The sequence below is a fragment of the Melospiza melodia genome, chromosome 4, assembly GCF_035770615.1.
Source record: "Melospiza melodia melodia isolate bMelMel2 chromosome 4, bMelMel2.pri, whole genome shotgun sequence".
NCBI classification, from domain to species: Eukaryota; Metazoa; Chordata; class Aves; order Passeriformes; family Passerellidae; genus Melospiza; species Melospiza melodia.
Genome location: NC_086197.1, coordinates 55,756,778 through 55,828,145, shown reverse-complemented (window position 1 = coordinate 55,828,145; position 71,368 = coordinate 55,756,778). Strand labels below are relative to the sequence as shown.

Sequence of the window (71,368 nt, the reverse complement as noted above, 5' to 3'; positions counted from 1 at the left end):
TGAGGAGCTGGAAGTTTGCTTTCCTGAAGTTCAGGGGCTTAACTTTACTCCTTACCTGACCCATATCACTCAGGACTGCAAAATCCACCAATGCACGATTGCTCCAACCCAGACTGCCTCCCATCTTGACATTCCCAGTTAGTTCATTTACACTGGTGATCATCAAATCCAGTATCAAGTTCCCTGTGGTAGGGCTGGCACCTGGCTCAAGGAGCTATCTTCCATGCATTGCAGGAGTCTCCTGGATTGCCTGCAGTTACCTTGGTGCTTCCCCAGTAGCTGTCAGGGTGGCTGAAGTCCCCCAGCAGGACTGGAGCGTGTGAGCACCACACCTCCTGTGACTGGGGCAGGAAGGCTTTGTCAGTGGGCTCCCCTTGGTCAGGCAGCTGTGGCAGACCCCGGCCTCAGGGCTCCTTTGTTACCTCAGTGTCTGATTTTTATCCACAGTATTTCAGCCTGCTCATGGCTGTTCTTCAGAGACAGCTCTTCACACTCAATGCACCTCTTGACATGGAGGGCAACCCCTCCACCTCTCCCTCCTTTCTGTCTCCTGAACAGCTCATAGCCATTGATAGTCACACTTCAGTCACACAGTTTGTCCACCAAGTTTCAGTAATGGCAACAAGGCCGTGACTTTCCAGCAGCATGGTGACACCCAGCCCCTTTGGTTTGTTGCCCAATTCTGTGTGCTTTGGTGTAGAGGCACCTTGGCCAGGCTGTTGGCTGCATCACCTTCCCAGAGGAACACCCCTTAATTCCTTTGAGATATTTCCCTGCTGGTATCCCTGTTGGCTTCTGTTACCTCAGGAGTCCCTGGCTCACCTCTCTAACACTCCAAGTGTGCTCCAGTGTGCCCAGCACATTTCAGAGTCAAGGGCAGAGTGCCCTCACTAGTGCCCTGTTTCTCTAAGCTTTGCATCTCATCCCACAGCTTGCCAAGGACAAGCCTAATACTGTCCCCCTCCCGAGTCAGAGTTGAAAGCTCTCTGTTGTGTCTCATGCAAATACAGTATCCTGAGATGATGCGTGGCTCCTCTGTATAACATTGGTAAGAGTAATCCATTTATCACCCCTGTGACAAATAATGGAAGAGGTTTTCTTCTAGCATTTTTCTCTTCCTGTTGTAGCAGGCTGTTGTGCTGGTTTCTCCTCTGGAAGCCGTGTAACCTCACCCCTTCAGCTCACAGAGGGTTATGTGCAGCACTAAGATGGCCATGGGGTATTCAGAGGTGTGCCTGCCAGAAGCCATCCCCAGGCAGTGGAAAGGCTCTGTTGAACTCAACTCTCCTGCCCTGCTGCCTGAGGAAAGCCTTCTGGCTCACACAGCTGATTTCCTATGCTTGTTGCATATGCTTTTTCTTTACCTCCTCTGTGCTTTGCAAGTGCATTTTCTCTTTTTTCCTCTGACATGCAGTTCATTAGTGTTGCTGTCATGGAAAAGCAGACGTAAATCAAGTAGCTGCTTCCTACCAGGAACAAGTAGAGAGATGTGTGCACAGGCACACAGGAATGTAGCTCTTGGATTTTGTCTATGGGTAAGGAAGGACATTAACATATGGTATATGAAGGGTCATGATCCTGGAAGTGAATAATGCATGTATGTAACTCATTCTGTGCAAATTAAATATTCCCATAACTAAAAATTACCTAAACTGTCTGTGGTACCAACAGGGTAAATATGCACCAATTTAAACTGAATCCATACCATTAAGTGAGTTGAAATATTTTCTTTAGACACCTGGCTCAGTTGCTGTTGTTTATGCAGCACTCTAGTATAGAAATAGGAAACTTAAACCTTTAGTCAAAGTCCATTGATGTAGGTAGTGATACAAGTAACCTGCCCTGTGTTTCTTCTTCTTACACAAGCTTACCTATTTTTTTATCACATGGAAGCTCATTATAGATTTTTTTTTTCCCCTGGACACCTATTCCTCACATGCTTTCCAAGATCAGAAAATAATTTTTCTTGCTAAATTGTTTCTTATATGAGTAAGTGTCTGTCTTACTGCAGTTTTTTTGACAACTGGCCCATAGTCAATCTCAAGAAAGGATTTTTATTTATGTGAAGGTGCTCAAAGATCAAATTGTACCAGATGCTCAAGAAGAATTCCTGAGAAGGCATTATCTTAAAAAGGTTTATCAAACTGTGAAGTGACTCTCCAGAGCTTTGAGCTTTCCTTAAAGTCTGTTTTCACTCTGGACTGAAAATGGTGTGTGTTATCTGCTAAGCAGCAATCCAGGTGGTTTCCAAAGTGCTAGCATCTGCCTTTCTTGAAGGCAAAAAGGTGTTCCTTTCACTCTGGTCACTCTGCTGTGCTTTTTGGTTCTGAGAATGTGATCTAATTAAATGGGCTGCTTCAGATGCAGAATGACTTAATCCTTCTCCTTATTTTGAGGCTCAAATAAGATACCCCAGCAGATGAGCTAAGGAGTCTGTCTCCCTCATAAACTGTTAATGCATAGTCATGGTGCTAAGTGGCCTTCTTGCAGTTAGATTTTTTTTTTGTTGTTTCAATGTTGATGAAATCTTGAACTGAAAAATTGCCATCTCCTTAGTGCTAGGTGATCCTGTCACTTATAAATTTTTTTGTTTCAAATACTGTAGGTGGCCAGAAAGTTCCCTGTCTTGTCTATTTTTTCACCATTTTTCTATTAATGAGAAGTTCATTTCCATGTAAGATGAAGTGTTGGTTACCTCTGAAACTGGAGGAATTATGGAGTCACTTTGGTAGTTGTCGGCAGTTTTAATGTTCAGAAGAATTGATGGTCTTTATTCTCAGTATTAAATATATGAAGCTGTAAATGAAGAGAACAATGCAGATAACATTCTTTGTGTTAAGTTGAATCCAAGATAGTTCAGCTATTGTTTTCTAAAAAGCTGTTCACTAGGAAGGTGGTATGCTGTTTCTTACAGGGCTTCTTTGTAAGACATGTTTTTTCCTAAGGCAGAGGCTCTGACCTGGCACATGTATTACTTCTGGTTAGGATGGGTTTGTTTGTTGGTTTGTTTGTTTGTTTGTTTTTCTTCTACCTCTGCTCTTTTTTGAATTGACCTTGCTGAAGATAAATGTAGCTTGTGTCCCTGCTGAGAGTGTTCTGTGAAAGGAAAGTTTGTTTATCCCCCTTTTAAAGATCTCTTTAAAAGGTCTAAAAAATATAATGCTTTTCTCATCAATCTCTGCATCTCTCCCAGCTTTAGAAATGTTTTAATCCTTATACATGGAAAGGAGTCCTTGGAACCTGTTTCCTTTGTTGCTCTTTGTTGAAAAGATCATCTTGGATTTCAGTCAGGTGAACTTTAGAGTAACAAATGGTGAAGGGTGAAACCTGCCCATGATCTACAGTGGAGCAGAAAATTCTCTGTTTTCTCTCATCAGTCTGTAATTTTGTCTGTCCAGCTCTCCGTGGATTCTCTTTCAAAGCTTGCTTTTTATACAAAGTGGTAAAACCTACCTGCTTCAAGACTCCTAACAGGCCTGTTTTGAAGGTCTGATAAACTTTAGTGATGAGAAGTATAGTACCTAAATGACTGAAGTCTCTTTCTCTTCAGCTTGATACTAGATATTTGTATTTTTCATGCCTATTGGGCAGTGGTAGCCTTGTGCCTCATGTTGTGAGTGTGTCTTTGTTAGTTTTAGAGTTAGAAGTAGGTTTGCATGTTACCCATCTTTCACAGGGAGCAGCTCCTGGTTTTGCACAGGTAAGTTGTTCTTGACTTAAGACTCCTGATAATTGATCTTCCACCATATCTTATTTGGAGGAGATTACCTTTCTATAATACTTTGTTTACTCTGATGCTTTCATAGAACCATTTTCTTTTGTTTACCTCTACCATTCTGGACTCTAGCTGTAAATTGGGTAAAGAAGGGTGCCTGGAGGGATCACTAGGATTTAAGCTATTTATATTCTCAAATTTGGGAAATCACAGCCTAACAGAAAAGCTCCCACACTCTGTAAGTAATTGCTTATAAAAGGTTCCTGGCTGCATAACTAATCAAGTGGCTAAGCCAGGGAATTGGTATGAACTGGGAAAATTGTGGCAGGTTAGCTGCCTTTGGCAAAACAAAGCAAAACAGTTTCTAGGCCCAGAAACCTGACTACTGTACCATACAAGTATAAAGGTATCAGTTCATTCTGAATGTCTCATTTGGCACAGGTGGGCTCTCTTATCCCTGAGCCAGAGCAGGAGGGAGTTGCTGTCATGAGGAGGGATCCTGCTTTATCCTCTCTGTGAGCTGCTTGCTTCCACTACTTCACTTGCACTAGATCTCCCACCTGTGCATTTGCACAGTGGCTGATTTGTAGCCAGCTAATCCATCAGAAGACTAGCTTGGGCTGGGAGATCTTTGTGCAGATCAGCCATCTGACTCTGCTTACCCTCTGAACCATGTTTGCTGCATCTGAGAGGGAGTGTCCTTTCCACTGGTAATGATAACCATTAGATCAATTTAGCTGTAACATAAAATTGTGCCCAGGCACCACCAGCACTTGAAAGGGTTTCAGGTCTATGGTACTACTATTTAATAGTGTTTGGAGAAGAATGTTAACCTTTTATTCATCCTCTGTCTTTGTAGAGAAGAAAAACATGCAGAACCTAGTAATTTTTTTTTCTCCCAAACCCACTCTCACCCCTCCCCCCCCAAACCAAAGCATGAAACCAAAAAAACTCCTCAAGTGCAAGAGTTCTGTGTTAGGTCAGGGTTCAACTGAAATAATAATCTGGTGCTTCAAAAATAACATGCCTGACAACACACAGGAAGGAACAGTTGTGTTTCGACACCTAGAGCTGTGTTAGTAGGGACACATTTCAAGAGTAGGAAGAAGTGACACTGGAGCTTTTTAATTTTTCACTGTGAGGAAAGGGAAGCAGATTTAAAATCACTGCTAGCAGTGCTTGGAAAAGGGATGTACTGAGAACATTGCTTGCTTGTTTTTATCTCTGGAAACAGCTTTTAGTATGCTTTAGCCCTTCAATGAGGATTGCCACAGAAGCTTGAGGCACTTTCTACAGTTACCCTTAAAGTGGCTGAATTCCTGGCTTTCATTGACAGACTGTGCCCAAATACCTAGTTATCTGAGCTGGAAATGTGCACTCTAGCATAATACTCATTTTCATTCCTCAGGAAATGGCAGCATCTTTAATATTCTTCTGCAGTGTTACAAAAATAAGAAAGCATGAAATTTTGGGTGGAGGAGAAATTCTGAAAGACAGTTGAATGATGAACTTCAGATTTGGTTTTCTCAGAAAGGCATTGCCATCTGCTGTGCCACTGAAAGTCTGTGCTGTCATGACTCCTGCTCTGTGAGAGTAATCCTCCCCAGGGAGGAGAACCTGGGAGGAGCCCCTGGTGTATCTCAGTTCGCTGCCTTGCTCTCTTGGGGACCTGAAGTGTGAATCACTACTGCTGCAGCGCTTGGTAGCTTACAGCAACTCTGTGCATTGGTACCACAAGCCTTAAATGCTAAAGAGCTGAGCAGACAGAATCCACATGTACATGTCTGATGCAAATGTTTCAGTATCTTAAATTATCAGAAGCCAGTAATTACATTTGTGAAATGAAGTTGGTTTTCTTTAGCTTTACTGTGAGTAGGAGTGAGGTGGATGTGGTGCAGCCTATGTTGATTATGGACTGAAGGTGATAGGAATCACATTTTAGTTGTGATCTCAAGCATAAAGTTGATGCTGGTAAGAGGAAAGACTCCAGTACTGGCCCCTTTGTAATGGGGAAGAGAGAAGATGCGAGGAAGTACTTTCTGTGCATCTTTATTAGCAGACTCCTTTGTCATTAGTTTATCCCAAAGTACAGGCATTATGTCTGTGCTTGCATGTGGTTTTATATTTTACTGTTTGTCTTGCATGTGGAGTGAGGAAAGTGGAAAATAGATTTACTGACAATGGAGTGTTGGGAAAGAATAGGATGTTTACCCACTTACATGAGTTGTAGCCAAGAGCACTGGAAACTTGTATGCAAAAAGCAGCTTGCTCATTCCACAGTTGCCTTTCTGTAAAGCTTCAGGGATTCTCATCATTTCTGTACAGTTTTAATTTAAAAATACATTTATGTAACTTAATTTTGAGGAAGCTCTTCCAAATGTGAATGGGGCCTTCTCTGTGCAGGAGATTTCTGGACAAAGCTTTAGAGCTTTTTGTCTGGCTTATCCACAAGCTCACACAGTCTTTTTCTTTGGTAAGATTTCAATTGCCTGTTACCATAGGGGTGCCAAACTCTTACTAAATTTTCATTAGTGAGTGAATGCAATCCATTTATGTGTCATTTTAGCTTGAATCTTTTTAAGCTGTGCTGGTAAAAAGCTTGTTAAGATTCCCCAAAATTTTGGAGGAGAGTTGTTGCGTTGTTGGTGTTTTGTTTTGTTAACTTAAAATGAACCAATTTTTTAAACTTAGACTAATTCCAGATGGTTGTCACTCCAGCTGTATTCCTTTAGCTTTGTTAGAAGAACACTACTAGCAAATAAGTTTATTCTGCTCCATGCCTCTGTATTTAAAATGGGGTTATATTTGATTACAATGGGCAAAAGTGCAGACTTAAATGTATTTTTCCTGATTTTTGGAAAAAAAAATTATTTTTTCGTCTTTCATCTGTCTTACTGACTATGAAAAAAGGTTAATTTCTGAAGATAAGAATTCATTACTTTCTTTTAGATAATATTTAGTAGATTATTAGAATTGTGTTCTATCTTTTGTAAGACCTTTTTAAATTTAAAAATCTACAAATTTTAAATTTTATTTTTAAAATAAGCATTATATTGAATTCTTTGGTCACTGAATAAGCAAGAATAATGCTTCAATTGTACTAGTGTTCTACTATTCATAATAAAGGAAAGCTCTCCAAGCATGGCAATGCAAACCAAGTTCATAAAAAGTTATCTACACGTAAGGCTTTATGCCAGATTGGGACAGGAATTCTGCAGGCAAAACTGGGACACTTACTGATGGTGGTATGAAATTACTTTAAAATCATGAATTCACAGGATGGTTTGGGTTGGAAGAGACCTTACAGGAACACCTTCCATGAGACCAGGCTGTTCAAACCCACATCCAACCTGGCCTTGAAGACTTCTGGGGATGGGGGGCATCCAGAGCATCTCTGTACAGCATTCCAGTGCTCCATCCTCACAGTAAAGAATTTCCTCCTAATACCTAATTTAAACCTCTCCTCTTAATTTAAAACCATTCCCCATTGTTCTGTCACTATCTGCCCATGTTGAAAGTTGCTCTCTCTCATTTTTGTAAGCCCCTTTAGGTGCTGGAAGGGTCTGTAAGGTCTCCCTGAACCCTTCTCTCCAGGCTGAACAACCCCAGCTCTCTCTGTCTTCATAGCAAAGATGCTCCTGCTCTCTCATTATCTTTGTGGCTTTATAGAAAGCAGGTTTTAAACTTTCTTCTTTTCAAAAGTAGATTTCAATCTGTCCATTATAAGCCTAGTTATATAACCTCAATATATTTTTTAATTAGAGAAATATGTTCTGAAAGAGGTTAGATTAATTTCCCTAGATTTAGAAAGATGAGTAAAAATAAAACTGAAGTATGATGAGTATTCATGTAATAATTTTAGAAACTACAGCAAAATTATAACTAGTTTTTTGCCTTAAAGAACGTTACTCTACAGAGACAAGAACTGGAGAAAAGAAGTTCTTTCTGCGCAGCACATTGTGCCTGAGGTTATGGAAGGAGCCAGAAGAGTAGTTTGGGTTCCCCAAATTATCAACTCATCCTTCTTAGCTAATTTATACTGTGCTGCTCTTATCCTGTTGTGCTCTGGCTAGTCTGTTGGCAGAGGAAATATTTTTTCCAACAATTTTATACACTTAACTGGACTCTGTGTAGAGGATGGTCTTCATGGATAGAGCACTTTGGCAAAAAGTTATTAATAAGCCATTATTGTTATGGATTGGATCCCAGCCAGCTGCTTAGTGATTAAAGTTTAATTGCATGATGATTAGTTTTCATTAGTAAGCAATTAGCATTCAACAGCATTCTTGTGTTGCTAAAGCTATGGGTAAGCATAAGTGGCTAGAGCCATGTTGAGGGAGAAGGTCTCTGGCTGGAGATGTGGGCACAGAGCTGTTTGGAATATGGGAATAAGGATTCTGAGGTTTAGTTGACCTCATCAGCTTGTTCCTACTGCAGAATTGGGAATGGGGAATGGAGCAAATGTCCAGAAGAGCACAGCCTGCACATTTGCCTGAGTGTAGGGAGCTAACAAAATAATCATCGTCCTGCAAAGGACCTTTGAAGGTCTGACTTGTTCTCACAGTAACACTGGTTTTCATAGACTTGTCCCTCTCCTTGCCACAACTAAAACTCCTTTTTCAGAATTCCCCTCTGAATTGGTGAAATTCCTTTTTTTACTTTGACAGCAGCCCTTGATTGTCTTGTGCCTCTGTGGGGTAAATTAGGAGAAAGATGAGTGCAGGGCAAGGGCTGGGGGAAGTGAAACAAATGAGGGCAGAGGGAGGTAGGAGTGTAGCAAAAGGTCAAGGCTTCTTTGTGTTAGAGGTACAAATGAGTGAAGAGTGCCCCATGTAAACCATTTCTGCTTCACTGAGGAATCTGTTGTGAAGATGAAATATGGTGGTAATTTCATCTAGGCTAAATTAGGGTTGTTAGAAGCCATTCTTCTTGTCCACACCTCCCCTTCTGGCAGCAGTAGTGCTCTGTGACTGAAGTGAGTTAGGTGGGTGATCTAGCCAGCAAATCCTTCCCTCACCCTATTCCCATTTTGATCAGGCTGGACTGGCTTTCTTGACTTTCACTGTCAATACTGATACAGAGAAATGCTAGGCATAGGAGGGGGCTGCAGGCTGTGCGAGAACAAACTCAGGTCTTAAAATGATTTGGAAGTGGGGAGCCTGGTCAAGACCATCACTTCATATGGAAAGTTCTTCCAAAATGATATTACTAATTATGCAAAGTAGTAAATTTAAAAAAAATAGAAAAAGAGCAGTTTCAAGATTGTCTAAGGTGGTTCTCAAATGTATGTATTTATTACTGATGTCAAGTACATCCATCTCATTGTCTAGACATAGGAAAAGATGGGAGTTTTCTTTATTATGATGATGCCGTGACTCAGAAGCACTAGGGACTGGATGCTCCCTTCCCTCCCCTGGCCTACTTTGCCAGCTGAAGTAACCTAAACCAGACATTTCCTCCCAGTTAAAAGGTCTCCAGTAGCTACAGTTTCCTCTGAGAAATTCTGACAGTGCTTAGTGTATGGTTTTAATGGTGTAGATCTACTTAAGTTGTCTTCAGACTTGCCTTAGGAGGAGGCAGAATACCAGTGTAGGACCTGGTCTAAATTTCAGCCCAGGGCACAAGACACTGCTGAGTGGCAAAGCCTTCCCAGGGCTCTGGGTGTTGCAGCTGCACTGTTTGTCACCACCTGAGCTGCTGGTGGTAAAAATAGATTGCTGTCCTGAGGTTGGCTGCACAACTGATTGCATCATAAGTGCAGTCAGGTCTTGTCTCAGCCTGCTGATCGTTGCCTGGGTCACAAGCTTTCCTTCTGTTTGAGAAAATATTAAAAGTCGATGTTAGAACTGGTTGTGCAGTCTTCATTTACTAGTGATTTTTCCCTCATTTCTATTTTGCATATTTTCTTTTGATTTGTGCTTACAACTAGGAGACTTAATTCAGCTGTATTTCTTTTTCTCATGGCTACTCATTTCACAACATGGTTTTGTTGTTACTTTGCACTAGACTGCTGTTAATTACAGCTTTTCTTGTGCTTCCAAATCCTTTATTCTTACTGAGAACTCACACTTGCTAAGTTTCAGAAAGTTACTGATGATTAAAGGCGACTGACCAGCTTCATAAAAGACTTACTGCTAGGGGAGGGGAAGGAGGAGGGCATCCTGGCATGAATCTCTGAAATGGGGATTTTCACTGGAGGATACTGCTGCTCAATGTGAAGCTTAAAAGGAAAATAAAAAAGGTGGGTGGGGATGAGAGGGGAAAAGTAAGTTCATGTGCTTGAGTTCAGGTATGAGAGCTGTGAACTTTTCTGACTTTGTGCCTGTGCTGTCAGAAATTGCCTGCACAGCCTTTGATAAATCATCCCTAATTATTCTGTAAAGTAGGCTTTAAGATCACTTATTTTGTGACCATTAAGTCAAACTGGTAGAGTGCTCTGGAAGTACAGTGTGTGTTTTAGTTGTCAGATGTTCTCAATTAAATTGCAAGATTAGGGAGCTGATCCAAGGCTTCATGGTTTAGTTGCATACATGTAATGGCAGGAAGATAAATTTAAGTGTGTTCGTGTATCATTTAGAGTCAGGTCCAAAAAGATAATAAATATGTTTTGTTATGTGTTCATTTGCTGTTAGCTTTCTCTTTTCTTGTACAAGGTTAAAATGCTGAAAATACTAATAGCAATGTACTTGTCCCATGTGTAAATTCATTGTTATATATAATTGTTAAGATTTTTCTTGCGAAATAACTCTCCAAGTTAAATTTAATCACTAAAATTTCAGAGTTGGCATAGTTCATAACTGATGCTTTCCAGAAAACCAACATTATTTTTTTGTTTAATGTTAACTTTAGGAAATTGTTTAGAAAAATTCAATACTCACATTATAGGTACATAAAACTGTTTTACAGTGGTTTTTATGCAGTCTTAAGTCCTGTACTTAAATTTAATTCTTCCTTTGAAGTTTTACAGTTTATCCTTGGGAGGTATAAGGGTTCTTCAGTGATGCCACATGGTACCACTTGAAGCAGAAACTTTCAGAGGCGGTTCCTGGGGAACAGGTGTTACAAAGAGCTACCAATAAATTCAGTTTCCTGGCCAAATGGCTATAAGGGTAATGCCAAAAGAAGAATTGTCCATTCTGAAGCTGTCTTAACAAAGAAGACATTAATGTTAACTTACTCTTCTGCTTTTGGGCTAGAGCCTTCAGAAGATAAAGGAATAAGTTAGAAGAGGATGTGTTTACGTAAAATAAAAGAAAAACAAAACAAAAATGCATGTATCATTTGATTTCTACTTCAGGTGAAAAAAAGATTGAAATTTCTCCTTGATCTTGTCCAGTGATTTATTTCTAACAATTTATGGCTCATCCCAGTCTTTTTTTCCTAGTATAGATTGATCTAAATTTATAAAACTGAAGGTGTGGCTTGCAAATGAATAATATTATTGCCTTTACCATGATTCAGCAGTGTTCTGAGCCCAGAAGATCTTCATTAGTCCTTTCCCTTCAGATCTCAGGAGAACCCCATCTAAACCTTAGATGGAGGAAGTTTTTCTTTCAGGAGAACCACATTATGTCTGTCCTTTAAAGAAACTACTGACACTACCTCAGCTGCTGTGTAATATCCAGCTGGAATGCCATCCAGGCTTGGACTGCTGCTATTTATATTTTCTGCCTCTTCTAAACTGCTGCTAGCTCATACCATGTTTTCCTGTGTCGTGCCTGTGACAAGCCTACAGACACTCCATATCCTTTTATAAATTCAGTTTAGAATTCATAAACAGTACCTATTATTGCAATGGGCAGTTTAAGCACCACATATATTATTATGATTTGTAGGGTTTTTTTTTCCTGATGATTATTGAATAATGAATTAAACCCATTCTCTCTAAACCCATTCAAATTTTTGGCCAGCGAATATTACTTTGCATAGAGCACCTTCTGTCTATGTGGGGATGTTTCATCAGTATGTGCTAATTGTCTACTTGCCCTCAGCTGTGATGGATGATTTATTGCTGTGGTTTAAAAGATTGTAATTTTTTTTTTGTTTTTTTAATACTCTTACATTACTTGAGAGCTTATCATTAAAGAGAGATCTACTGACCTGCAGGCATTTCTTTCTGCAAAGCGTTGCACCTTTACCTCTTCTCTTGGATTTACCCTCTGCTTTTCCTCAGTGGTAGCAACAGCCACCAGTGACCTCAGGAATACTGGTGTGCCCTTCATTACTCCTTTTTGGAGCTCTGCTGCCAACCACCGCTTCTGTGGCTTTCTGGGGAAGCTGTCTTCTTCTTTCTTTAATGGTATTGACTAGTAGTTTTCTTTGCTACCTTTCTCTACAGACAAGTTATTTATTTTGCAGTAAGATAAGCATTGTACTTTTTTCACCTCTCTTTGCAGTGGAATATATTTTGACTGTACAGCAGTCATTCTTCAGACCTCAATTTAAGAGTTGGTATTCTTAGTACTAAGTGCAATTTCGATGGAATGCTGTCACAGACATTTGTTGTTCTAAATGGTCATTTTCACATTCCTACTTCTGTCACATTCATCTGCCCACCTCCTATTTTCTTACACCTCAAGCATAAGGCCCTCATCATTATTTTATCTGCCTTTATCCTGCTGCTTTTTCTTCTTTCAGTTTCAAGAACTTAAGATTTACTTCCAATCAGTACACCCTGGCTAATTTTATAATTTCCCAAATTAAGTGCTTCGCTTTCAAACCCCTGCACGTTTACCTTTGTTTTTCTTCATGCATTTCTTCAAAGCCCTTCTTGTCTGGGATTTGTGCTGAATAATTGGATATGCTTAGCCTGCTGCTGAGATGGACTCTGCCCAACGCTGCTGGCTCAGTCTCACCGTTCCTGTTTCATCCCTTTGCATCCACCAACGCTTTGTTCTCTGTTACCGAAGTGTCTTGCACAGTGGGGCTCTGTTTATGATGAAGGCTTGCACAGATTATTACAAGTAATGACAAATGGTGTATTTCTGTCCAGCGTTACAAGTCTTTGAGTCATTGAGGGGATGGGGTTGTGCTGCACCCTTTTTCCTGTCAGGTTGCACAGATACGTAATATCTTGTCAAAATATTTTGCATTTACAGTTTCTTTTATCAACAGTGTTTCTTTAATTTTAAGCCTTTATAGAGATTTTGTTTCTGTTGTATCCACTGCTCCTAATAACATAGTGATTGTGTCTTTAATGAACCAGTATTTTTTTGTTTTGTTTTGAGCCTTTTAGTAAATATTCAGCATCATCTCTTTTTTCTTTCATTAGAAAAAAGCTGGCTCTGTTAAGCAGTTTGCCTCTTGAAAACCTTGAGTTTATTGCATTTTCTTGTTTATGTCACGTTTTTTCCTTTTTTATATCACTCTAGACAATGATACTCAAACCTACTGCTTTTCTGGAAAATTTTGGATAATTAATTTATCCAAAATCTCTTTGATTATGATGGAGATCTTGCTTTCTTTTAAGGTAACTGCATGCTGTTGTTTCATGCTCTACATGGTAGATCTTGCATTAAATAGAAATTCACAATATATGTGGATATTTCCTTTAATCAGTATCCAAGATGGCTGGGAAATAAATCTAGTACTGGTAGAAAATTCAACTGGAGCAAATGCTGTCTTGCTGACTGTGCTGTTCCCACTACTCTGTGGGTCCTTATCACATAATCACTGCTTTAAAATTTGAATTTCTTCTTCCTCTTTTAAGTCTGCTTTTCTATCTTTCAAACCTTTTTGTAACTAAATTGCACTATTGTTGCATGTTTAATTCCCCAAATGAAAAGTCAAGATAACATAAACTGTATTATTTTTTCTGCTAGACTTGCATACTTTGGCAAATTCAAATCCCTATACTTACACATGGTTTTCTGAAATGTTTCATTCAGGGTGGTTCTTTGAATCAAAGGAAAAAAGATTTACAAATTTCTTAGCTTGTTGGACTTGGTGGTCTATATGTTATTTTAATATTCCTTTTAAAATATGAAATGGCTACATAGGTATGTACTTAACCTGTTTAACTGAAATTAAACATTGCTTTTGCAGCACCATTTAAATTACTGGTTTTGTTAATTTTGCTGAATCTGTTTTAGTTAGCCACTGGTTGACTCTTGAAGGACCTAACCTCTATTCTGGTTCAGTTACACTGGGTCTTTTTCATTTGGGTTTTTTCTCCTTCCATTGTGTGGAGGAGGCGGGAAGAGTTCATCCCCCTCCAAGTCTTACTTGGCTCTTCAGCAGTCTCATGTATTCATGCACAGTTAAGCCTTTGATCACTCCACCAAGTGAATGAAACAGGCTTGTAAGGAGTAGTGAACATGAATTTATCTCTTAGGTTTGAATTTCAGTCTTTTATGTAGTGTACAGTTTAGCTCGACTTTCCTGTTAGGGAGGTAAAACTAAAGAGTCTTAAAAAGTTGTAACCAAACAGTATTTATTTGGTACCTGCATTCTTTTTGATAATCATGGTGAGGGGGGGAGTTTGTTGTTCGTTGTGGAATTTCACAGTCACATCTCTTGCTCTTCACAAGAGCTGCCTTTCCAGACAGGTGCAAAAGTACCTTTTGTTGTGGTGTCCTGTCTCCAGCAATGGCCATGTATTTACCACTTCACTGCACGTATTCAGAGATTTGTAGTAAACTTGGCATGTGCACAATGATAGTTGCATATTTTTTCCCTCCTTTCAGCAACCACAGCTTTAGAGTTGTAGCTTTGGTATCCCTGTGTTTACCAGGCAGAAGCGTACCTATCCTTGATGAACTGGTCTCATCTGATTTTGAACTTGCTTATCTTTTTGCTAGTGCACCATTCTTTAGCAGTGACTTTTAGTTACTTGAGTGGAAAAAAACCAGGTTTATGTTACATTTGAACCTGCTCTTCCTTCTTGAAAATGGCTAAGAGTCATTCCCTTATGTGCATCATATTGGATTTTGTAGGTTTCAATCCCCCTTCAGTTTTCAGGTTTCAATCCCCCTCTAAGTATTTTCCAAAATACTTAAGCTTCTCTTATATACCAGTTCTTTACATTCCTGGTTATCTCTGTGGTCTGTCCATTTTTGTTTCTGATCAGTTGTACTCTTTTCTTAAGAGGGTCATGAGACAATATTACCACACACAATATTACAATGTCAGGCTACTACAAGAGTAACAGACAGACATCATGAACATTTGAGTTTCATTATGGATTTCTTTCCTAAATAACTGCTTACATTTTGGCTGTCCTTTTTTGTGCTTGTGGGGACTGCATGATGTTTCTGTCTAGGATGACTACTTATACCTTCCTATGAGTAGTATAAGCTAATTTAGAATCTGTCATCATGTATATGCATAGGTGAAAATATTTTTACCACATACATCACTTTGCACTTAACAGTAGTAATTTTCATCTCCATTTTATCATAGAGTTATCCATGGCTGTGAGATGGTTTTGCAGCTTTTTACTATCAGTTTGAGGTCTGGCTACCCTGGATAATTTTACAAACTTCACAATTTTTCACATCTTATTGTTCACCCCCCTTCTTGAGAGTCTCTGTAAGGGCAGTTGAATACCTTAAGTGTCTGCATAGGACCTTAAAATTATTGCTGGCAAGCCATTCTTTGTTAAAACTAAATGTTTATTTCTGTTCTTGTTGCATTCTATTTTTCCTTCCAGTTGAGGGTAATGAAATGCTCTGCTCTTACTTTCAAGTGCTTCTGTTCTAGCATAATCAGTTTCACATGTATTGAATAGGATTTTCCATGTTTAAGACATTTTCCAGCTCTTGGATTTCTTGTGGTTTTTTTTCTATGCCATCCATTTTGAGCTGCAGTTTCCCTTTGTGCTTGAGCAGCCTGTGCAGCACTGCAGTTCTAACTTTGTATTGTTTCCTAATGCAGCTTTATTAGTATAGCATCTTCCAGATCATTGATTTGTCTGTTTGCTGAAATCTTGGAATCTAAATTTGTCCTTAGTTTCTTGACTTGAAGACAACTGTCCAGTTTTACTTCTGAAATATTATCCTTTATTATTTGGTTTGCTTTCTACAAGAAGATATCATCATTGGTAAGAGATGCCTTTTTGTGATGCAGGTTTAAAGATTTTTATCTTTTTAATTGTGGAGTTCATTTTACTGATATTCTGTGTCTGGTTTTTTTTTGATAAGTTAAAATTCTTTGTCAGGAAATGTAAACTAATAGTTCTGTGTCCTTTAGTACTGGTTGTTATCTCTAGCCACAGACACATAAACAATTTTTTTCATTAACCAGTATCTGCACATCAGAGTGGAAGTCTTTTCCTCTCCTGTTTCCTAAAGATGTCTTCCCACCTCGCTTTTTTAATCTTGGTCCCTTTTTGCAGAAGTTTTTCAAAATCACATATTTCTTTCTCCTGTAGTAAGCAGTATATATATACACACACACAGACACAGACACACACTTATTTATTTTTATTTTTTCTTGTAGCTTTCTGGAGTAAGTTGTCTCTTTGCATCCCACTTTCCAGGAAGGAGAATGCGGCTGCCTGCTGTTTCTGTTGCCCTTTTGCCTGGATGTTAAATCCAAGCCTCTGCCGAGCCTGCCAACTGTTTAATCAGAAATAGTCAGAAGGCCCTCCTTCCTAATATTGCAGCTCCTTCCTAATATTGCAGCTGACTCTGAAGTCCTCATTATCTTACATCTGCATTTGTGCAGTGCAATTATACAGAAGCAATTATTTTCCTAAAAGCTTACAATTTAAACAGGAGAAGGTGAGAGTGTGAAAAATGCATACAAAATGTAAAGCAAAGACTTGTACCTGTATAATTAATGCCACAAAATTTCACTTTTTGCTTTCTTTGCTTTGTTAGAAACCTTCAGTTGTTGCTTTCCATTTTACTCCTTTTATGCATTCTTGACACTGGTATGGGAGAAGCGGCAAAACAAGGAGATGCCTAGAAAGCAAAGCAAAGGAAAAAGAGAGAAAACAAACCAAAGGAAAAACTGATCTTTGGAAGAGGGGAAGCCAAGAGGTCTGAGTATAGGATATATAACCACTCATCAAGAAAAGATGGTTTGTATTACAGACAGTAGAAAATATGATCCTGCTGTGAATGTCCTGGTGTAAACTGGTTTGGTGATTGTTCAGCAAGGAAGATTGCTGAGGAGTGTCTGAGAACACCTTACATTACTGTTACAATTAATTTCTGCTTCTAAGCAACTGTTCCTGCTCCTGCCCAGAATATTTTGGAAGGGCTAGTCAGCAGCTTCCATCCTCCCACCAGCAAAGCCATGTAGGATTCCAGTACTGAGAAGTGCTTTGTCTAGGGACAAAGATACTATCTCTGTCAGTGCAGAGCCAAAGTGAGCAGCTTGGGGCACTGGTTTTCACAAGGCTTTGTGCTTGTTCAGGAGGAGGAAGGTAGGTAGCTCAGGACATGTTTATGTTACAGCACTTACATGGAGTTGAATACAAATCTGAAGGAAGCAAAAGAAGGTACTCAAAAGCATACTCTTATTATATATAGCAGTGTGGTCTCAGAAGAGTGGAAGAATACAGATTGCAAGGGGGTAAAAAGCCAAGCATAAAGCAAGAGAAATATTGTTGATAGGTACTGTAGCATTTTAAATGAATCAGAGCCGTTCTGCTGCCGCTGGTAGCTGTCCCCCAGCTGTTCACACTTCCAGGTTGGCTGTTACTTCATTTTGGTAGACACAGAATGATGAGCCATAGGGAAGAAGAAATGGGCTGCTAATAGCAGGGAGAGGTAGAGACAATGTATCTGGCTTTAATACTATTGATAATTTAGTTCATGGGATGGAGTGTCTCCTCTAAATGGCACTTTTCAGTCTCTCCAGCCTATTCTAAGTGAGATATATGTGCCTTGTGGTCAGAGATGAATTGTGGAGATAGGACCTATGAATCAGTCTTTGCTGTGTGGTCTCTTTTCTCCCTCTTTTTTTTTTTTTCTTTTTTTTTTTTTAACATTTAAGCCAAGAATTGATTAGATGCCTGGCAATGATTACTATCCATTGGCACCTCCCACTGGGAGCACACTCCAAGTACCAGCCTTGAGCTCTTTTAAGCAGGGGAGGTTAAGCAGGCTGCTTACTGAGCAAAAGGAATTTCTCTTCCCAGGAGAGCTGGAGTGCTGTTTCCCTGGCTAAGAATGCTGTAATTCCTTTACAAGTGACAAGCAGGCTGCTACCATCTGCTGGCGAATGGCTGCAGGATGGTGGAGTTTGGGGGAAAATTTGCTGGTGGACCAAGAGAACAGTTAGTCGTCATTATGCTGAATTTACACATTTCCTTGTAAGAACTTCTGTGATTTTATTTTGGTGTTAGAATATTTCCTAGTTGTAGTGTACCTATTTTTTCTTTTCAAGCATAAATACACGAGACATGTAGCTAACCAAAACTACAGAAAGTACCAGCAGGAGCGAGGCATCTTTTTACCTTTTAAGGCACAGCAGCAATGTCTTGAAAAAGAAGACTGAGACCATCCAGCAATTTTTAAGCACTTTTTTTTTTGTCTTCATGGGAACACCTGGGTGTGTTTGGAAACCATGTGGCACTACATGATGATAGTCTCTTTCAAAGATAAGGTGATAGACTCTGAAGTTGTTTTAGAACCACACAGCTTTGTAGGGCGTCTGCTTTGTTCACTCACTCAGGTGTGCCAAGAAGGAAGAACTTTAAAAAAAGAGTAGTTATTTTGTATGTGGTTCCCTCAGCTTCCCCGGAAAGAAGCAGATGGTTGGGGGTCCCTGGAGGTAGAAGAAATGGGGCCATTAGACTATCAGTGGCTTGTGAAAAGCAGAAGCATCTGCCAGAATGGAGACTTGTTCAGCAGCAGGGGAGCCAGCAGCAGCCGATGATCTCTGCCTTGAGCCGTCAGTGGCATAGTCATCCACCGGGGAATTGCTGTTGTGGGCGTAGCACAGGTAACCTTGGTAAAATCTCTGTTTGTCTGCCTGACTTCAAAAAGGGGCAGTGAAGGCTCAATGCACATGCACTGGCATCTTAACTACCCACTTTTACTGTCTAATCAGTCCTAAAATCACAAACAGTTTTAAAGCTTTCCTTACCCATTCTCAGCTGAAAATTTTTCAAAATGCCTGTCATGTTCAGAATGTGATTTTCAGAATAGCGGCATGAGCCATGCTAGGTGCACCAAAGAGTAAGTTCAAAAAACAAATAACCTTTTGGAAAAGTATCAAAAATTTTGCTAAGGGTCTTGTTTTCTGTTGTGTCACACACCATACTCTTTTAAGTCATGCCTTTTTAGTGTTAAGAAATATTTTATATAGCTGCAGTTCAATCTCTGCTGCTGTGGTTCTTATGCTCTTATCCACTGCTCTGCATAGAACACAGTGTTCCAGGGGAGAATGACCTTCTGTTGCAACAGTGTGATGGTATGTAAAAGATGAGATGAAGTGGGGAGGGCAGAATGCCTCTGAGGAACAAGACTAGAAATTCATATCTACATTCAAAAAGAATAGTCAATTTGGGTTCTCTCCTGTTAGAATAATTAATCCCAGTCAGCCACATCTAAAAGCGAGAATAAAGTACCCAGGTACAGAGCTCTGTTTCAGAACTCCTCAAGCTGCACTTTGTGAGTACTTGGCATAGGTGAATCTGGGACTGTTGCCAGTACATAATATCTTTCTAGAGTTGACTTCAGAGCCAGGAAAAGACATTTTCTGTGGATGAAGTTTGGTTTTACTCCCGTGGGAGAGTGAATTACGTTGCAGTTTGGCTAGTGGTCCGTATATTTTGGTGTGCATTTCAGTATTGGTTTAGCCTCTTTTTTTAATCTTTGGAAACTTTCATTGATGTTCTGACAGGCAATAATAAGCTGCTTGTGTGTCTCTTTCTAGGCTTCAGGGATACTTCCCTTGCATCATACATACTGCAGTAGTTTGTCGTGCTTAGAATATAGATGTGATTTAGTGGGAAGCACTGAAGATCAGGCTCAGGATGCTCTGGCATACCCATAAAGAGGTGTTACTCAAAACTGCAGTTGTAGATGTCACGAGAACTGACATCTCACAAGCTTTTCTGTTAGTTGCATCTGCTTTGATTTGAAGAGGGCCTCCTGGTTTATGGCTGGAGCTAGTTTTGCTTTCATCCTCATTCAGGCATTTAAATACAAACTATAGTCATCTCTGCAAAGCACAGAGTAGTAGGAAGAACAATAACTGTCAGATATTCTCAGAGGGTTCGGAAATACTGTAATCAAGCCCCTGTTTACCATGCTGAGTGAGGAACTTTGCTGTGGCTGTTAGCTTTGGCCACGTCCGTTCTGCGGATCTCCACTGCAGCGTGTGTGCTGATCAGGGATTGAAGACATGTGGGCCAGGGGCTGTGGCTGTGGTGGCAGATGAGTGTCCCGGTATGGAGGGAATGCCGTGCTCGTGTCCAGTGCCAGGTGCACTGCTGGCTTGGGCACAGCTGTTTGTGAGTGGTGCTGGTGCAGCTCACTGGTTGTGCCAATAGAGCAGCCTAGTTCAACACCGGCTTTGCCAGCAGCAGCAGTGATTTTAGATCATGTCATCATCCCTGTGTGCAGGCAGGGACCAAGGGCAACTTCTCACAGCGTGAATTCAAGGTGAATTGTACAAATTATACAGGGCCTTATTATGGTGTTCATTGTATTCAGCAGAATAAATAAAATTCCTGTTTTTTTAAAATGTGACTCAAAAATTATGGTAGTTCCTCTCTTTGTTTTCTGCCAGTAGTTAATTCACTTTTTAATTTTTAAGTAGTAGCAGTCTCCTAGCTTTTGGTGAATTCTGCCATGTATGGCTACATCTTTTTTTAAGGGAAAAATATCAACTTGTCAGAAATCAGCTTTCTTCAGAATCAGATTACTTAACAAAAATCACTTAGTGTACATGTGCAAGAAATAAAATGGCTGTCTGAATGAGATGTGAATTACTTCCTTAGGTCATTTCTTAAGTGATTCAGGATGACCTAAAGGGGTGAGAGACTTTCTTTCTGCTTTCACAATTGTCTGATATTATGATCGAATACATCATTGACTACTTGAGTTAATAGGATTTAACTATTGAAAATTGAACGTGGTTATCAGATGAGTCTGAGCTACTTTGACAATAATTGTATGAGCGTCCCTGTTGCACTGCAAGTTTTTTTTTGGCCATGGGCCATTTCTGTGATGATGAGGTATTTTTCCATGATGGCATCTTCTTTTTGATCACCTGTGAAAAAACTTCGAATTTGGCCATGATCACCTTCAACTGCTTGTGATAATGACAATGATGTAACCAAATTACTTTTATGATGGTGTCTTCTAAATCATTATTTGTTTTGCCAGTTCTCCTTTTAAAGCTGCTGTAGGTTCAAAACCACTCTTTTTCCTGCTATTTTAATAGTGATGTCATTGCCAGGTACTGAAACACAGGCCAGTAAAACAGATTTGAGAACTTTTCCGAATTGTTTCTGAATGGCTGAACATTGTATCTCTTGCCTGCTTAGCGCAACTGAAAAGTTCATAGTTTGAAAGAGCTTATGTTGTTACTTGTTTGAAAGGCCTTTATTTGTATGGTGTAGAAAGATAGAGTTTAACATGATTTATGAAAAAAATTGTGCTGGAATGTGGTTGATAAAATTCCCAGGAAAATACAGGTATTCAGAAGAATGGCTGCAACCTTCATTGTTGTTTTTTGGTTTCCCTTTCAGAAATGTTCCCATTGCCAGGAACCAGGAGCCACCTTAGGCTGCTACAACAAAGGCTGCTCCTTCCGGTACCATTACCCATGTGCCATCGATGCAGGTAGGAACACATGACAACTGCATTCCATAATTACTCAAATCATACTACACTAAATAATTCTGAGGTGCTTTACAAATTACTCCCTCTCAGTTTTTCTCCTGCTGTGAAGATAAAGTAATAAAAATGGTGAGAAACGGCGTGCAATAAACAGCATACAGTAACACGTTGGGACAAGATGGAGCTTGTAATGAAAAGGAATCTGCCTGAAAGAGCAGAAAAAGCCTGGCTTGGGGGAGTGCAGCTACAGTGACTGAAATTTGGCTGCAGTGTGAGAACTGATCACTCATTTTTTACCAAAAATAGAAACCCTTTGTTAAAAGGATGTAAGTAAGCAGCAAGGGGGTTTCATCTTTCAGGGTTATACTCCTACGGGTGGTCCTAGTAAAGATTTCAAGTGTTTGTGTTTGTAGAATCATCAGTACCATTTGCAGCACAACCATCCTTCTCCCTCCTAAGAAGCACTTCAGCCAGTCTCCTGAGTAGGTCCAATTTTCATCCTTATACAAGCTAATTGTTTGGATACTATTTCCAGCTATGAGCCTGGGCTTGTGAGTTTGGTGGGTTTTGTGCAGTAATGACAGTTTTTCATGGAGATAAACCTTGTTCTTGGGTAAAAAAAATTCAGTCTCAGAGTAAATAATACCCCACTTTTCCAGTCCCCTGTAACTCCCGTCATACAAAACTTAGTCTGATAACAAGCAGGAAAGGATTCAAGATTACAACTCTAGACTGGAAGATAATTGCAAACTTCCTGTTTGTTATTCCAATTCCACAGCAACCCACTTGTTCACCACCCATTTTATGCTGTTTTCCAAATGGTAGAGTATTTGAAGTAGGAATGCTCATTTCTGTATGACTGCATTGCACCTCTCACTGTGAAGTCCCACCCTATTGGAGATGTGCATTTCATTCTAATAGGAATGTTTTTTAAAAATCAATATTGCAGTGGAATATTCTAGTACCACAGTACTACTAGCAGGGAGAATTCTTGACTTCACATAAAAGAAAGATTATTCAAGTTGCAAAAATCACATACTAAAAAAATTACCAGAAATAAAGGTATCCGTTTAAGTATACTTTTGGTCTTTTGGTCTTTTATGAATCTATCTTACAGTAATCACCTAATTAAAGGTTGATATGTCTTTTCATAAGGCCCTACCTCAGCCTGTAGGATGGAGAGATACTCATTCATGAATATATGTTGTCCTTGATGGATCTGTGTCTTACTGCAGATGATTCCTTCTCAGTTCTGAAGGTAGAACTGGGAGATTTCCTATAATGTTCGTCTCTGTCATGCCTGAGAGTTTCATGAACATTAATAAACTTGCTTTTGTACAGTGTGTTTGAGACACACAATCACCAATCAGATTCACATTCATGTTGTGTTTAGTATGTATTTGTTTCTGGTTTGTGACTTGCCCTTTTCAGTACCATGAAAAAACAAAAATTATAGTGAATGTTCCCAATAATTTGAGGGCTTAATTTAAATTCATGTTTTATTAGATACAGTATGTAGCATTTTCTGGGTTCTAAATTCAGATATCAAAATTCAGATACTCTCCTTTTCCTTCAGCTATATTAACTCTACTCCACTTCAGCAGATGTAGGATTCTCCAAAATGAGAAATGTACTGAACAATCATGACTGGTTCCCAAGAGCAGTTCTGTGTCATGGAAGAGACAGCATCATGTACAAAACTCAGTATATAATCATACTGTTTAGTCCAATTTAAATGTAACATGTCTGCTATATAATGTGTAGACATGGGTTAGATTAAATTTGGCATTTTTTCACTTTTGTCTTGACTTTGCAACCTGTGAGTTTTTTTTTATAGTAGCTTTTTGTGTTCAAGTTCCAAGGCTATGCTTACTTCTTTTAATTTTGCTATGAGACATCATGTTGTCATGTGGCCATCTGTTGGAGTGCACAATTCCAAGCTAATTTCCCTCCTTTGAGTAATACAGCAGTAATAAATTGCAAGAGCTGCATGGAGATGGGATACTTGGACTGTGAGGTTTCACAAACATATTTAAAAAATAGTGGAGGAGTTGATAAAACTGGTGAGTCTCTGATTTCACTTCAGGAAAAGTCCCGTTGAGTGAGAACAAAATACTTCATTGGTGCTTTTAAAATACATTTTCCTATCTGTTTCTTCCTTTTCATCTGTATGTCTGATGTGTTCTCTTTGGCTTCTCATACCAGCCACAGGTCTTTTATCTAGTTGCTCTCAGGCCCCTCTTCACAAATTTCTTACTTCAGTCTCTTTGTAAGACCCAATTCCTCCTAATTCTTTCTGACTTTTCCTTTTTCCAATTTTCTAGCTGTATTTCTGCCTTCCTCCTCTCTGCTCTTACTTCACTTCCTCCTCTCTTTTGTTTTTTTCTCGTTCTTTTTCCTCTCTGGGCTTTGTTACTGCCATTTAGTTCTCCTAACTCAGCTCCTTGTCACACCTCACCCTGCTGGTCCTGGTTTGTTCTTTTATATTGTCCTTTATATTCTCTGTTTCACCTTTCTGTGCCTTTTTCTAATCAGTTCTTTGTCTTAGCCTCCTGCTGGCACTCATCCTTAATTCTCTGCTCCTGACTTCAGTAGCACTGGTCTCCGTCCTGCTAGCCTCCATTCTTTCTGTATCTTGGCTGCCTTTCTCAGTACTGTTCTCACTTCTGCCTGCCGGACTAGCGCTTCCCATTTTGCAGTTTTGAAATGGTCACTTTCTTCTTTTGGGTTGCTTGAGTGTTAGAAATGTCCCCTGGTAACTTTACTGCTTTTGGGACTGGTGCCTGAATCTGAGGGCAGAGGTTCATTTACAGGAAGGACCTGATCACCTCCAAGCAGAAGTATATTTGGTGGAATTTTTAAAAGCTACTAGCTAGCTTTTGAAATCTGAAAGGCCGTGCTACTGAAATCTAATAGGCCTCTTGTGAGGATGTGCACATGAAAATCCCCATATTGCTTTTCAAGGAGTTCTGTTTGCTGATTTTGTGATAGCTGGCAAGGGCATGCCTTAGCTAAAGTCCAGGTCCTACTGAAAATCAGGATATTGTAGAGCTTTTCAGAGAAAAAATCCTGGGATGTTTATCATGGGCGGAATAACTTTTTTCCAAGAAAGAGTTTTGAGGAAATCGTTGGGCTGCTTCAGCTGAAGTTTTCAACCAAAACAAATAAAAAAGCCCCAGCTTGAAGTAGATTCTCAGCATTTAAAATTTCAGCCTGATGGTGTGACAGTAAAAGACCTTGTTTGCAGTTGGTTTTATCTGTGGGTGTAATCAAGCTGTCTTAATCTGTAGACACTCTTCAGTAAATCTGTGTAAAAGAAATAACCAAGCTATATGGCATAAGGTCTGGTTTTCATTTATGACCAAGCAGAAAATGTAGGCTTCCTTGAGAAACAAATCAACATTATTTCTCTTTGCTCAGCCTGTAAACCCTTTTTATTGGTTTTGCAGTTCTACTGTCTTTCTGTAGTGAAACTGTACAGGTGCTTCTCAGCTTCCTTGAGCTCAGTGGTAGTTCCATTTTGAAATCAAGCATCCTGCTTTGAAGGATGGTGCCACCTTGCTTTATTTAGGATCTGTCACAGATCTGTTCTGAATCCTCAGAAGTTTGTGTTAACATTTACAAGGGCTTTCAGGCTTTTGGAATATGTATGACTGGTTTTGTATCTCAAAGAAATAAAGCCAAACAGAAAACACTTGCTGGAGCGTTTTTTAGGGTACGTTGAGTCATACACACTTGGTTTGTCTGGATTCCTGGAAGTGACCGTGCCTTGGTTGAGATGAAGTACCCGCGTTGTATTTCGAAGCAGTTCAGTGTGAGCTGAAGCGTTTCTGCCTTTGCATCCGTGTGGGTTAGGAGCTGGTCCCAGTCAGTTACTGTGCCTCAGGAAAGGCAGAACGTTTTTGGGAAAGGGCTGAAGGCTGCAGTGTGTCAAATGGCTTCAGTTCCTTGCAGCACTGAAGGCAGCCCTGGGGTGGGACCTGGGCTCTGGCTGCTGCACCAGTGGTTGGTGTCCAGCCCCACCCTGGTGAGGGGCCAGGCTCTGCCCCACTGTTGCTAATGGAGTGCTGTGTGAGGCACGTGGCTTTGTAAGTTGCCAGTTTGTACATATGGATGCTTTTATATAGCATAATTCAGGCTGTCTTTTAATTTCCTTTCATAGAAAATAGTCCTTGGCAATATAGGGTGTAAGAGAGCTGAACATTTCTTAGCCATTTACATAAAAATCAAGATCAGTAGTGCCACTTAAGTAATTTTTATATGGAAATGACTGTGGTTAACATTGTCTGTATTTGGCTTTCATCTGTCCAAATTTATGAAGAGCCTCTGATGTCTCAAGATAACTTAGTCCTAGGGATGTCTCCATGGAAACAAGATCTTTGTTTTCTGAAATTTTATATCCTCTCCCTCTGCCTGTTCCTCCCCACCTGGAATCAGATCCTGATGGTTGCAGCACACTTGTCCCTACAACATATATCCAGGCAGTTCCACTTACAGAAGATTTTTAACTGTAAATTAGGAAAATATTAACAGGAAAATAAAATGAATTTTCAGAGAACAGAAATCCTGTGTCTTCGCAAGTATCATTAAAGATGAGTAATGGGCAGAACACAGAGGGTAAGACAGAAGTATGAAGCTTACAGAAGAACAATTGCTTCTATTAAAAGTGTTTTAGGTTTTCCCTGACTACTTTATGGAGAAAAATCTGTGGAAACAAGGACAAGTCTCAGTTCTTTTTGCTTTCTGCCACAATGAGCTGATCATAGCTCTGTGTCTGCTGACTTCATGACAAATTGTAATCTGTTATATAAAATACTTGGAACTGCTAACCAAAATCCAGGCCAGCTTTGTAATGATGAACAATTTCTGCCTTATTGGTATTCAGCTGATTTTCTGCAGTATGCTGATGACATTTTTCATCGTTGTCCTTTAACAGAAACAAAAAAAAATTGCTATTAATTGAATCTGCTATTAGTATTTGCAACAAAAATGCTGACCTTAGTAAGAAATGGAGCTCCACACACAGATCAGGCATTAGGTACAAGGTTTCTGGCACTTCTTCCTGATCCTTGTACAATCTTCCTTTCTGATGTACTAGCTAAAGAACTGCATTCATTACCGATGTTGGATTTCCAACAAAGAAGAAAACTCCATTCTGTTCTAACATACTGTGTATGTTTTTGATGATTGCTCTGTATATTTTTGATGATTGCTGTATTATGCAGTGATAATTCATGCTGTAGTCTAAATGTATGATTCCTGCCCTTATAATGAGAAGACATTTTATTTATTTCCTGTGATTTGCTAATGCTGCATTTGAAATTATCTGTGGCAGGATTAAGGGTTTTACTCCCCTTTGCTAAAATCTCTCAAGTAACTTAGCCTCTTGCATGCTGTTTCCCTTTGATTCAGGCCAGAGGCATTCATGTTGAAACATTAGGCACTCCCTAGCAGAGGGATGCTCTGCCAAAGCTTGGGTATCTAGAAAGCTTTTCCCTCAAGCTTTAGTTCCAGTCTCCTGCTGTCTGCTAAACTCTTCCAGCAGATCGAAACAGCAGGTAGCACTGGTTATGCTGCATACTTAAGAGCATTTTAAATTAGCCCATTTTAGTTACTATTGCACTTCTCTACTTGTGAGCTCTTGGGTGTGTTGGGGTAGGCAGGAGGTCAGAAGCACCCTGCTCAATTCTCCAGGGCAGCATTGCTCGGCCGTGCAGAGGTGGGGATGGGTGCTTGGTCCTGCCCGCGAGGTGACAGCGTCGGGTCAGCCTCCGAGGCAAGAGCCATTGGAACCGAGCAGTGTCAGGCGTTCGGGCAGGTTGAGTGGTGACCCTGCAATTCAGGGTGCCCAGGGGAGGCAGCTGAGTGCTCTGAGGGGAGTGCTGCCGTTCCTGTGGCTGAAGTTCTGGGAGCTGCCGACTTGCATCACTTAAAGGCATAGTCTGGGAGGGGGGATGTGAGGAGAAGCAATCCATGCTCTGGCAGTGCTGCTAAAAAAGTGCTCTGCAAATGGCAGTGTTGTTTAATTTGTTCCTAAATAAGCAGTTCCATATAACTGCCTCACTTTACATAATATGTTTAAATAATTACCTGAACCATTTTTTAGATCATAAAAGCTTCACATATAAGATTTATGAAAGCAGGTCTCAAAGCAGCGTGAGTGACCAGACTACCAGACGTAGTGTCACAGTGTAAACTTACCACCAGGACTTGTGATTGCAAGTAAGCTGTAAACACCATACCTAGAGACACACGCCCCTGCTCTCCGTGATGCTGGCAGGGCCTTGGGGTAAGGGTGAAAGGCAGCATTTGTACTGTGGAATGCAGGAATTGTCTGTTCAGATTGGATGAATGTGTCCATCTTCTGTGTGCCAAAGCAAAGAAGGCTGGAATAGCTGAAGGGGGTTGGGATACAGGATTTGTAGGCTTGCTGTTGTCATTCTTACTACATACAGATCATTGGGAAAACTGAGATTGCTTGGTAATCCAAGCAGCATTGTCACTTGGGGTGTTCAGTTACTTTGTTTGCTAAAACTTTGGGGGTGGAAGGAATGAACCTGCTAATAATACACAGATCAGGCAATACTGACAAAGTATTCCTATAAGAGATCTTTGAATGAAAAATCTGTACCTGTGAGGCAAGATTAAAACATGTGATGTATTATTCAAGTTGGTTTTCATTAAAAAAATAATGCATTGCTGTCTTCTTCTCCTTTAGATTGTTTACTAAACGAAGAGAATTTCTCAGTGAGGTGCCCCAAGCACAAGGTAAGAATCCTCTCCTGGATTATACCTGGGTCTCTTGTGAAACCCTCTTCTGGTTTCTAAATTTGGATTAGTAATTTTATTACCTAGGTAATGTCTGTAGTCAGAGATGCTTTTAGTTCAATTATTCTGTGATATATGCTTGTGGTATATTCTGGGGGCAACCATCAACTCAAGAAGACTACAAGTTTAAGAAGATAAAATTTTTGTTCCATCTGCTCAGTGTTTCTTTAGGTCCTTGATGACTGTTCAGAAAGCTCAGCTTCATTTCCTGAATTCTGTGATAGAATCAGTATGTTGCTTCCTATTCCTGTTCAAATATTTCATTGGACTGTTGGGTTTTCTCCTTGGATTTACTGAGGATGCAAGGAAGAAGAAAAATGACTTTATGAAAAAGTTCTCCTGGTTTTTGGAGACATCTTGTTCTAGTTTACCAGTAGTAACTGGACTGAGTCCAGCCACTCAGCCTTCAGTGGGTCTGTGGGGTTCTTCTGTACATGTTTGGTTCATCAGAAGACCCCTTTGCTCTTTCTGCCCGGGGTCTGGGTGTCCTTAATGATTGTCCCCAGAGCCTACAAGCACAGTGGTGCAGAGAGCTGTCTGTATGGCAAGAGGGGACATGGTAGACAATACATGACTCTCTTGTAGCATAAGTAATGGGATACAGTGCTGGGAATACCCCTCCCAGCCCTCAAGGGAGGATACACCCCTGGGAGGTTGTGGATACATCCAGGAAAAAACAGCTGTTCTTGTTGCCAGTTGAATACAACAGTAATTGGGCAAGAGTTTGGATGGCTTGTGGTGAAAAAGAAATTACAATAGGGAAGAATTGTGTTGCTTTCTAGCAGGGATTAGTCTCCATCTAGTTCTTGTCTGCAGATCCCTGCCTAGAATTAGACTGACATCTGGTGGTCTTTTGTTTTCACAGCTTATTCTTAATCTGTCCTTTGTAAACATACAGGAATTAGCCTCATGTTCCTTTCTGGATGTTCCACCACAAAATGATGTATTTATGCGCACGTATTTAAAATGTGCTGGAAGATTTCAGTGCACGTTCAGGCTCTTATCCAGAATTGGCCTACTTTTCATTATATAAAAGAAAATAAATTACTCTGCACAACTGTGGAATAATGTTGACAATGTACAGCAAGCTTAAATTAATGCATTAATGCTAGAAGAACTTGCAGATCTTGCCAAACAAACCGGGAAGGATGAGCTCCCCTTTCTGTATAATGTAACTGCCTGAGTGCCACCCTCTGCTCGACTTTGGATACTTGGCTAAAGATAATTGGAGTGTGTCCTGGGTTTGGATGGGATAGTTATGTTCTTCTTGGTACTTAATTGCCAGCTGGGGTTAAGCTATTACAGAGAGGTGTGTATTTGAAGGCTGTTTTATTTTTGCTGCTGTTGCCTGAAGTATTCCAGGGAAATACAGTGTTACATAGATGGCTTGAGTCACTGCTGCTGTATGTGAGCACTTTGGAGTGATGGTGCTCAAACCATGAAAGGAAAGAACTGGTTTAGATTCAGGCAAAGAGTCCAGCTTTTCAGAGAAAATTCTGAGAAAGCACATGGATTTCTAAAGTAATCTTGAAGGATGGGAGTGGGACAGCTACCAATTAAGTTCACAACAGTTCTTCATGAGGCAATAAAATTTTAAATTTGGTTCAGAACTATCCCACTGCAGATCACTTTCTTTATTTTGTCAAAAACATAACTTCAACACCAGCAGCCTTTATTTGACACTGAAGTTTGTTGGCTTTTGCTTAGTAAAGGCAAAAATAATTTCTTTGAAGCCAAGTAGAGTTTTCTCTGCTTTCTTTCTCTGCCCTCACTGCATATTTCACTAATCATTATTGGTTTGTTCCCAGTCTTTCTGCAGGGCAGAAAGCCTACTCTGTTCCTTCCATTCCAGTGGCTGGAAAGGGGAATTCCAGACAGTGACAATGCAGGAACAGGAAGGCTGAAAACCATTGCTCTAGAATGACTGGGGAACAAATTGCACCAATTTTTTGCATGAGACACGTATGAGCAATTGAGAGGAAGAAAGACTTTCAATTAGTCTGTTGAAAGCGATGCTTTTAGGTAACACCACCTTAGCACTGTTAGCAAATTAGTAACTGTCTCATAGCTCACTCTGCTGTTCTGTAGCTAATGGTGGAGGAGCTAACTTTATAAATCTCCAGCATTGAGTCCCCCAGTACAGGGCCTGTTACCCTTTGGCAGTCTGTGCCTCACACCGGTAAATACACTTCATCACAGAAAGCGGCCCCTGGAGAGCAAAGGTGCTTCTTGCCTCATTAACTGTGCTTGACTCTTAGGGCATAAGCAAGCTGAGTCCAGAGGGGACTGGTCCTGCCTTTCCATGTGCTCCCCAGTGAGCTTTTCCATTTCCTTCTGTCAGGATTGATACTTCAGCCATCCATGTCCTGAATGTGCTACTTATGCAAAATATCAGCTTTTATCACAGGGAAAGTGCTGTCTGAAAACTGTCATCTTTTGAAGGGTTCCTCTCACAGATCCAAACGGCTCTGTCTGCATCACAGCAAGTGAGGTTGCAACAGACCTGATGAGGATGCTGAGCTGTGGAGAGGCTATAAAAGGGATGGGATACCTCACCTTTTGGTGGCTCAGCCATCTTAGATTGTCTTAAGCCATCTGTTTTGGCAGTTTTCAAGTGATGCTTCTCAGCTTGTTCTACCTTTTTGTGTTAAATTCTGTGTTTCTTAAAATTAACCAGGCTTTCATATCTCAGACTCTACTTTTGTGGAATTATCTGCTTTTGTCTTGGGTCTTGGAGAAAACTCTGTCTGAAAAGTCTATTTCTGACTCCAATACTGACTTCTCTCTCTCTCTCTCTCTCTCTCTCTCTCTCTCTCTCTCTCTTGCTTTCTGTATGTTCCTTTTCCCTACCCCTGTCTTCCGTTTCTCCCTCATTTTCCTTTTCCTCCTCTGTTTGGCTTGCTGGTTTGTCAGCCCCTCCTTCCTTGCTCTCTTCCCTCCTTGCAGAACAAGATGGTGAAAGGCAGCCTCAGCACAGAGCAGTCGGAGCGGGGGTGAGGGGGGAAGTGTACTCCTGGGAATGGATATAAAAGCAAGCACAGGTGAGTGGGGGAGAGCTTCCAGTTCCACCTGCTCTCTTACAGCCAGTGCCTTCCCCATTTCTGTGAGGAATTAAGGTGCTTTTGTATACAGAAAATTTGTAATATTTTTTTCTCTGCTACCATCCTGTTTATTTTTTTGTATTTCTGCAGCAGTTCCTTCTGTTAAACAATGAGAGGCAAAGCTTATTAGCTGTTACAGCTGCCTGATTATTCTCTCAGTTAAATGAGCGGCAGAAATCTCCTTTTGTATCATGTCCATAAGGATTTGAAGGTGTTTTTCTGTGAATCTCAGAGTAGTTAGGAAGCTTCTGTATAAATAAAGTTATCAAAGTATCTTAGATTCTATATGTAATAAATAAATAATATTGATGAGTTCAGGATTATTGTAGGATTCCCATTTTCTGGAAATGTAGATCGATCCAGGGATAAGTAAATCAGTCTTAGCAGGACCCCACTGTGTTTCTTTTGGCCCAGCTTTTTTCTCTATTTTGCAAACAGACATGGGGCATAGGAGGTAGAACTGTATCCAGAAGTGGTCACAATTCCATAACTTTGTAATGTGCCCCAAGTTCCTCACTGCAGCTCCTTCCTGCCTCCTCCTTTGTCTAGGCCCAGCATTCATACAGCCAAGTGAGAACTTGGTTGGGAATTCAATTTGTCTGAAACAGCTTTTTGCCATGTTAGCATCAGAGCTGGGTCATTTTCCTAATCTGGTTCACTGTGTGGCTGGGAAAATACACTGGCACAAGGAGGGAGTAGCACTGAGGTGGGAGAGTTAGCACCCAGGAAATGGGATGAGGTTGGGATTTCTTATTTCTTACTCAATTGCAAGTGCATTGCACTTCAAAGGCAACAGGGTGTATTAAAATGAAATAAGTGTTTGGTTTCAAGTTATTACTTGTTGTCACCCTGTCCATGAAACTGCAGCCCAAGAAGGTCTCTTGCCTTCATTTCACTACTCAAATGCATTTCTTACTCAAGTAGCTATTTGCTTCTCTGTCTTTTTCCTTGCAGTCATGCAGGGGAAGTTGCTCTTTTGTGTCAGTTCTTGGAACTGCTGATGGTAATCCCCTTCCTTCGTTACCATTCCCTTGCTTCCCAGGCACCTCTCCTGACTTAAAATCTTTCCTGTTTTTCAAGTAAAGTAATTGTGAAGTACTTCTAATGGTGTTCTGTGTGAAGGATGAGAGATTAATTGGAAGATTGTGGGGTTTTGGTGCAGTAGCACAAGACAGGTAGTGTCCCATGTACTTTTTGCAGATTGACTGCTGTCTTGCTTTAGCTCAGCTGTGTTCTGTGACTTTCCATTTTTAATAGCATTCATTCCTGGCTATGGAGTGTTGTTTTAACAGTTACCATGTAAACAGTGTTTAACAGTATTCAGTGTTTGAGTAGCTTTCTCCTTCCATGGTAAAGGTCATTGGGATTCCTTTAAGCTTTTCTCTTCTCCTTAAAATGTAACAGGCAATGTAATTCATAATGTTAAAGCTGGACAAGAGTCCCACAGCCAAAGTGCCTCTTCTGGCTGTTTAACACTAGGGAAGTGATTTTTGGGCCATTCCTTTAAGGTGCTGGTGAACATTACTGTGTCCCAGAGACCTTTACACAGCTTTGTTCCCTGCATTATTTTCCAGTGCTAGCTCTTTTTTTATGTCATAGGAATGTCTTAAGACCTTGCAGGCTGTGGAATCTCTGCACTGTATTCACTGTATGCTCTAGATATCTCTCTAAGGCATCATGTCTTTTGAAATCCACTTTTTGCCTCAAGTAATTCTTACCAGAAGGTCCTATTTAGCCACCCCCTTGCAATGTTCAGAATATCTTAAAAATTAGATTCTCAAATTCCAACCTGATCTTGCGTTTCAAAATAAAAGCCATGCAAATCTAAAAGATCCTTATAACAACAACAACAACAACTTGTTGTATTACTGTGGTAATTAAAGAACTTCAGGGGAGTTCTGTAGCAGTCCAGGTAGTACTGGAACTGTCCTTCTGCTCGCCTTAGTGTAAGATACAATGGATACTCAGTTGTGAGATTATTGGGCTGTTTTAGTCCTGGTTCACTCCCAGGCCTAGCAAGTTAAGAAAAATCCTGCATGTTGGATAACATCCAGGCAAGTCAGTGTATTCTGTCTTCATTGCTTCTCTCTCCCTGAGCCAGTTGCCTCTAGAACATTTGGATCAAGTCCAGATCTGGAGAGTGACTGTGAGAGCAAGTCTGGTGCTCTGGATCTTGTCCAGGAATGAGGCAGGACTCTCTGTGAGTTGAGCCTGTTTCTTCCCTGAGCCAGTGCCTAATGCTCTGGACCGATTCCAGGCATGGGCAAGCTGCAGTTGTACAGGAGCCAGAGACAGCAACACGGCCCTGAACTCCCTCAGCGAGGGCTCGCTGTTGCGCGGTAATGAAACCACAGAGGGCAGCTGAGCTCTCCGGGAACCTCCCCCTTTCCTCCTCAGCTGCTGCTCCCTGACCTTGCCCGTCTGCATTTTGTGTGTACTTGCCTGACTCTTCACTCCCTCACAGCCTGGCACCTGGATGGGGGATATCTGCAGCCAAGAGTTGGGCTTGCTGGGATGTAATCTAATTGGTGTGCTGATGATCAGAGCAGTATTGACTTCTCCATCACACTTAGTTAGGGTTCCTGGAGTTTAATTGCCAGCTATGAACAAACATGGGTGTTACTTTGCTCCCAGGCACACTAGCTCTAATTCCGTTAGCTGCTTTCCATATGCATCACTTCTGGTGTAAGTTCTTTTCCCAAGCTCACTAGCTGGTAGGAGGGATTTATCCAAATCATATCTAAGTAACCTTACTAAATAAATTGCAGTTGGGCTCACTTGTGGTATGGGATAATGGAAGGAAGGAATACATTATTCAAGCTTTGCTTTCTCTCTATGCAGAATGAGAACCCTAACTTAAAGAAGTTAAATTTTAACTTTGTAACTTCTCTTTTGAGCTGAGCCTCCACCAACTTAGCAAACTCCTGAAGTTAATTTTCTCACCTCAGAGAATTTCTGGACAGGGAGAACACGTGCCAAGCACTGGGACATTTCCACATTTGTCTTGAAAGACATCACAAGCTTAGTCCTTCTATGAACTGTCTCTGTAATATGAAAATTAGCTCCAGAAAGCAGCAGAAAGAAATATCACCTGCCCTTCAATTAGTTAAACCACAACAGCTTTACCTTTAGCTGGTGAAATCTGGCAATTTCCCAGGATTGGTTCCTGGACTCCTGTAGTTTTGACACTAGTTTCAGTATCTGCTACATATTCACTGGAAACCACCACTGGATGGCCCTTAGGGAAGCATTTTGATGCAATCCCTGATGGCATCCCAGGAGCTGTCACCATGTTGGGACATGCTTGGCCTCTTTCTTTCCCAATCTCATGGTCAGTGTGAGGAGTGGACACGAGGTGAGCGAGCTCCTGCCTGGCTGCTGAAGGTAGAGGTGAGTGCTGTGCCATTGTGGTATGGATCATCCTGTCATCCCAGACCTCCTTCAGAACTGGGCTTGCTTAATTTTTTTTTGCTGGTTGTTAAATAGTTTTTATCACATGGATTAGCTTTCATGAACTACTTGCCATTTTGTGTATCTGTTTTCAGTCCACAAAGCTAAAGAGCTCTTGGTGTTGCTGCTGTGGTAGGCTGCTGAGTGGGTTTTTCCAAAGCCTGAGGGACCTGTTTGCAAATGGAGAGAAGGAACCATGCCAATATTATTTTGACTTTGTTTTTCAGGTTAGGCTGTTGAGATAAAAAGCAGTGGACATTCGTGACTGAATGGAATCTCTCCCACTGTGCAGCCATGCCCCCTCTCGACGTGCCTGCCAATGCCAGCACTTCCTTCATAAATTCTTACATCACACTCAAGACTGATGACATCACAGAATCTGACCAAGGAGTCTGAACCAGCTGTTTCCATGGACACAATCTCCATAGTGACAGTGGGGAGGGGAGGGGGAAAAAGGAAACAGGTGGGGGGAATTACAGAGGGAGGGATAAATATATATATATATAAAGATCTATTTTTTAGTCTTGAAAGACTTTGTTTTAAATGAAAGGTGCGCTATATCCCTTTTGATGCTTTGGATTAAGATTTTAAAAACCCCATATAAATTAAAAAAGAAACTTATAGATAAAGTAAATATTAAATCCAAAATTAAAGCAAGGCGTGTGGAGCCTAACATTTGTGGGAAAGAATAGCAAAACTGGGAGTACTCCAAACAGGATTTGTCTCTGTTCCTCTTGCTTTCTTTCTCACAACATCTTATGAAATTCAGTTTTGAAAGGCAAATAAAATACTGATAAATTGTTTGTAGGGTGTGGGAGGAAGGCTTGGATGATTGCAGGTAATTTGGTGTCAGTAGTTGTGTCTGAGGGGTAGGGAGGTTTCCATTTTTGAGAAACACTATTAACAATGTAAGCTTGAATAACATCTGCAGACTCTTGGGTTGTGACACTCATGAAGTAAGAGGTGGCTGCTGCTTGCTAGGTCCCATACACCTCACTGGTGTGGGAACACCTGTACCACACAGGGGAAGGGAGTATCTGCCCTGTGTGCAACAACGTGACCCCCAGATCATTCCAAGAAGCTGTGCCTTCGGTTTGGAAGGCAGGTGAGAGGAAGACATGGTTTACCTGCCAGATTGGAGAATGAAAGGAAGTCTTAATGTTGGTGGAGTCAATGTATCTTCAAATTGATTGGGGTAAATCCACTTGGCCCTCTTTTTATTTTTATATTTTTTGCTTTTCCTAAGGAAGGAAGAGGGAATGTCAGTGTAACAGCCTACACTATATGGTTATTCGGGGTAGGGTTTTTTTTTATTTTCTTTTATATTTTCTTTTATTTTAATTTTTTTTTGTAAATTATGTAATTTTAAAGCGTTTGGGTTTTAGGAACAACAATGAAAAAATCATGTCTTTTTTTCTTGTTAAGGCCTTAAGAAAGGGGTTAGTGCATCTTTCAGGGGTCACTCTGCCATGGGATTAAAAATAGCTGTTTCACAAACAGTTTTATATAAAAAAAGCTTAAAAAAACCAAAAAAACTAATAAACTTCATTTTAACCTTGTCTCCTTTTGTTTTGTGCGAACTTGATTTGTTTAAAAGGACAGAGACAGTACTATCTGCTGCTTTTTGGTTTCTTTGCCTTCATCGGTTCTGCCTTCAGTGATGACCTTCTGAACTGGCCCAGCAAGAGGAAGACCACAAAGGCTTTGAAAAACTAAAGCTTAGGATTTGTTTGATGTTCAGAGTTAACGAGCCAATGACTGGATGAATTTTCTGTTCATGTGAGCTGGTGGTATTTCACCAGGTCACTGACTTCTTTCACTCATAGGATGGTAGCATATCCTAGCGATATCAAACAGCGTGTTGTTTACTGGAAAGTCACTAGAGATAGGGATCTAACCAGCATGACATGGATAAAAAAATGGGGTTGATATTGTGGGGAGGGAAGAACTATTTTAAAAGTTATGTACTGGATGCTTGCTCAGCTACTCACATTTTGGAGTATTCAGCACATAAAAGTAAAATCTATGATAGCTCATATTAAGATATCTATTTTAACTCTATTTTTAAAAGATCGATTTAAAGATTTGGGAGATAATTTGGCAGTTATTTATTTCTATAAGTTGCTACTCTCACTCATAAATATTTGGAAAGAAAAGGCAGCCTTCTGCTTACTCCTTTCCCAGTAGCAGCTACTGAAGTTAGTATGTCCTTTACATTAAGAAATAGACCTGTTGTGATAAATGTCACTAATGTGTCATGAATTGGTGCTGAAAATATTTAACTGCTGGTGTAGTCAGAAAAAAGTCATTTTTAGCATAGTTAATGTGATTGAGTAAATGACTTCTTTTCAACTGAATAAAAATTGTTTTTTTTTTTCATAGTGTCTGTTCTATTCTACATATTCAAAAAAAAGTTCCTGTTATTGCGTTGATTTTTATGTTGGTGAAGAGTCAACTCTGTATGTAGCACTGTGACAGCAGAACAGTGTGTGCTGGAACTGCTGAATTTGACACTTTCACTTTGGCTCCTCGGGTGGTGTCACAGCAGAGGCAGAAGGTTTTTGGGTAGCTGGGAGGGAGCGTTGGAGGTTTTCCATGTGGGAGCTTGTGGCAAGTATGGAGATTCAATATTTCCTCGTGCACTGTGGCTGGAAAGTAGTGGCAGTTGTGTAGAGCAGATAAATTGTACCACAGTCAATTCTGTGGGAAGTATTTCACAGTGGGAAGTGCTTAAAATCCTTTGACTCAGCTGTGGCTTAATCTCCCCAGTGCTGTAGTCAGAGGTGAGGGGTGCTCTCCAGTAGAGCAGGATTGTGCTTGGTGGTCGAGGCTTTACAGAAAGCAGAGCTGTCATGATTCTAAAACCAAGCCAGAAGGAATTAAAACAATGTGTAATGGCTTCCTGGGAGAACTTGGAAATTATCCAGAACAGTCATAAAATTCTGTTGGAAATAAAAATTTCTTTTGGCTGAGAAAATACGAAGTGCTGAGTGGATTTTGAAAGCTGTTGTACAAAACATTTACTTGCTCCGTCCTGCAAAAGCAATTAACAGCTCGACATCGTGGATACCCCAAACTGGAAAGAAAGAAAAGGGTTGGAAGTCTTGGCTAATTTAGAATTTGTGGAGCAGAAATGACCTGCAGCAGAACCTTAAAAGAGATTGTGTATAGATGAGAATGGCATCGTTTGGGAATTGCCTGCTTGGATGAGGAATGAACTAACGAGAGCTTGGATAAAGCAGCTCATTTTCAAAGTGTTTCTCTGTGCTGACTCCCATCGGGATCTCTTGAAAGAGACTTACACCAGCGGGCTGGAATTGAATGTGATGGTTTAGCAGTGCTTCCAGGCTAACCAGAGTGAGTCAGCACTGCTGCATGGGGTCGAAGAAAAGATGTTTTCACATCAACAATAGGGAATGGATTCAACATGCAAAGGATGTTTGTTGATATGACAAGGATAAAGGGAGTCCTGCAGGAGCTGGTGGAAGCCCTGGGATGTGTACAGAGGGATCTTGATACCAGGAGCTGCCCATCTATACATTTGTTGTTTGTATGTATTGCATGTGAAATCCATGCTTGGAAATCCGAGGCACAGACCAGTGTGGATTGAGCAGCACGGAGAAAGTCATCTCAGCTGCTCCTGCAGAGGGCAGTGGCCAACCTCACTAATCTGTACCACAGAGGTATGAGAGGGAGTTTTACTTGGGGTTGTGACATTCTTGAACCTTAGAACAAGACAAACTGACGAGGTTCAATAGTATTGAAATAAAAAACGTTCAGGGGTTCAGGGTGCGGGATCTGCTGAAGAATGGTGCACATCTGGTTCATGGAGTCCAGCTAATGGCAAGCTAAAGAAATTCATTTTTGGTGGGACATGCATGTAAAAAACAAAAAGTTCGTTGAGATATGGGCAATTGAATGACAACTCTGGAATTCTGACTAATGTGCAGTAATGTATATTAAAACGTGTATTAGGAAAGATAATACTTTAAACTGGCACAGTTACAGGGGGAACATTTGGGGGCTGATTTGGATATAAATTTTATAAATTATCATGCCTATTAGCTGAGTCATTATGTAAGGAATTACCTGTGCTGTCCCAAGTGCAGTGGGTGTCCTGGACGTTATAGAAATACTTGTAGAGGGATACAGCATTTTGTCTGTCTGTGTAGTCCCTGGCTTGCCAGAATGACTGAAAGAAGCAGTCCTTTATCTCAAAATGTAAAAAAATTAAGTGTAAATAACATACATACTTTTGGAAGTGGAACAGGATATTTAGATGGTTGAGGATGAATAATTCACCACTGCTCTGTTGTTTTGTTTTTTTTTTTAATTATTAAAAGTTATATTAAAAACAATAGTTTTTTAATAACTTTTAATAAAAGTTATATTAAAAACAAAAAGTTATATTAAAAAACAAACTGAATACAGGTAATCCAGGTTCAATTACAGATCTAGAAAACACAAAGGTATGGTTTTACTCACTTTGCTATGAGATGCTGAAAGAGTAGTTGCAATCTTGGCTTTGGGTTAGAAATCTCTGTTGTGAAACAGGATAAGATTCTTGTCTGACTGTGAAATTCCGACAAACAAGTTTAGGTTTGTGTTTAGTTTTTCATTTCAGGTTTTTTAAGATGGAACTCTGGCAGCATATTACAAGTCAGAGAATTTAGTCAACAAAGGCAGAGGACAAAAGTAATTATTAGAAAATTATGGGAGACTGGTAACAGTCTGGTACTTTCTCCTGGCATTGGTACAGGCCAGTGAGAGCTTGGCTAATGCACACTACTGAAAAATTGGCTCCATACAAATACCATGACCATGAGTCCCTACCTGATCTGTGCTATTCAGCCAGAAATTAATATGTAAAGGTCTGAAGATGATTATGAGGTTTTTCCTTAGAGTGCAAAGGTCGGTGAAATAGTTGCTGACATCATCCCTGCATGTGATTGTTTAATTGTTTGTTCTCTCTGTACTTCTGGTGGAATCCAAAAGGTTTACTCTGTCATCCAGCTGGAAAGTGAAGAGAGTGCTGCTTACAGAATCTTTTTGTAGTATTTAATTTCTTAAGTGGATCCCACTTCGTGTTTAGTGTGTTTAACCTGAACTGGAAGGAAAGCATCGCTTGTTTGCTGGTTTCTTCCACAGGGCGGTTATTAGAGCTGAGATTGCTTCTCTTCCCCCTTCATCCTCCAGAGGTTTCTTGCAATTTATTGCTTAACTCAGTTTTAACACTGCAGTTTCAAAGTTTTGACCTTACCTGGCCAGCTTTAGAAATGCTGATATTTCTTAGCAGCCCAGAGAGACTTAACTCCCATCCAAATAATTCGAAAAAGAAAAATAGTCTTCTAGCTCATAGCAAACCCCCTGTGAAAGAAATGTTCCACTCTAGCTGGGCTTCAGGAGTCATCCTGACGTGTTATTCTCTGCATGATTAAAACTGCTTGCATGTGCTACTGAACATGAGCATAGTCAGGTTACCTGCAAATACCACCTGTATTGCATTAGGAACTTTTGGGTTGTAGCTCCCCTTGCTGACAGCCAAACTTGGAGTGCACACTAGATTTGGAGGTTGGTGCTCCCTGGTTTTGAGATACAGCATGGCAATGGTTTTCTGAGTTTTATCGAAATTGCTTACTTTCAGTGCCACATCTTTTAGTGGGGAGCAGCAAAGGATGGCAGAGAAATTGTTGGGGAAAGACTGGAAGGTGTTTACACTGAAAATAAAAATGGTGGTGTAAGGGTAAATTTGCACTGTATAGCAAGAGTCCTCTGAGCTGAAGCCAGTTCATCAAAGAAGTGTCACCACTTCTCATGGTTTTATTAAAAAATGAGAGTCTGTATACTTCACAGCATTTGTATGATAAAAACTTACTTGGACTTTCACCCAAGTTCTTGCCCACTGGAACTGGGTTTCCTCTCAGCAAAGAAATGGAATTATTAGAGTCTTCCAAATTGTAGATTATTTTGAGGACATTACTTTGAAGGCTGTTGGAATTACAGCAACCTGGATTATGGGGCATAACAATATCTACTTCTTATCATGCACTTTTTCATCACCTTGAATTTAAAGTAATGTGCACGTAAGACATATCTCATGGTTTGCATTTGTAGTCAGAAGAAATACAGAAGAGCGAACAAATTACTGTTCAGAGTTGTACTGTGAAATTCAGAATTGGCAGGTTGCAGTGGATTTCAAAGAGGCAAGAAAGCACTGTGTTGTAAGCAGAACAAGGATGAATTTAATGTTACACTCCTGGGTTTTGTAATATTTTGCTGCTTTGGAAACCAAGGTGAGGAAGTCACTGTATAAAGTGGATGTTACAGTTTCTCTGTTCACCTGGTGTCCTGCTGTGGCTGAAACTTCTGATGAGGAATCACTACCTGTACAGGGGATAGATGGCAAAAATACAACTGCCCATTTGGGAATGAAGCCAAAGAACTGCACTGTGCAAGAAAATAAGCCAGTAAAATAAATGCTGCTGAGGGAGACTTTTCCTGCAACCAAAGGCAGAGGCCATACAGAATGGCCCAATTTTGTAGCATCTAAGCTGGTTTCCAGGGTTGTGTTTGACTCTGCTCCAAGTGGGAATCATTCTTGGCTTTACATGACAGGAAATTGTGCCAGGAGAAGAAACAGTTTCCAGAGCTGTGAGATGGAAGTAGGCATTTACAGCCTTAAAGAGGACATCAGGGTTTGCAGGCCTCTTGACTGACTCCAGCTGCACTACTCATTTCTACTAAAGCCAGCAGTGTCACGTTGCCACAGGAACACAAAAGACTTGGAAAAGATGCTGTTACAGCAGAAGTGTAAACATTCCTTATGACCGATGTGAAAGATGGACTTAGCAAACATCAAGTTTGTGGTCTGCTGCTTCAGGAAAAGGAAAGAAGGTGCATCTTTTTAACTGCGCAGACTTGTTGCTGTCTAGAGGATTCATGGATCAGAAGATGTACAAATTATTATTAGGAACGCTGCTAATCAACAGCAATGACTGTAGGACTGTCCGTAACTGGGAAAAATTCTGCTTTGGAGCACGGCCCTTTGGCCTCAACTACTGCCCACCACCCATGCTGGATGGATTCGCCCCTGAGCTGGGCACAGCAGTTCTATGATCCAAAGTTCCTCTTGAAAATAAGGAGAAGTGAGAGAACCTTTTACAAGTGGCCCAGTCATGTGAAAAGAGTCATGGAGAAATAACAGGTCAGTAAAGTCTGGGGAGATTTTTTCCTGAGGTTCCTTCTAGGGAATGCTGTGCCATGAGAGGAGCCCTGAGATCATTGGAATGGCATTTGAGGGCCTCACTGGTGGAGGTGGCTGTTGCTGATGACCTTTTCTGTGGGAAGTTCTGTGTGTGAGTTTTGGAAGAACAGTCCAGGTAGGTACCTTACCAAATCCATTCTGTGCCATTTATTAGACTACAGAGCAACAGGCCCCGAAATTCACCCCGAAACGTAGAAAACCCTTTTTGCATCCAAATGGTCGTTCCAAATAGGGGCTTGTCTTTGTTGTGCTTCAAGGGGGAGTGTTGGCCAGGTCACCAGGGTTGGTTGGTACTTCTTCAGAAATGGATCAGTATGGTTTTCTACCTCCAGTCAGTGGCATGCCACAGAAACTGGAATACAACAGCTGATGTTCATTTTTTAGGGTTTTATTGGAAAAAAGGCTCCCAATATTACCAGTTAGATTGTGCCTGGGCCAGTCTGACCCTCGCTGCTGGGCCAAAGGCAGCAACTGCGGTGTGTCACCCCAGAGATACCTTGGCTTGCTGGTGGTTGCAGCTGGGCACTGAACAAGTCCAGGCTTGTTAGGACCCCGTTTACCTCAAGAGGAATAGCTTCAGGCGATGGTGAAGAGAAAAAGGAAGGATTCTGCTGGAGGGTTTAATGTCCAGAGGTTTATTCCATGGTTACAGAGGTCTGAACGTGAGGACCTGCTCCAACAGAATCCCGACCGCATGTTCTGATCACCTTTTAAGCTCAGGGACAGGGGGAGGGGAGGTACAGGTGAGCCCCAACCAGGTGAGAGGGGCAGGGTCTCAGGGGAAGATGACACCCAGACAGGCCAATGACCTCTGGGCATAGGGGCATCCTTTGAACTTGACCAACCACACGACGCCTTGCTGGAACGTTTAGCCTGATTGACAGGACTCACTCAGCATGGGGGCAAGGGGGAAGGGATAGACGTATAGGCACACCTGGGAAAGTGACCTGGAAGGCCAAAATGGGACAATACAGCACACCACAACAGGGTTTCATTTGACCTCTTTGAAAGAGCTGCTTGAGACAGACACCGGAAGTCTTTGCAACCTGTATTTACCATTTTTGCTGAGAGAGGGAGACAGAGAGGGAAAGAGATTTGCCCCTTTTTTTTTAGTATTTATTTGAGTAACTTGGACTTTAGGAGTAGCTGATGAAAAACCTGAACAACCTTTCCCAGTCTGCAGCTAAGTGTGCAATGCAGGGCTTGGTGGAACTTCTTGTTCCTTACAATGCAAGAGGAAGAACAAGTCAAGGGCTTGCCTGAGCAGCCTCTTCATGTCTGTTAGCCACAACCCCCTACAAAAAAGCCACAGTCTTTTTTTGGCCTACCCATGTCTTCACTAGGTGCATTAAGGATATAGCAATTTGTAGTTTTTAAGAACATATGTCCTTACCCTTTTGATATGTAAGCCTGCACATATGTCTGGAAATACATAAGGGTTCAGAAGTGGAGAAAAAAATGTTTACTGACCAGCTTGTATGACCTTGGGTGGGAGTAGTAAAAACCACAGCTAAGGTCTGTCACAAGTTCAGGGGGCACTGCAGCAATTAAAATGTCACAACTCAAAATGTCCCACAAGGCACTGAGCCTCTGTCTGGCAAACAGGCAGTGTACATGAAACAAAAAAAACCCCTTTCCACCGAGTAAGCAAGATTTGTACCTTCAGGCCACAGCTTCCAACATGCTCATCCTTGAAATGAGCTTCTCACAGCCACACAACACAGCAGCTCCTGTAGTTTCACTTTGCTTTCACGTCTGCCTCAACTGACAGCAAGGGTTTGAGCTTGATTTCTGCTGCAGCCTGCTGCAATTGCCAGAGCAGCCAACTATCTCCAGTCATTCTGAAAAGCCTTGTGGCACTCTGATTCAAAGAGCCCAAGACAGTTCATAAGAAGTGTGACCAGGTGGAGACACTTCCATTCTCGTTTCCACTGATGAGAGGTTATCTCTAAGACTGTCATTGCACTTCTCCATCTTTCATTACTTACAGGTGATCTGTGTATTGCATGGCTGTGTTGCTCGCAGGTATTTCAACCTGTGTGCCATCATTTGTTGTGGTGTAACTCAAAGGTTCTGTTTTGGAGTTGTAGCTAAAGCAGGAGCCCTCCCTCTCATCCTGATGTGGGATCAAGGGTTATCTGTAGCTGGTCCCTGTCCCTCAGGAAGCACAGAATGACCCAGTATCTCCAGGCTCATGCAGAGGTTACTGCCTTGGTATCTGGTGTCTATTGCAGTGCTGTTACACTTCACCAACTTCTCCTGTTGGGTTTTTGGCCTATCACATGTCTTCATCATCCAGGCAGGTCTGAAGTCCTGAGATTCTGCACCCCCCAATCCCCCCTCTCTTTCTCTTCTTGTTCTTTTACAGAATCAGAACATTTATTTCAGACTCTTAAAACTTTGGTTTTTTCTTTTCCAAAACTGAAGAAATTTTCTGCAGTGTTTGCAAAGGTATACCTGCTCTAGATCCAAAACTTAAATAAGAATTCAAACTGTGTCTGTGTTCAGGAAACCCATCCAGCAGCCATGACTATTACAGCCAGGACACACATGAAATTTTTACTTGTCATCTACATTCATGTTTTAAAGCTCTCCAGAAATCCTGTTATAGAACAGATTGGAAGGCACCTTTCAGGGTCTCTGGTCCAACCTGATGGCTTTGTGAAGGTCAGCCTCAGAACTATGCCAGCCTGCTCACAGCTTTGAACAGTCAAATTTTGAAAACCTTCTAGTATACTCCACATTATCTCTGGGACCCTTTTCCTGTGCTGAGCTGTCCTCTCGGAGCAGCAATTCTTTGTATCTAGTCACAGTTCTCATTGTTGCAGCTTGTGATTTGCCCTTTGTCCTGTCACTGTGCCATTTGGAGAAGAATCTGACTCCGCCCTGCCTATAAAATCAGCAGTTCATGGTGGTATGACAGGTTAGGACAGTCTGGCTGCTTGAATTCCTGAAAATATTTAGCAGTGGTTTTAATCCCAAAATCCAGCACACCTGCAGGCCTTTGGTGCAACTGTCCAGAGTAGCTTGGGGAATTGGGGCAGCAGTGGGTGTTTTCTGGATGCAGTTCCTGCAGGGAGCTGTGCCTCGGTCCCTCCCTCCACAGCCAGGACAGGGGGGTGTAGATCACTGCCTGCCTTCTGAAGCTCCTTCCTAGAGGACCAAAGACTCGAGTCTTCAAAGCTTTACTTCTTCTAACTGCAATTCCCTGCTAGCTCCCTGCTTGCTTTTTTCCTACTTTCCAGCAAACCTTATGCTCAGGCGAAGACCAGCGGTCTTCATCCTGACTCCAGCCAAGCCTAGCCTGCTTGAGGGAAGCAGGACAGAAATCCCTTTCCTTCTCAGAGCCCCGAGCTTTTCGCACCCTCCTCTGCCTCCCTGCTCACCGGCCCCTCCTCGATCGCTGCCCTCGGTGGTTCTGTCCTCGCCGAGCTCCTGGCCGCCCCAGAGCTGAGGGCTGTCTGGTGCTGCCACCTTAAGGCTCGAAATTCGTACTCCAGCAAAACCCGTGCCCGCCTTCCCTGGGGACGGAGGGTGGGGAGCTGGGGACCGGCCAGAGGCCGTCTGTAGCAGCTGGAGGATGGCACAAAGCCCTCACCCCACTCTCGCTGAGCCCGCTGCCTCCTCCAGCAGCTCTCAGGGGAAAGCATAGCAGGCTTTCACGGAAGTTTTTGCGTGCACCTCCTGATTTTGTGGCTTGTGAGAAACCATCCTTCGTAATCTGTAGGGCAGAGTGTAATCATGGGAGCAGATGAGGCAGGAGATGAAAGTTTCTCTCTCAGAGGTTTTTACAGCCTGCCTTTCTGTGGGGAGAGAGAGGGCTTGAGGCTTGGTTTCATTGGCTCTCAGCCACAAATTAGAGGTGCGGATGCATTTGCACTTTGAATGCTTTTTGGTGGCAAATTTTGTTGTTATTTGGCTTATTGTGTGATCTGCAGCCTTTCCCCTCTCGTGCTTCTGGCTGAAAATTCGTGTGCTGTGTGACACCGAGAGGAGGCACCTCTGACCTGAGGGTCTGTCTGAAGCCACTTCTGGAGATCAACCGGCTGGGGAAGACAGCGAGATCAGTGGCAGCTCTGACACAGCAGAGACCATGGAAGTCAGCTTGGCCGGGGGTGGCAGCTTTTCCCTCTACTGCTGTTCCCTCCAGCAGCACAAGCAGCAAGGTGTGCTTGTGGGAACCCATGTGGATTCTGTTTCTACAGGAGCACACAGGCGATGGGATCCGTATGCCACAAAGCTGTCAGCACAGGTGGTGCCCTTCATTATCAAAAGACTTGCACAGGAAAACAGGTAGCATTAGAAATAGTTGCTGATTTTTAACTCAAAGTGCACAGGTTATCCCAGGTATTAGGCCTTAGGTCAAAACAAAGTGAACACAAATCAAAAAGCTTTTGATTTTGAAAAAAGAAATAACTCATCATAAAGTTAAAAAAAGCAATTGAGGATTTTTGTGAGGCCTTTCCCTCTTTCTGGATATGAGCTAATATGTTTTATCCTGGAGTAGCACAAATGAGAAAGGATCTGCAGAAAGGATTTAACTCACATACATAGTGCCTGTGTTCAGTCCATAGGAGAGCTAAGGTTTGTCATCTCCATCTGTGGCATGGCTTTGAAAATTTTCATGGTTTTGTGGTTTTTTTAAGAAACCCAACAGAAAGTTTTAAAGTGTTATCACCTCAAAAGCATTCATTTTTCATGGCTAGCTCAGGCCTGCATGTTGCTGGTGCTCAGGGACACCTCGTTCTGAGCTGCAGATGCCACACAGCCATTCCTAGGGATCCTGGGATTCAGCAGTTTTAGGAAGCCCCTGTTTCTGTGCAGGTGGGGAAGCTGCTTATGTCAAGGAGCTTGCTGTTTTGCCATCAGAAGGCAAAAAGCAGGAACCAGCACATCCCAGGATGCTTCCTTACCACTCACCTGCTACATGGTACTGTGATGTCTTTCAGCAGCAACCTGGACTTTTGGTCAGCTTAAAAATCACAAAAATACTTTCCTTCTCAGTTTCCCTAGCAGCCACCATCTTTGATCCTTCCTCCTTCCTGTGGATACCTCCTGAATAAAAGAGTGTGAGTATTTTTGTTGACACAAAAACACAATTACAAATGAGCACAGAAAATTAAGCTTGTTATGTGCGGTTGCTGTGAGAGTGTAGCAAGTACTGTTGGCAAAAGTAACCTGCAGATCATTTGGTATGGAGCTCCAAAGGTAACTGACAAACTGAAAGCCCAGTAGTAAGGTCTTGCATGAACTTCCATAATTTCTAATTTCTATTTCACTCCATATGCTCCCACTGTTACTAATTCATCTGTGAGCACAACTGTGCCAATATTTCAAATCAAAATTTATTTGAGGGTTTTCTATTCCTACAGAAATACAAAATACACATTTTGAGTTCCAATGCACATTTGGATTTGTGAAGCATAAACTATCATTGGGAGCATCACACTAAAATCAAATATAAACAACCCCCATTTCACTGTCATAGTACACACAGCAATCTTCTATTTTCAGCACACTGAGAAAAACTTCTAAATGCTGACTTATATTCAAGTCATTGATTATCCTGACAGAAAGGGTTTTTTTCAGATAAAACCATGAAAAATTCTTAATGAGAACTTGACGCTGCATTATATATGAAAATAATAAACTCTGTACTCTAGCAAGCATACTGTTCTCTCAGAAATTATTCACAGAGGGTTTAGATCATCAAAATGGTATGTTTGAATATTTTCAGATTAGTGCGTTAGTATCATCTGATATTAATGATTAATGAGTGAAAAGATAGAGAATTATTGCTGAAACCTGAAATCTGACTTTCCTGTAAGGAGACAGAATCACCCAAGGTTATTCTGCCTGCTCCTGAGAGCCATAAACACTGAATTAGCCAGATTAGCTTCCCTTTTTCTTATTTTATTTGTAAATGACTAAATTGAGGACCTAACTATGAAAAAGCAGCATCCCTGACTATCCTTCCAAGGCATGGAAACAGCAGCAAAATGCTTCCAGTGAAAAACTCCCTCTGCCAGAAGAAAAAGATCCTAGCTAGACACTTCCTGGAACCAAAGAGAGTCTTCAGATTAGCTCTTTATCGATTTTAATCTGTATTTGAGATCATTAGCAACATATATCTTTGATTTGTAATCATTCTGGTATCAGTAGGTGATATCATGGGTATCACCTCTTAATCATTCTGGCTCATTAATGCCCTTTGCACCAGGATTTGTAGATTCTTTATCACAACGGAGTAAACAGCTCCATTAAACACATTATGCAAGAGAGGAAATGGAGCCAGGAGCCAGCTGAGTGCTACCCTCTAAGGCACAGACACTTAGGTTTAGACTTGTGCTTCAGGTTAGGCTTGTGAAAACCACAAAGCCCAGACCTTCAGGGATGTTTCAACTCCAAAATGCATGCAAAGTGAAGTACTTAATGTCATCTCATTACATTTGATTACAATCACTTCATTTCAGAATTTTGTTTTATTCTTTAAATTTAATTTAGTTCTATCATCAGTCTACCATACTCAGATTGTTTCACTTTCTTATCTGAATTTAAGATTGTCAATGAGTAGTAATTCAGCAAGGTTTCCTCCATTTCTATGCATTTTGTGTCATCCCAGACCATTTTATTGTTTTATTTTTTAGCATTTCATTTCATCGCTTTCCTTTCCTGTCCATTCATGTCGTTCCCTGATTTCAGGATTTCAATAACTATAATTTTCAATGAGTATAATTTTGGCAAGTTTTGCTTCTTACACTGCAACTCATTTCCCAAAATCAGGGAAAAAAGGTAAACAAAGACAGGAGAAGAAATTGAAAGAATGAAATGCTAAAAAAAGAGAGAAAATTCTGAAACAAATGGAAAGCAACAAAAGTGACAGGGATGACCTGAAGTGTAGGGAAACGGAGCATGGCTTGCCCAACTGATCCTCATTGAAACCAGAGAACAAAGTCCAACAAACACTCTGGAAAGGAGATATGATAAAATAAAACTTTTTCTTTTCTGTACACAGTGGTGCTACCTCCAAAGCACAGTTAATACATCTTATTAAACTATGCAGCCAATGTCTGGTAGCTAGCCCACCATCCTAACAGATGGAAGCTCTAGTTTGATTCCCCATCAAGCTGAGGAATTCTTACAACTTTGTATTCTGACTTGGGGGAAGGAAGGTTCACTATCTACTCAGGCTTTATAGAGAACGTGGGGCAGAGCCTCTTCTTTCTATATTGTTTTCAAAAAGCAATACCTGTTGTCAAACCTCACAAGGTTCTTAAATCAGCCTCCATTTTACACATGGTCTGAAACTTCCTAACATAATAAGCCTCTCTGAAGAGTGAAATACTGTGAAGTCTAGTCTCTAGATATTGAACAGACCAAGCATGAAATAATTATCAAAATTACTGTGTGCACATTAACATTCACACTATTTGGAATCTGAGACAGTAAAAAGCAAAAGAATTAAAGTACAATGGAGAACTAAGTACATGCTTACCTGATAAGCATATCACCAGTTATGCCTCCAGACTTAGAACTTTTGATCTCTGCACCCAAATTCCATTCTGGGCTTGTACTGGACCTGCCTCAAAACATTTCATGTAACATTCCTTTGTTTATTCAGATGAACACAGTGAGACAGATATTATTTCATTCTAAAACTGCAATGTTTTCTAAAATCAAATTATTGTATTAAGCCGCTTGGAAGCAAGACAGACTCCTTATATTTATATTACACTTCAGATTATACTTAGGAAAACAATATCTTAAAAGCAAAGTGTCATTATTTCTAATATATAAAGCACTGAGTAAACGTCAAAACTAGAAGAATTTAACTGGAAGCTAGTCTCAAGTATTTGTTTGAAGAGTTTAAACAGAAGAAAGATTTATTAAATAACAGCTTTACTGGAAACAAACTTTTTCAGCTTTGCTAAGTAGTCCATCCTCAGCATTACATTTGAGGATGGACATTTAAATCACCTATATAATCTAATATTTGGAGAAACATAGTTACATTTATCATGATGGTATCTGAGTGCAAAGGAAATCCTAAACCCAGGAAAATTATCTGACACAACATCCACTCTCTGCTGTCCACGTTCCCAGAAATGTATATGGTAGAAGTATTTGCCTTTTTCCATCTTCTGCATGTTCTGCTCATGAACATTGCTTTGGGAAATTTAGTGTGGGGATACATGGTGCTCTTTCCTTACAAAATACTAATATTTAAACCAGGTATTCAATATTTCCCAGACAGTTATGAGAAAGCCCAGCTCTGTGCCCTGGCAAGTCCATGTTATTCTCCTGGCAACTTCAGAAGCCTTAAGCAGAAGAGTCATACAGGATGACATTAATGGAATTGGAAATTATTTCTGCCAGGCTAATTGAAGCCATAGAAAACAGAAAAAAGAATCTTAAAATGCATTCTGTATTGATCCAGGTCTCAGAGAAAGTGTGTTCCAACAGCAATCTGCTGGTTTGCAAAACAAGCTTTCTATTGCTGTCTGCAATACATGAATTTGTAGGCTTCATATACAAATTTGTAGATAGGAAAGCTGTTAAAAGTTTCCTGCATTCTGGTACTAAATGGCACAATTGAAATATGCACAAATCACAACCAGGGCGTCTCCAACTCCAGAAGTTTAGGAAAAATATAAGCAAATGAAATTATGATTAACTGGGTAGTGACATAGCTCAGAGTCACAGGACAAATCAAGATTCTTTTGTTTGTCTGGCTTCCAAACCATGGATTTAATTACAACATTCTGTCCAAAGGGGTCTGTGGATCTCACACTTTAGAAAAGTAGGATGAGTTTTTCTGTGTGAACTTAAAGGTATCTCTTATGGGGAAAAAAAAGATACAGGGTTCTAGCCAGTAGCTGTTTCCAAAAATTCCCTGGGATGCTCACATTACAGCAAAGAAAAACCCAAGGTATCAGTATTAAACCAAAAATGAAAAGAATAGCAAGATACTCACAGCTCCTGAGAAGCTTAAAAAGCAAGAAACCAACAAACCTGTGCAAAGCAGCCCCTTGATTCATTTCCTCCCTGCACTGGGCTTAGAAATTGCACGTGCTGAGCTCTGTTTGGCTGCCTCAGACTGAAGTAACAGTGGGAGCAGTTCAGCCTGTGAGAGAACAGAATTTGGCCATTAAAACCAAGCCAGCTTGCTCTGATCTCTGCTTAACCCCAGTTAACATGACCAGGATGCTGTGGTTAGGGCCCATAACCACAGCTTTGGGCTTGCTGAGCTGCTGAAGCCGTTGCTGGGCAGCGTTACGTGTACGCGTGAGCCCAGTCCTGGATCATCTCAAGCTCTGTGAAACGTCAAGTCAAATAAAGCCTTCTGCTCTTATCATTTTCATTTTTCAGTCCTCCCTGTCTAAGGCTTTTCTAGGGGTGGCTTCATCTCAGTGGCTGCTTCATTCATCCAGATGTTGATGTTTGCAGCAACTGCACAGCTCACTCTGCCAAACTGCTCACAGCATCACTGGAGCTCGTCTCTTCCAGCACCAGCACAGAGTTTTCTCTCTGAGGTAAAAGAGAGGGGGCCCAAGACATGCGTTGCTTTTGGCACCAAGTTCAGGTCAGTGCTCTTTCAGGGCAAGGGACATGTCTGGGGATGGGATGGCATGAAGGGTAAAGGCATGGGCAGGGATGGGTGAAAGAAGTGAAGTTCAGCTACAACTCACTTTGGTGCCAAGTGACCTGCTGTGATTGATATAGGGAAAAGGGTAGGAAGCCATGGAGAATTTAAGGAAGAAAAGCCTGAAGAACAGATTTCTTTGCAATGTGGGAAGACTGGCAGTAAGTCATAGTAACAGTAACTATGAAAGACTTGGCTATTTCACTTCTGCTGACTGCTTTACTATGAACAAGCTGTTAGCACAGTCCATCTTAAGGCTGTAGAAATACTTCTGATGTTTAAAATCCCTGTCTGAAGGCCAAGAAAGTCACAATGAACCAGCTGACACTAAAATTTCCAGAGTTGGGGTTGTGCTTCAGGCTAAATTTGTTTGGGAACATTCAGCCAAAAGTTTGTTCGTGCCTTTCTAACAGCTGACATCTTTCTCAGAAATCCATTGTTTATCTGACCTTCTCCTAACCCATTAGAAAAATTTCTGGTGCTATTTTCCTGTCTCAGTTGAATGCTTTGAAGCATTACAGGCAAAATTTGGCAGGAGGCAGCTTTCTGTTAGGAAGACACATTGCAGCAGCTCTCTAAAACTGTGCTCAAACTTGGCTCTGCTACAAGCACTTGAAACCCCAGTTTGTGTGCACCTGATAGAGCTCTCAGTTCTTCAACTAAAACTCCCCCGAGATGTCTGAGTGGAGCAGGTGCTGGTTATTGCTGGCTGCCAGGGCTGCTAAGGGCAAATGACAAGTGTGAAGCTGGTCTCTGCCATGCACCCCTTGCCCATTCCAGCACCAAAATGGTCAGGAGGAAGCCAGCTGAGTGAAGGCATAACTGGCAAAAGAGACACTGTGTGCTGAAAAAAGGAGGTGGGGGAAGGTTAAAAGAAAGTCTGGAACTAGGTGGGAGACCATGGGGGTTTTTGCCTTAGAAGAGGCCACCAAAGAGGAAAGGTTTCTGGGATCTTCACCAGCCCCAGCTCTGCTGTAACCTGGGAGATGAATGGCCAGGGAATGAGAGAGCAGGCTTCACACTAACCAATGTTCTTGCAAGACGCTTTGCTTCTCCAGAAGGGAAAATTGCTGGGGTTTGTGTCCATCCACATCTGAGGTGTGAAGGAGAAAGCAGTCAGCCTGATGGGATTTGGACAAAAAATTTCTGGAAGCTCAAGGGAATATTCATGCTATGTGACCAGTGCTTCCTGGTTGGCTCCAGACTTGAAGCAAAGAAGGCAGGAGGGAAGAAGGAGCACCTCTTTGGCCATTGGAAGGGTTTCACCCACCGTTGTGGAGAGAGAAGTATGTGGTGCTGGGTAATTGCAGAAACAGCAGGTTTCATAACCAGGCACTGACCTCTGACCTCCACGTCCAGGGTGCCAAAGCTGTGATCCTGCAACAAGATCTGCAGAAGCTGCTTGCAGCCTCAGCTGGGAGCTGGCCATGTGCTGTGGACAGCTGTGTGTGGAACCTTCTAGACTTTTACACTCAGTTCCAACCCTTAGAAGGTCATTTGCCTCCATTGGTGGCATCTCTGAGGGACGCTTTGGGGACAAATGACCACCTGCTCCTCACCCACGCAGGCACTGATGATCACTGTGGAAAAGCCCATCTAAACCACCTTTATGGGCAGCGTGTGAACAGTAGGTGCAAAACAGACTTGGAAGACAAAAGCTGTAATTAAAATCAGATTAGTCAGTGATCATCATCTACTCTGTGCACTGAATACAGGCAGGGTCCTTCAAAAGGAAATATAGCATGTAATTATAATTAAATCTGATCTTATGGACAATATGGACAAAAAGTCTCAACTAAAGTTGCCTAAATTTTTTAAAATGGCAACTCCTGCATTATATTGGTTCTGGATGCTTTGTTTTGCAAGATTAATAAGTTTTTTCTTAAAGTTGCCTTTTTGTTTGTATTTCAGTACCTTCACCCAAAGAATGGTAATGCCTGCATGCAACTTCTGTAATTCCACATAGCTCATCTCTAAATTCACTGTGCTCTCTCAAAGATATGCAGCCAGCACAGCGGGGCAGCAGTTAGCTAAAATTAATATTTATGGATTTGGAGGATTTTTTCTCTGACTTGAAAACTGCTCAAAATATTACTTTATTGAAAAAAATGCAAATCAATACCTTCCATTCTTCAGAAGATTAATGATCCTTTTCTCTTTCTCTGTGTCAGAAAGAGATTTGTTGTCTATTGTTTCTTTGCTGGCTTTGAAGACTGTTCTTTTGCAATGATGAAGCTATAGCACTTGTTCCACTCCTTTGCAGGCCTGGCCATCCATGCTACTAGCCAAAAGTGGAGGAGCTGTCAAGTTTGTAGGAAAGGATCATTTACCAAGTGACCTTTTGGAAAGATGTCAATTGGGAAGTCAGTGCCAGTGTAGGGGTCTTTTCCTTAAGCTGATGCATTTCTCAAGTCACAGCTCTGTCACTTTACATTAAGGCTGAGCCACAGGAAGCAGAGTAGCTGGAGAGTTCCTGTTCTGATGGCCTTCCATCAGAAGGGTGATGTTCATTAGAATTAAATCAATTCTGATCAACCATCCCTGTTAGAGTCCCCAGGTGAATGATGGGAGTCCAACAGCCTTTGGCTCTTTGGCTCTAGCCAGGGTAAGTATAACTGAAAGGACCTAGGTGAATATTTTTCTGCTGAAGTTCATAAAAGTCAGGCTCAAACTAAAGTGAAACAGGTAAGGTAGCATCCTTTTACTGGTGTGGTGAAGAGGAAATGTCCACTGACATTCCTGGGGCCACATTTCCCATTTTTCCTCTGTCATCTGAGTGCATGTGTCATGAAAATCAATGTGGGAGGAAGCCCTGATCACCCTTTCCCATTCAGCCATCTGCTCAAGCCAGCCCACCGAGGAGGGAACTGCTGCAGCTCTGTCTCCTGAGACCTCACACTAGAGCTGTCTGAAATGTGGAGGGTACTCAAAAGCCAACAGCTCCCAGGCTACACTGCAAACAGAGTTCAGCTCTGGCAGCTCTCCCAGGCCAGACTTGCCAAGAGTGCTCTCTGTCCCATCACCCATAATAAATCAATAACCTTAAGTTTGTCAGCCCCAGTATAAACACCTAAGGGACGTCACCGGTGATCATCCACCAGCTGGACTCTGTACTGTTGATCCCACTTCTTTCAGCCCCACAATCTGAACAGTCACCCACCCACTTTATCAGCTACCCTGGTACTGTAGAAAATGGTGTTAAAGGCTTTGCAGTGTCCAGGAAATAAATGAGACACACTGATCTCATGATTTGAGCAGGTTGCCCTCAAAGAACAACTAGCTCTCCAGGGCAGCTCCCTTTGGGATTCTCTCAGGGAGATCCCTGGATGAAATGAAACCTGTTCTCCTGCAGGTAAGGGCAGTAATGCTGTTTGTACTGCTGATTTCTTGCAGGATTTAGTATTTCACAGTTTCATGATTGCTGCAGGCAAAATTCATCATTGACCCTCATATCCTGAACCAATTCTTCCTATTTTGTGAACAACAAACCCAGCACAGCGTCTCCTCCTGTTGTCTTCTCAATCAGCTGTGTCATGAAGCTGTCTTGAGCACCCTCAAGAAACCATCCAGACTGTCCCTGACCACATAGCCCTTCAGTTAAAGCGCACTGTGAGTTAGCCCTAAGGCCTGTGATTGTGTGGGATGGCTCTCTTGACTTTCTCTCCTTTCCCAAGAAGTCTGTAGCGAGTGCCTGGCCCATCTCTCCCCATAGTGCTTTGCCACCTTCTCCTTGCCCACAGGCACTCAGCTGGTCCATCACCTCTCCCATGGCCACGTTCTGGGCACTCCTCTGCACAGCACACAACCACTCCTCACTGTTTCCAGCCTGTCCTTCCTGAAGACACTGTGCCCATTGGGGCAGCTCTCCAGGTGTGTGATCTACCCTGGCTCGTCTCTGTAACTCAGAAGAAATCACAGCTCTGCAGTTGTGTGGGAGCTGGTATTCCCCCCAGTTGTTTCCCGTTCTACAAACAAACGTTTGTTTCAAACTACTTGAGACCAACCCTGCACCCTGAGTCATGATGTTCTCAAAACAGGATTCTGCTGTGGACACTCCAGCAAGGTAAGGTCAGCACACAGACAATGAGCACGGAGGTGCCTCCTCTGGCAGGGGAAAGGGCATTGGAGGCCCTGGCTGCACACCAGCGCTGCCTGCACAGCATTTGCAGGGGCATTGCCCTGCAGCCCGAGCTCCCCATCACTGCTGCAGCAACTGTTCCATTAGGAGGCTTTCCTCTGATCACACTGAGATCACAGATTGCGGCAAGGGTGTATCTGGCCTCCAAGTTCAGTGTCCAGCTAGCTGAGGTTAAGGCCGACACCCAGCTGCATATCCTTCCAGCACCCCTCGGCGTCGTAAGGCCTCGGGCTGTGCTGGTTGCGGACTGGATCGCTGCTAAACGACGAGAATGAAGGAGTTGGACACTCACAGGGGGCGAAACAGGTGTACTGGAAAGCCCACGATGCCAGCCAGGGAGGAACCCCCTCATGTACCAGCAAATGACCCACAACAACGGGTGTATCAGGGTCATAAAGGGAAGGGGTGGATCCGGGAGGGGTTTACAAAAGGCCAATAGGGGGAGGAGAGGGGATGAACTTCACACAAATGACATAGTAGAGAACCCAATAGATACGAGGTATGGGAAGGCCCCCAGGACCACAGCCAACCACAACCCCCAAAGAGGAGAAGCTTCTGGAACACTAGGTGGAGTGGGGGGGTGATTGACTGGACCCAGGGAGGATAAAAAGTATACATATAAGGGAAAAAGGGGAGGAGGAATTCTATAACCTAAAAAATGGACAATACACGTAGCAAGGGTTGCTAAGGGAACAACATAACTGGCAGGGCTGTGGCAGGAAAACTGAGGAGGGCAGAACCATTTTACACAAAATGGGGGGGAGCAGATACATAAAATGGGGGAGGAATTAAATGAACTTAATGAACACACTACAACAACAGATCAAGCTGTGATGGGTTTACTGCTTCTTTTTATCTACAGCTGACTGTCCTAAGAGCAAGGCTTGTTGATCTCCATTGGCAGGGATGCCAGGAGCACACAGCTGTGCTTTGACTAACTCCATAATTGTGTTGGGATTACTACTGCCCCAAAGGCTGGATATTTGAGGCACCTTGTAATATATGTGACTTCTTCTTGCAGCTGAGCTGTGTTCCACAGAAGCTGAGGGCATTGTGCTGACTGACACTTGGAGTTTGATAAAAACTTTTAATCCTAGAAACATAAATTATTTTTAAAATCTCAGAGGACTGTTCTAAGCTAATTGCTGTAGTAAGTGCTTTCTGTAAGGGAATGTTTGATCTAACTTGAATTCTCTCAAGTTCCAATGGAACCCCCTCTTTAGCCTGCAAAGAGAAACCTGTATGATCTGTGTTTAGGAGCTGCTTCTTCCTTGACTTGCCTGTACTAACAAGAAGGTGACACACATTTAAATAACCCCTTTCCAAATTGTCCCATGAGAATGCAGCAGGACTGGTTCCTTGTGTACTTCTCCTTGTCTGTCAGAGAAGGCAGCCAGGGCTCAGCCAGCCCCGCCCCACTGAAGGCATTGTTAGCACCAGCTGCCACTTTCAGCAGGAACGGAGACCTCTGGGCTCCGGCTTGGAAGAAGAGGAGGAGGAATGTCCCTCATCACCACTCCCCTAAGGCTGAACCTAGCAGAGGAGGAGCTTAGAGGTAGAGCCAAGTTTCACAGTCAAAAGCCAGCAAGTGCAGGGAGAGAGGAGCAGCAGAAAAAGGCAGCGTGAGGAAGAGGAGGAAGCAAGGAGAAAGGAGCAGCTGTAAGGGCAAGAAAGTGAGAGAGGAGAAGAGAAAAGGCAAAAGGAGGCAGCAACAGTCTTGGGTCAAATAGGAAAAACAAAGAGTAGACAGGCTACAAGATGGCATTGCTCCTGTGGCTGGGGTCCCAGCTGTCATCCATCTGGAGCAACATCTCTATACTGGGAGTCTTTCTTACAGTGTTTACTTTACTGCTTGACTTCATGAAGCGCAGAAAGAAGTGGAGCCGTTACCCGCCGGGCCCAGCCTCGCTGCCATTCATCGGGACCATGTTCTCCATTGACTTCCACAACCCTCACCGCTCCTTCGGCCAGGTGAGTGGCAGCCTCTGAGCAAAACCCTCCACATACAATCCACCATGGGCCCAGGAGGGCTGGGTCACACCCTGGCACCAGCTACAGGTACATAACATGGAGAACAGGAATTTTCCTTTCCCCTGAAATTGCTAGAGAGAGCTTTAAGACTAACTAGCAAAAAAAGGTAAAGGAATGTAAAAGTATGCACACAGGATGATAAACATGGCTAGATAAACTGTGCCCCCAGTGACACAATTGTAGAGCTGGCTGCAAGCCTGACCTGTGGTCAGGTCTGGAGGCAAAGGAGCAGGGAGTTGTGCAAACAATGGAAGACAAACAAATATCTGTGTGCTGGGAATGTGGCTGCAGGAATGGCAGGCTTCCCTGGGAGTTACTGAAGCATGCCTGCAGGCATGTGACATTTTCAGTTAAAGAGACCAGCTTGTGGGATTTGCCCCTGCAGCAATGCCCAAAATTAGGGTAGGTTCCTATTCAAATCAGGGTTTTGCTTTCCTGAAAGGGAAAGCCGGGCTTTCACAACCTGCAGCAGATAAAGCACGGGTGTTTTGTGCTTCAGCTTGCAAATTCTAAAGGCCTCTTTTCCAGGACAGCACTGTTCAGCTGCCTATCCAAAACCTGCCAAGTGGAGAAACTAAATACAGCATTTGTATGTAGTTCAAAAGCTTCTCATTTTCAAATCATATCACGTCAGGTCATACTAACCACAGTCTTGACCAGTAATCATTTTTTAATGATGTATTTCTAGTGCCAATGAAGTGCTAATCCCCTTTTCAACCCTACTGCAAATACAGTTTTAGTACTTCAATTCCTTTCAATGCTACAGTGAAGAAATCAAGAATCTTAGCTTTTAAACAAAGAAAAAAAGACAGGAAAAAAAAACTAGAAGAAAATTGTGGGGTATTGCTACTCTTGCACTGTCTTCAAACAATGTGTTTCAGAGCTTTTCTCAGTGTTCCTGACTAGCAGGGGAGCTTTGACCTGCCAACCCAAGAGTCCATGTCCCATTAAAGGGCTTGTCTACCTGGAGAAGGCTTTGCTCCATGGCCAGCTCCCATGGAGCTGACAGGATTCCCTGTGCAGCCATCCTGATTCAGCTTTATGAGGCTCACAGATCACAGCAGATGTAGGGTTCCAGTTACCAGTTGTACTAGATATGTACACTCTTCTCAGGGAGAAAGTTGACCTGGAACTCCAGTGTGGAATTGCCTTTCCCAACCATGTTTCTGGAAACCTGTCTCTGGGTAGATCTTTAGGTACAAATGCATCTTGAAATGCAAATTACATGTCACTTTATTATCAATACTTCCTTCAGCAGAAGTAGACCAACTGAGAACTTACTTAGCCTTTCAGATCAAAAGAAATAGAACCATTAGGAAATAATTCATTATTGAGCATGCAGTCTTTAAATATTCCCACAAAGGTTCTTGACAAAATTAAAAGTACTCGCACAGTGTTCATGACAACAGTTTGGCCAGGGTAGGTGTGTTCTACATTTTTCCACTTACAGGGCATTGATCCTGCTACAGCTGCTGCTTGGCACTGTTTGGAGCTGATACATTGCAAAGTTCAAGGTCAAAGATCAGCTGAAGATCTCTGAAAAAAAGTACCTCAAAGTTCACTCAGTAGTAAATGCCCTAAAGAAAGATATGGTGATATTTCTGATGTTACACTCAGCTCATTTTCAGGGACATGGGAAGCGACTGCCAGAGCCTGGGCCAGCTCTTGGAACTCTCGTGCCACGCCCAGAGTGGGGAACTGCCTCAGTACAGGGATTTACCAGAGGCAGAACCTTTAGAGCCACTCGCTCTAAGGTGCCAGCCACAAGCCATGACACGAACCAGGTTTAAGTGGTTAAAGTGGCAGAGAAGGTTCGGGAATCACGGGCTGGGTTACCATGAGAGGCAGGGAAACAGCTGGGACAAGGGGCGGGGAATGGCATGAGGGACAGCTTTGAGGAAGGGTAACACTAACTCGGGGAGAACATGGGGGTACAACAGAACAAACCACATAACAAAGAATCAAAACATAAATTCAAACCGCAACAGACATGCTTTCTGATCTCGGCAGCTTCAGAAGAAGTTTGGAAACATCTTCAGTCTCCAGAACTGCTGGACCAATGTGGTAGTGCTGAATGGGTATAAAACAGTGAAGGAAGCCCTGGTCCACAAATCAGAGGACTTTGCTGACCGGCCGTACTTTCCAATATACGAACATATGGGCTATGGAAAGAATTGTGAAGGCAAGTCCCATGACAATGGATATTCCTTGATGGCACTAGCAAGGGAAGGATTGGGTAGAGGCAAGATTTTCTCAGTGCAGTGCACCTCTGTGTGTCCCCCTGGTCAGCCTCCTTGCATGTCTGGCACCCTTTGGTGGTGATAAACTTGGATTTGATTAAAGGGGGGCTCCCCTTCATGTCTGTAGTAGAGCTCCAGCAATCACACACTTCTTCAGCTGTGTGGTACATGGTACAACCTTTCTGCCAGCTCCCAACAGCCACAAATTAGTACTTACAGTGCTTATGTAAGACAAAATGCTTATGGAAAATGGTACATGTAAGTTGTTGCAAAAAATATGATAATTTAATTCAAGACAGAGTATTTTCCTACATCCTGCCCACATCACATCCTCAGCTCCTGTGTGGTGGCACATGCTGCTACCCAGTTCACACAAGCTATGGGAACAATGCTGAATGTTTTGGAGAGGTGATTCCTTTATCCTTAGCAGCCCTTGTTGATCCCTTTGAATCCCCCTGCACCTTTGCCAGCCATGCACAAGCTTTAGAAGGTGCAGTGATCCTTTTCTGAATTGCTGTCTGAACAAGCTGCACAAGGTCAGACTGTTTCATCTATCCATACAGACCTGTACCTCCAGACTCACAATTGCTGTTCTCCAGCACCATTCACTTGATGTACAAGCCAAATATCTGACATTTCTTGCTCATCCACAATTCCAGGGATTGTTGTAGCAAGATATGGGCACGTCTGGAAGGAGCTAAGGAGATTTGCACTCTCTACGCTGAGGAACTTTGGGATGGGAAAGAAATCCCTGGAGGAGCGAGTGGTAGAGGAAGCTGGATTTCTTTGTTCTGAAATCAAGTCTGAAGAAGGTTTGTGACATCCACAAGGATGGGGAAATCACAGGAAAAGGCCATACAGTGATGCAGAGAGGAGTAATGCTACAGCTACTGCTGTTTGCATGCAGGGCTCTCTTCCCATGCAAATGCAGTATTCCTAGTCTATGTGCCCTCCTTGGAGCCTCTTCTGCTTTACACAGTGGGGCTACTGTAACACTAATCCATTTGAATCAGTAAACAAATAGGAAATTAGAAAGAGAGAGGTAAAACAGAGTTATTCCCAGAGCTCAGTAACTCTACTTGATGAGGTTTAGTGGAACATACTGATATTATCACATGCAATAAAAGTGCAGCTGAGAGTTGACAGCCTGTCATCCAGACACAGAACAAAGAGTTACCTGTCAAGTCACAGAACAGCCCCACAGCTCAGTTTATCTTGGGAATTTTCTTCTTTAAACATAGAGCAAGTAAGTATTAATAAGAATGAGATTATTTCACTTCCTAGAGTGAGTGATGCTTTGAGTGGTTTGGGGCATTTTCTCCTGGTATCATCAAGGTGGCATTTGTGTATTCTCACTGCTGACAGATGAGGTTCAGCACTTTGGTGTTGCTGAGCTTCATGGCTTGGTCTCCATTTCCATTTTCAGGTAAATCTTTTGATATACATGTTCCCTTAAATAATGCTGTCAGCAACATGATCTGCCACATTGTCTTTGGAGACCGTTTTGACTATGGTGATGAGACATTCAAGAAGCTGTCACGGTTATTTCAAAATTCCTTGGATGAAGAAACTGGATTCCTGCCTCAGGTAAGCCACAAGCTGTAAAAAGATGCCCTCTATTACTTCAGAGAATTGTGTTTTCCTAATTTTTCTTTTTTTGCATCATGTAATAAGTATCTCCTCTCTCTTTCTTTATCCCTTCTTTGGTTCTCACACCCCAGCTTCTTAACGTGGTGCCCATTTTGGTGCGGATCCCTGGAGTGGCACAAAACATCTTTCGAGCACAAAAGGAGTTCATGGACTTCATAGATGAGGCCATAGATAAACATGTGAAGACCTGGGACCCTGCTTACACCCGAGATATCACGGATGTATTTTTAAAGGAAATGGAGAAGGTAGGGTGATACTAGCAGACCCTATAGGATCAGGAGTAGTTTCTTTGCCAGTTCAAACCTGTGAAGCTGACTTTCCTCCTAGAGCTGCACAAAACCTCTTACCAACTAATTTCCTACTTTTTCATTCCATGCTGTATCTTGAGAAGAAAGGTATTCTTCATGCCGGAAGCTCTTTTATTGTCTTAGGACACCATGTTATCTATTGATGTTCTTGTTTCCATTTCCTGCCTTCACACTTCCTTCAGAATTTAGGAACTTCCTTCCTTCCAGCCTACAAAAATATGAAGGCTTCTAAAAGGCAATAATTGAGAATTCACTATTTGTCCTAAGTTTGCACCAGGGAACAAGTCAGCATGCAAAGTTCTGTGTAATGTCAGCGCCTCAATGACTGATGCCTCAAGATCAGTCAAAAACTGGAGCAACAGACTGACTTTTTGAAGTCATTGCCCCATCCATAGGCTGCCTTTAAACCAAGATATGATTTGAAACCAGTGTCTCCTTTGGGATATATATATATATTTGAATTGCTTGCTAAGAACTCATTTGCTAGATCTCAGAGGAAGGCTTAAATTCTGAACTTCACTGAAATTAAAAGGAGTCTTTCTTTGAATTCAGTCAGGCACAACGTCAGTATAAAGTTAAAGATATTTGGGTTGGCCTGTCCATCTGCCATATGTTTCTGCGCATGGATTCACTGCATTTCAAGTGCCAGAGGAGCCATATTACCAAATTCTGCTTGCAAATCACTTCCCCCATCCAAGTCCTCAGACTGCACTGCTGCTCTGCATTACAAACCCTGCCGTGCTGTGGGGATCGGGCACCTCCAGCCCATGGGCAGAGCAACGTGACCCACGTTACTCTGCACTGAGCAGTACAGCCTGGGGGTGGGTGCTGCCTCTTGTCACATCTCTCTTCTGTTCACTAACATCACCTGAAAGCCAGTCTGATAAATCCCTCTCCTGAGTTAACTTGGGTCAAGTCCATCCCAAACTCCCTTGTCTGAGATCTTTTCTTGGAATAACTGTGAGTCTTAAATGCATTATTAATTGCTATCCATATTACAACAGCATCTAAATATACAGAGTAACTTAACAGAAGCTAGTCCCTAGGAAAGGGAAGTATAGAGAGGATTAGAAAAGACAAGCAGGTGAACTCATGCAGAGAGCTTGTCATATCTCATATGCTAACAAATTTGAGCTCAATTAGCATTTGGATGGGAGACCAGTTTTGCTAGAAGTGGTGTTGCAGATTTAGTAGGAAGCAATAATCCTTTAACCTGATAGCCCTGATCCTTGTTTTTTTTATTTTTCAGTAGTAAGAAAACACCAGGGCAGGAGCAGCGAGAATCTGTAATGCATATCTAGAGATAACCCACTTAAAATAATGCTAATTTTGCATTTGCCACATCAATGAAGCCTCCTCTCTCCTCTGTGGCTTTTACCATCTGATCAAACCTGAATAAGTGTGCTCCACTTCCTCTGGGGGAAGATGTTACAGTGAGTGGCAAGGGCCTGCTGTCTGTTTGAGCTGAAGGCACAAGGTGTTTACATCTGTCCTGAAGGCAGGAGTAGTATTCTTCTCTGAGTATGATGGAAGTGGTTGAGGGCCTTCAAATACAGGAGGAAACGGAGCTACAAAGTACATCACTCATGCTCAGACTGTTGCTTGTGCTGTAGGCCGGTCTACCAATAAAAAGCAGGAACACACGCTAAAAAATGGATCTAGTGCTTCTCAGCACTTCTCTGGACAGTGATCTTCTTCCCCAGCAATTACTGCAGTTCAGATCACCCACTTTTTTGCTCTCCACAGGGTAAGGCAGCTGAAGAGAATGGTTTCCAGTATAACAACCTTCGTCTGGTTGTTGCAGATTTGTTTATAGCTGGTTCTGAGACCACCTCCACCACTCTCCGGTGGGCATTGCTGTACATGCTTCTCCACCCAGAAATACAGAGTAAGTCAGAAACTTACCTGCAGAAATGGAGCCTCTTCCCTTCAAGAGTCATTTCTCCACAAGGATTTTGCAATCAGGAACAGCTTTGATGACTGTTGGTCTAGCAGAAACAGAGGAGAAACACTTCCCAAACAGCTTTTCTGGCAGGAGGTAGCCGTGATAAAAAGACTGAAGTTTGAAGGGCAAGTTTGCTCTTGCCTTCACTTTGAGGGCTTCATCTGGGGACTGGCTGAGGTCAGTGTAGGCTCTTCCAATATTTGGAACAGATGCTGATTGGTTTAAATTCTCTAATGCTGCTTGTCCAAGCTGGATAGAGGAGGGGTAAGGTAGCATATCAAGTGGCAAGGCCTTAATAAGGGTGCTATGAGCAAAGAACAGTTATACATAGCCACTGATCAACTGAAAAATGCCTTCCTGTCTAAAACAGCTGGTCCTGTTCTCACACAGTGCTTACAATCTCCTGTAGCCAGTCTTCCTTCAGCTTGTACCACCTGCCTCTGGTTCTCCAAGGGTCCTCTAATTCTTTATCTCTTCTGCTTTCAGGTAAGGTCCAGGCAGAGATTGATAGAGTGATTGGCAGAGAGAGACCGCCCAGCATGATGGACCAAGCAAGCATGCCTTACACTAATGCTGTGATCCATGAAGTGCAACGCTGTGGGGATATTGTTCCTATTGGAGTACCTCACATGACATACCGGGACACCGAGTTGCAAGGCTTCTTTATTCCCAAGGTGACCGTGACCACACAAGCAACACAGCAACCTCTCCTTTTGCAGCTGCCATGCGGGGTGTGGATGATCCCATCCAACCCTGCAGCATTTCACTTCCAGCCCCAATTACAGTCACTGCTGAGCACTAAAATAGGACGTTTTGCAATGCTAAATTCAGGCCGATGGTCACATCTGTGTTCTAGGCTCACACTTGTTGTATGGGAACACAACTGCAGTGGCAGCTCAGTGCAAAGGTTTCCTTTCCTCTCAATGAACCGTGGTATTCACTGCCTGTCAGAAGCAGCCTAACCGACTCTCTGGAGGCACTGAACACCAGCTTACTGGCTTTCCTGAGATGCTAGCAGTCCAATTCTAATCTCTGAAGCTACTCAGATGCCATTGGCATTCAGACCAGTTTCATTGTGACCAGCAGCTGCCCTGGCAGCAGTGGCAGAATTTAAGCCTGGGATTTTTTTGTAGCCGTGTGGTATCTCCTCTGATTTAGAACCTTGACATGTGAAACAGGAAAGCTTTGCAACTTTCCCTGGTCCGTGCAAAAGTTGGGCTTTGAAGTCTGTCAGTCAGCTTGCTTTATCTCTGCAGCTATAAAACAAGTCAAGGAGGATCTGAGAAGCAGAGGCTGTTTCCACTGTGTAACCGTGAAATTGGCATTTGCACGCTACAGCCTCTGTAAGACTACAAATTGCAAAAGTTCAGGTGCTTCAGAGTGTAGGGCAGGCACCAAATGCCATTGGAAAAGGGCCTTGCTTTACCTCTGCTTCAAATAAGATGCAGAAGTGGAAATGGGGGCTATTAGTTGGCAGTCAGGGACTAAAGAGGAACCAGCACTGTTCTGTTGTGCCACGATAATGCTGCTGGTCTCACTTAAGTTGTTTCCTCTTGTGGGGGAGTGCAGGGGACGACAATCATCACCAACTTGTCTTCAGTGCTGAAGGATGAGACAGTCTGGGAGAAACCAAACGAGTTTTACCCTGAACACTTCCTGGATGCAAAGGGGCAGTTTGTGAAACCAGAGGCCTTCCTGCCCTTCTCAGCAGGTAAATCTGAGGGGAGGATCCAGCTGCAGGTCAGAAGCACAGCTGGAGGGTGATCTGATCCCCCCACGGCAATTCCGGCATCGATTATTGCCCTCTCTGACACACTTCCTCTTCCCTTTCTTGCAGGTCGCCGTGCCTGTCTGGGAGAACAGCTAGCCAGGATGGAGCTCTTTCTCTTCTTTACCACTCTCCTGCAGAAATTCACTTTTGTGCTCCCTGAGGACCAGCCCAGGCCACGGCAGGACGGTCACTTTGCACTCACCAACTCTCCACACCCATACCTGCTGCGAGCTCTCCCAAGATAGGTGCACACCACTCCCCTTTCACTGACAGACCACCACTGTCCAAACTCTGTCAGGAACATTGCAGGTCTAGGCAGGATCGTGCCACGTTCAATCTCAAGTCTCTGCAGAAGGCCACAGCTGTGTAAAGTAAGGATCTAGGCCAGCATCTTGTTGAGCTTAATTCCAATTGTGCTTCTTGAATCAGACAAGAGAACTTCAGCTTCAACAACAAAGTGACATTACAATGTAGTTTCAGCATAGTGCTTCTGGAAAATCTTACCATCCAGGACATTCATGTCCCCTTCATTCCTTCCTGTTTATTACACACTTCTGTGTGTTGAACAAATATTGCATTGTCTTCATTTCTAGCCTCAAAGAAAGTAAGTTTTAATCCTGACAGCCCTTATGTCACACTATATCTCCAGTAGGAGTCAATACCAAGGAGTACATAAATAATCCAGATGGTGTTTTAGCCACAGAAGAAGGTCATTTGTGAAATACAGAAATTTCCATAAATATATTTAAAGATAAATCCTGGTGTTTAGATTTATTATCTCATTCAATTAATTTTTTTTTATTTTTGGCATTACATAAAGTCAGCTCTTGGACAGGTTTGGAACTCACCTTGGGATGGAGTTAACACTGTTTGAAACTGTATGGCCACAGATTTCAGAGCTGCCTCTCTCTTTCTTCTTGCAATATCCCTGACAAATTGTTTGCAAGATATAAAGATATGTTGATGTTTAAATTAGAAGTTGCCCACTTACCATATCTAAAGAGACAGTAGCACAAAGGAGCTCCTACATATAACCACCACTAAAAAAAATAAATAAATCTGATATCAAGTGCACGTGTGGAGTAGTAATTTTGTGTAATAGTAATTTTGGAAGCTATGAAAGCTATGGAATTATGCATATACTTACTAACAAAATTAAGATTTGAACTTCAGCAGGAACTGCACATTTGCACATTTATGCTTTTCATCAACAAAATAACTTGAAAGAATAAAAGTGTGCGAAATCTCCTTTCTCACCCCTCCTCTTTCTGGTTGCCTCAGTCCAGCTGTGCTCCTGCCTCAGATACTCACCTGAGATTTCTCTCCTCACACCCAGCACCTTCCCCTTTCAAGATCATTTCAGTGTTACTTTTCTGATCTGTTCAGTGACACCAAACTGCATGTGTTCAGATTTATAGGGGCCAGCACATTCCCCAGTGTGTTTAAAGGGAACTTAACTTTGGAGAGGTTCCGGCACTCGCTTATTTGGATAAAACGTGGGTATAGCTAAAGTAGGGAGTGTCTTTTCCAGCATGCAAGAGTGACTGAGAGAAAGTCCACCTGCCTGACCGAACAGCAGCCGATTGCGGCGTTCCAGGGCAAAGGGAACAAATGGCTCGCTCCAAATCACAGCCCCAGCCCTGCCCTGAGGGAGGAGCGGGCTCTGAGGGGCGGGGCAGACCCACGGCCTCAGGAGGCGGGGCCTGGTGTGGGCCCAGCCAGCAGCTGCTCCGCCCCTTGCAGCACAGTGACTGGGTGATTGGCGTTTCTTCTGACCAATTGAATAGGAGGCAGCCGGCCCAAAAGGCTGGAGTAGCCGCTCAGCCGGCCAATAGGAGCAGCTGCCTTGCCCTGTGCACTCCCATGGGCTGTGGGGAAGGTGGCACTGGCATCAAGATGGCGGTGGCTGGCAATGGGGTGGTGTCGACTGCCGTGAAGCCGATCTTCAGCCGGGACCTGGGCGAGGCGAAGCGGTGCATCAGGGAGCTGTAACCGGGCCTGATATCACAAGGTGTCCAACACGGGTAGACTATGTCCTAGGTTACAATATAAAGATGTATTATTTCCCCATCCTCAAGAGCTGTTGAAATCAGGCGGGGCATTGTTTTTTCGTTATCTCCTGTTAATGGACCCATCAATGCCTTGCCACATGACTCAGAGATAGCTCCTTCAGGAGTCATTTCTGCCTAATGGGTAATCAAGGACCCACTGCATTACTCATGGAATGATATCAGCCCATTGTGAGATGCTCTGTCCAGAGGGGAGGAGCTAAACATCCCCACCTGGATATAATCTGGAGTTTGGGACAGAATAAGCTGCCCTTACCCACTATCAGAACACAAGAGCTACCAGATCTTTTCCACAGGATCACTACTTCCAACAAGACCATTTCATCTGGACTGCTACCACCACCCTAACTAGCAGAGTGTCGGGTTGTATTCTGACTCAGTCAGTGTTTTTTTTCTTTTGTATTATTGCATGTATTTTGGTTGTTTTCCTTTTTTCCCCCTTTTCTTAATAAATTGTATTTCTGACCTGGAGTCTCTCACTGGCTTTGCTTTCAAACCAGAACATCATTTTGGTGCCCAATATGGGGCACCAAAGTACTAAGAAAAGTAATGATAGTGGAACCCTGGAAAAAGTTAAAGATAGAATCTAAAAATGTTAGGCTTTGTGCTTTCCCAGATCAACTGCACCTGTGTAAGCAGTATGATAAATTATATAATTGTTAGATGTGATGATTGTTTAGTAATTAAATGTAATTATTATGTAACCATAAGAAGAATAGTGAGAAACTATGTTGGAAATTCAGAGAGGGGCTAAATTTATGTATACAATAGAACAGTATAAGTTTAATAATTAACATGAAAGTTATGTAACAATAAAGTATAAAACATGATCATTTTGGATGTATGGTCGGAATCAGATTTGGCTTGAATATACCCCGATTCCCAGAGCTCTTAATAAAAAGCACCGCATATAGTCCCCGTGATTATGTGTTTTTGAACGCTAACATTTTGGCGAACCCAGACGAGACCCTTGTGAGTGCTGCTGTGTGAGTTCACGACTCGATCACGCTCCAGCCGGCAACGAGGGATTCTCGGGGAGCCCATCGGCCGCGACTGCTTCCGCTGCTCACAAACGTCCCCAGGAGAAAAGTAAGGTGCTTTTTACTTTGGTTTTGGGTGCCTGACAATAAGACGCAGCGAAAGCTACGCTTGGTTGGGCTAAAGGAATTCCTGTTGGTACAAGCCTAGGCGCCGTTCCGTAAGACAATCACGAAAGCGTTGCGGGGTCAGCATTCGTGGTATTTTTGAAATGGAGAAACTTAAAGGGATTTTGGGCAGTAACACCCCTATCCTGCAAAATTCTCCTTTGGGGTGCTTATTAGCACATTGGAAACAAGGTAACTTTGGGGAAGAATTACGTAAAACTAAGTTGATTGATCATTGTAATTCATGGTAGCCAGAATATGCCTTGGAGAACGGTGAAAAATGGCCAAAATATGGTACTCTGCAATATAACACTATTTTGCGGTTAATGTCATTTTGTAAACAAGAAGGAAAATGGGATGAAGTCCCATATGTTGATCTGTTTTTCTACTTATGGGGAAAGCCAGAATGGCAGGATGAATGTGAATTATTAGTGGTTAAAACATCTGCAAAGTGTGGGGTTTGTGAGGAACGTTGTTTAGAACACTTGGCGTTAAGAGAAAGCTTGAGTTGGGAAAATTATACAGATATTGATTTACAAGTAGCTCCAATAGGAACAAGAGACCCTAACCCTATCCCACCTGTTTCATCTGTCCCTATCCCACTACCTGCTCCTCACCCACCTAGTCCTGAACCTGTCTCGTCTAGTACACCTTTCCCTCTTTATCCTTCTCTCCCATCATCACCCGATCCCTCTTCCTCGGAAGATGAGCAAAACCTAACTGTGATAGAAAGGAGAAAGAGGTACGCAACTGAGAAAGATAGTAATGGTAATGAATCAGTGACCCCAATAGCCCATAGAACCCGGAGTCGGTCAAATCTTGCTCCAGTTGTGCATAGAAAAGGCATAAGCAAACAAAAACCGACTGTGATTGCCCCCTTGCGACAAGGTAGTGGAGTGGAAGGGCCAGTATTTGTAAAAGTGCCTTTTTTCCTGGCAGACTTAGTTATTTGGAAACAGTCAGCTGGAACTTATAGAGAAAATCCTGATAAAGTGGCACGTGTAGTAAAAATAGTTATGAAAACTCAAAATCCTGACTGGGATGACATACAAGTAATATTAGATACTCTGATGGATTCTACTGAAAAAGAAATGGTACTTAAGGCGGCCAAAGAGAGGGCAAAAGAAGATATTAGAAATGGGCTGGTAACAGGGAATTTAGATGTGAATTTCCCAATTGAGGATCCAAATTGGGACCCTAATTTATTTTGCGATATGAGGAAATTACAGAAATATAAAGAGTGGATCCAAGTAGGAGTTCAGAACGCTGTGCCCAAAACTATAAATTGGTCCAAACTATATGAGGTTCGACAGGAAAAGGAGGAATCTCCCACTGCGTTTTTGGAGAGGCTTAAGGAGGTAGCAAGGAAATATACAGACCTCCAAATGGATACAGAGCAAGCAAAGGTTCAGCTCGCTCTCATATTCTTTGGCCAATCACAGGATGACATTCGTAGAAAATTGCAAAAATTAGAAGGGGAAGAATTAAGGAATTTGGATAAGTTACTTGAGATTGCTTGGAAGGTATATAACAATCGGGAAAAAGAAGCTAGTAAAAGGCAGCAGCAGAATCTTTTGGCAGTAATACAGGGGAAAGGGAACCCAAATTTCAGGGGGCGTAACAGGAATGGTCGGGGTAGGAGACCAGTTACCCAGGGGTTAAGCTTGAATCAATGTGCGTATTGTAAGCAGGAGGGGCATTGAAAGCGAAATTGTCCAAGTTTGAATAACCAGTTTGACCAGGGCAGTCAGTTCCAGCAGGCTACCAAGGAGATGGTCCTGGGGGAGTATACCAGCTGACTAGATGTAGAACCGGTAGAACAAGTTAAGGAACCTGTTGTAAATATACAGTTAGGGCATAAAGAGGTCAGATTTCTAATAGATACGGGAGCTACTTTTTCTATATTGAATGATTTGCAAGGACAAATTGGGGACAAGGAAACGCCAATAGTCGGCGCTACAAGGAAAGAGGAAAAATGGCCTTTCCTGCAACCCCTAGATTTGTGTTATGAAAACAAGACTATAACACACGAATTTTTATATGTACCTGAGTGTCCAATTCCGCTTTTAGGGAGAGATTTGCTAGCGAAACTTGGTGCGGTAATAACCTTTGAAAATGGAGAGCTTATAATGAAAATACCTGAATCAAAGATGGGACAGATAGTAATGATCAAAGAAAAACCTGTCCCCTCTATCCCTAGGGAGGTAGAAGATGCAGTGATTCCCTCTGTATGGGAGACAGATATACCAGGGAAATCTAAATTGGCACAACCAGTGCATGTAGAGTTAAAAGAAGGGGCAAGGGCTGTACAAGTCAAACAATATCC

General features: G+C 42.2%; 2 protein-coding genes across 7 annotated transcripts in view; both read left to right on the top strand.

The window, feature by feature from the left end:
* The window catches only part of TCF20 (transcription factor 20), a 129,020-nt gene extending 93,721 nt beyond the window's left edge, over positions 1 to 35,299 (top strand). For 5 of the 6 annotated variants that reach the window (XM_063154659.1, XM_063154660.1, XM_063154662.1 and 2 more), the window contains 4 exons: positions 21,369 to 21,462; positions 28,178 to 28,227; positions 31,201 to 31,328; positions 35,066 to 35,299. In XM_063154659.1, the coding sequence (XP_063010729.1) occupies positions 21,369 to 21,462; positions 28,178 to 28,227; positions 31,201 to 31,284 (228 nt within the window). In that variant the 3' untranslated portion in view covers positions 31,285 to 31,328; positions 35,066 to 35,299. The remainder of the gene's footprint in view (positions 1 to 21,368; positions 21,463 to 28,177; positions 28,228 to 31,200; positions 31,329 to 35,065) is intronic. The other variant, XM_063154665.1, reaches the window with a different exon arrangement.
* A 22,146-nt stretch (positions 35,300 to 57,445) lies between these two features.
* LOC134417436 (cytochrome P450 2D14-like) lies at positions 57,446 to 66,897 on the top strand. Its single transcript, XM_063154658.1, has 9 exons — positions 57,446 to 57,854; positions 59,925 to 60,096; positions 60,814 to 60,966; positions 61,581 to 61,741; positions 61,876 to 62,049; positions 63,859 to 64,000; positions 64,544 to 64,731; positions 65,627 to 65,768; positions 65,895 to 66,897. Exons 1-9 carry the CDS (start codon positions 57,642 to 57,644, stop codon positions 66,071 to 66,073), a joined length of 1,524 nt encoding a protein of 507 aa, XP_063010728.1. The 5' UTR covers positions 57,446 to 57,641; the 3' UTR covers positions 66,074 to 66,897.
* Positions 66,898 to 71,368: the final 4,471 nt, after the last annotated feature.

Excerpts from the sequence above, each read along its gene's own strand:
- LOC134417436 (XM_063154658.1), top strand. The coding sequence starts at position 57,642 with ATGGCATTGCTCCTGTGGCTGGGGTCCCAGCTGTCATCCATCTGGAGC. Across the intron at positions 61,742-61,875 it reads AAACTGGATTCCTGCCTCAG|CTTCTTAACGTGGTGCCCAT; the intron begins GTAAGCCACAAG and ends CTCACACCCCAG. Across the intron at positions 64,001-64,543 it reads TCTCCACCCAGAAATACAGA|GTAAGGTCCAGGCAGAGATT; the intron begins GTAAGTCAGAAA and ends TTCTGCTTTCAG.